At 30.0% G+C, this 72,089-nt stretch overlaps 2 protein-coding genes and 1 non-coding gene across 5 annotated transcripts; 2 read left to right on the forward strand and 1 right to left on the reverse strand.

The window, feature by feature from the left end:
- Positions 1–10,319: 10,319 nt before the first annotated feature.
- On the forward strand, positions 10,320–11,168 carry LOC129975549 (uncharacterized). The gene has a single exon (XM_056088610.1). It carries the CDS (start codon positions 10,320–10,322, stop codon positions 11,166–11,168), a length of 849 nt encoding a protein of 282 aa, XP_055944585.1.
- A 3,714-nt stretch (positions 11,169–14,882) lies between these two features.
- Positions 14,883–25,434, forward strand: LOC129976727 (uncharacterized). Of its 3 annotated transcripts, none has more exons than XM_056090436.1 (3): positions 14,883–14,969; positions 15,999–16,205; positions 22,623–25,433. In XM_056090436.1, exons 2-3 carry the CDS (start codon positions 16,036–16,038, stop codon positions 23,566–23,568), a joined length of 1,116 nt encoding a protein of 371 aa, XP_055946411.1. In that variant the 5' UTR covers positions 14,883–14,969; positions 15,999–16,035; the 3' UTR covers positions 23,569–25,433. The 3 variants fall into 3 exon arrangements, with proteins under 3 accessions (XP_055946411.1, XP_055946412.1, XP_055946410.1); XM_056090437.1 differs by having other exon boundaries at positions 14,908–14,969; positions 16,012–16,205; positions 22,623–25,434; XM_056090435.1 differs by lacking the exon at positions 14,883–14,969 and adding an exon at positions 14,983–15,062 and having other exon boundaries at positions 22,623–25,434.
- Positions 25,435–30,289: 4,855 nt separating this feature from the next.
- LOC129976787 (U6atac minor spliceosomal RNA) lies at positions 30,290–30,417 on the reverse strand. The gene has a single exon (XR_008785209.1). It is a non-coding gene; the product is annotated as a U6atac minor spliceosomal RNA (small nuclear RNA).
- Positions 30,418–72,089: the final 41,672 nt, after the last annotated feature.

Here is a 72,089-nt window from a genome sequence, read left to right on the forward strand (position 1 = left end):
ATAAGTCTGGACGGTAAAAGCTTCTTAGTCTGTTGTATTCACAAATTGAGGATTCCTGCGCTTTAATACTTCCAAAGTCGACATTTATTAGATAGATGCCACGTAAGCTTGACCGGATGTGAATGCTGCACAACCGATATCCATCAGTGCATTATTTAGACTTAGGCCCTGACTTTTGTGTATAGTTATAGCATAGGCTATACATATGGGAAACTGTTCGCGATGAACATAAATTCTATTAATAATTTCAAATTTAGTTTTGACCGGACTAAGCTCGTAAACATGTTCTTTATTAAATGCAATGTACATTTTCTTAATTATTTTTTGCATTTTCCGGATCAACCTTTACTCTTTGCACTATACCGATAGAACCATTAACTAAACCAAGACTCACGTCAATATTTCGCCTTAACATGACTTTTGCTCCTATTTTCATAATTATGTTCTCTTCCAGGCCTGCAGTCATAGAATCATCGTCTTCATACTTTTTATGCATTCATGAGCTCTTTTTGTTAGGTATCTGAAGAAATTTATGCTATCTACAGCTGTAAGTTTTATTTTGGGATGTGGAAGAGATTTAAGCATTGCAATATTTAATTGTTGACACAAGTTTTTTGTAGATAATAAGCAAACGGTATTATCAGGAATTTTCGAGAGGTGTTCAATTATTTCAATTAATCTGTTTTCATTTGAATTGGATTTGAGAGTTATTAATCTAGTCGAGAGTAGGTAGCGGTCTTTTTGTGTATTCACACCTAATCTTATTCTATTTAGCATTTCAACAAAGTCAGAATCATTGAGCTGTCGCATGTTAATTGTAAGTTCATCGTATATGAACAGTTCAGTCCACAGAATCGGTACACTGAGGGAACCTAACAACTTGTTAGTTTCAGCAGTTGATAGTTTTTCAAAAGGTGATTTTTCTCTTACCGGCGGAAGCTGTAAGAGATCTCCGAAAACTACAAGATGTTTTTTTTCCAAACCACCCATTCTGATCGTCTCTTGTGTCGAATATTTCAGATAAGCTTAAATGAATATATGATATATGTTAAAGTAACATTGGATATCATCGACACTTCGTCTATGATAAACAACACTACTACTTTCAAATCTGATCTCAGAACTTGGAGCACTTCATCAGAAAGTGGTTTGTACTTCGGTGTTGCTTGTGTTCTAGAGGCAGCTGCAATAGTCTATGTATAGTCAATCTATTCTATGTATAGTCAGCTATTCCTGTTGGAGCACTAACTGCCACTTTTTTTGTTTAAATGCGTCTTAACCTAAATTTTCAGAGTTTTTATTAAAAAGCACTTTCCAGTGCCACCAGTTCCACTCACAAAACAGCGTAAAACTTCAGCATTATTATCAGTTGTGTCCATTTTATTTGTGATCATATATATGACTCTTTTTTGATCGACATTAAGTTTTGAGATCACACTTTGAAGATCAGTTTGCTCTTCTACCCGATTGATTCTCTGAAAGTCATCCATTGCGTTTGCAGCTTCCACAGCTTCAAATTGACTTATTTCAAATTAGATATTGTTACAAACCTGTAATTTTGAGATTTAATTAATTTTTCCCAGCGAGAATAGTGTCATCATACGAAAGACCGTTTTATAGTATTCTGTTGCCAGAGCTTGGTGACAGACTTGGCGACGAATTTGCCGACAAAATGGATAATGCTCGAAACTTCGAAAAATTTATCGATCCGTCCATTATTACATGGATATTTTAGTTTTTCCTTGATTTATACACTAAACACTAATTGTATTCTAAATTTGAAGCTTCTATGTCTGCTAGAAGTGCCTTAGAGTTTTGATGATCTGTCAGTCAGTCAGTCAGTGACAAAATTCACAAACTTTGACTAGTTATAATTCTTAAACTACTGGTTCAAATTTAATGAAATTTGAAATATACCGTGTTTATATAATGCCTGCTTGGTTACTGAAAATTCATGCTTCTAGTATTATCCACAACGAAGTTATAGAGGTTCAAAAATGGCCTGAACTGCTTCGAGAAAAGGATAGTACGGCAGTGCCGCTTGTTTTTGGTCGACTTGGCGGGGGCACTGCCGTGCCCCCAGATATACACACCTTACAGTATAGGAGCGCGCATCTCGGAGCGATTCATCGCACAAAAATTTTGGAATGTTTCAATTTTTCTTTTTTAATACCAATTTAATAATTGTGTGATTTTTTGCTAAATTTCGGCAATTTTTTAAATACTCACCTGATTTCTAATATTGGATTACATTGTTTCATCTATTATCTAACCATTTGCTCTTTTTACCCATTGTTGAAAGCTAAAGAAGAATTTTTTTAATAGCTATGTAGTTTATTAAATGGAACTTTAAAAAAAAAATCGGAGTTATAATATCACTAAATTTATAAGATTGATGAATCACACATTTCCTTTTTAATAGTACCATGGGACTGATATGCATTAGCAAGTTTCAAGGGGAGTATATCAAGCCAATAAAATCAACACATTTTTACTGTCTGGTAATTACACAATATCAACGATGTGGAGTTATATCTCAACAATTTAACTGGAATTAAAGATAACCAATATGCCTGGTGAGTCAGCTGATCACTAAAGGTGGCTAGTATATATTTTCTATTTATAGTAAAGATAAATGTGTTGACACTCTACAGGCTAGACCATCCGATATAGAACTGCCAAATTTATCTCAAATATTTTTGGGAGAACGTGAACGTTCGACTTCTGAGTACTTTATAAAAATTTTAATTAACTTAATTTTTAATTTGATAACTTCCGAATATATTCCGGCTTAAAACATTCGCTGTAACTTCCAAAAATATTCCTGCCTAAAAGAAATGATTTTTACAGCACTTCAAAGTCCAAAGATTTTCTTAAGTGATGCCAATTTAGTTGCATTGAAATTCGCTATTCTAGTTAATTTTTAAACATTAAGTAAATTTCACAAACTCTTTCATTGTTTCTTCAAATATTTGTTTGCACAATGTTCTTCCATTACTGAAAGTTAAATTATTTACTTATTAAATTGCATATATTTTATTTTTAACCTGTATAGTTTAAAATAAAAACCTAGCCATGAAATTTAGGGTGTTATAATTTCAGAGATAAATTTGCACTTTTACTAGAGCTGTGATGCCATGGAACTGTTTCCCATTAAAAAAAATTGGATTCATGAACATGAATTTATGTCTAAGAAATTAAATATCTGGTTTATCAATTCATTGTCAAAGGCAACGAGTATATTATCTGTAATATATATATATATAGGGTGTCCTTAAATAGATTGACGATTTTCAAAAATGTGTAAGTTTAAATAAACATTTCTTAGAGCAAATTCACATGACATGGCACAAATTTTTCCTTCCACAGTTTTTGGTTTTAGCTCAAAGTTGTCGATAGATGGCCCTGCAAGTCTTTTACATTTCTCGTATGCAAATCAAAATACGGAGCCTCGGAATATGTTGCTGTTTCGATTGTGACTGGATGTTGGAGTAAATAAATTTTCTTATGTCGAAATTCTGTCGAGAGAGTTACTGCAAAAAGCTTTCAGTTCACATTCCAAATCGCTAAGGGACCGCAATCGAATACAATAAAGCATTTCTGCGAAAAATTCAAACGAACAAATTGTGTTGCGGAACTGCTGGATGACACCGGCTATTATAGAAGTAAATGTTCAGTTATTAAGTTTCCGAAAAATTGTGTTGCAATTTTCAACTATTTCTTTACAGATGGCGCTGCAAACAATATAGATAAACGTCTTTTTGAACTAAAACTAAAGATTGTGGAAGGAAAAATATATCCCCTGTCACATGAATTTACTGTGTGAATTGTTTTTTTAAACTTAACCACTTTCCAATTATGCATTTTTTAAAACCATCAGTATTATTTCAGGACACTCTGTATATAGGCATGTTTAATGGGAAGCATGAGGCTGTAGCAATAAATTAATACCTGGATTGGAAAGATGACATCTATTTCAAGTCCAAACTCGTAATGAAAACTATTCGAAAATTATGATGAATTTCCTACCTGCTTTGCATTAGGATTGATGAACTATGTCTTGTAAAATGCGAACCAGTGATCCTATCCTTTTGAACCAGTGATGACAAGTACAAATCTTGCAATATACACACACACACATACACCTTAACTAAATATAAAGCATTCACATCTTTTTAAAATTATTTCGGATTAAATTTAATTGATGTTTCAATAAATAAATTACCGAGAAGGTTTCGGTGTAAAAAACAAATTGAATGTCGTCTTTCATAAAGTGAGTAGTTTATATACTGATGTAATTTTTAAAGGAATCATATTAAGATTTTTCAGTCATAAATATTCTTTCATAGTTTGATAATACAAGATATAAAAAGTGAGGTTGATTTTTCGAGAAGAAATACTAACTGCCTTCCATCCAGAAATTAACCAGCAATTTCACTCTAAATGACAGTAAAGTCATGCCTATCTGAATACATTATATTTGGCGAATGCAAAAGGTCGTCATATGAGGAAGTTATATTTTAAGCTATTCAAATTTCGAAACAAAATTTTATGGACCTTGGAAGTCTAACATAAAAAATGCACACAAAACCAAGCAATATTTGGCACAAAGTTATTAAAAAAGAAAAAAAAAAAAGCTGCATTTGAAGCATACTTGCCTCATGCGCTAAACGTAAACCCACAAATAACACGCACGTCTCAGTAATGGAATGTTACCATTTTCAAATTTAATGCACATCATAGAACGCCGATACTTGCATATCTGAATGCATTGTTATCCCGGTGAGATTTCAGTTAGTTATCAAAGATTTTAGAAAATGAAATTATAGCCTGATCTCATAACGCGTCTTAAACAGCAATGGATATGATAGAAAATAAAAATGACAGATCTTGAAGTATAATGTAAAAAATTTCAAATATAATAATAATTTCGATATTAAAGTTAAAAATCTTAAAATGGGCAATAATATGGAATTTGTATCGGCGTATACAGCCTGTTTTCTCTTGCGCTAGTCATATTCTCGAATTTTTAACTCGATATAAAATGTAAGGTTTTTCATTTTTAAATTTAATAGATTTGAAGGTCCATAATTTTTCTATTTTGTTTTAAATTCTATTTAGAAAATCTAAAAAGGTTATAATATAATTTCGTCTTCTAATGACCTCTTTTTTGAGAAACAAGTAAAAATTCAAAAAGCTTTCAGATATAAAATCGTTGTAGACCGGGAACTGCTTCGCATTTCCAAATTGTTAAATTGCCTGTCATAACTAGCTTATGGTTGTTGCAAGAGGCAAGCATATTTCCAATTCGCGTTTGACTTCGGGTTTTTTTTTTTTTTTTTTTTGACAAATGTTGAATTTTTGAATGTTTTTTTTTATTTATTTGTTTATTTAAGGTTGAATTTCACATTTCCTAATTTTTCAATTTCCTTTCGAATTCTTTTTAGAAAACCAAAAAGAAGAAATTGCTTTTAATTTCAATTTACAAAGACAAGTGAAGTCATTTCAGTTAGAATTTCGATATTTTCAGATAGGCAAGTCTTTGTTAATGCTGACGTGGACAGAATTTGAAAATAGTACCCATATATAGCTACCTCTGATATATATTTATTAGTTTTACGGTTAGTGCATGAACTGTGCCTATACTGGCGCAGTTTCGACTCGCGTCTTTTCGAAGTGCGTATTGTAATGCCTTAATCCTGACCGATCATGTTAGAGAGTACCGTAACAAAGAATTACTTTATTTGCAGCCTTATATATGTACAAGAACAACTTGCTCTCATCAAATTTAAAATGATTTACAAAATTTACGCAACAGTTGAAAGTTAATCATGAAATAGTTCTTCGATCGATTCGGAGAATAAACACCACAAAAAACGCTAACAGGCTGTTAGCTCAGGTTTTAGGCTACTCCAGGGGCAGCTCTAAAAATCCACCGATCTTTATCGGGTGGATCTTAATACAGAAGCCCAAATCACACGAAACTTCTCACAAAATCAGGAACACCATCGAAATTATCCGACTTCTCCTTTTAAGCCTCTCACTACTCTCCCCTTCTCTTAAAAAAATACCGCATGTTATTTCTGTCAAATCTCCGCTTTTCATTTTCTTATTGGTGCACTTGAACTCCTTATCACCCAATAGCTGTTCAGCAATGCTTCCTCAATGGTCTCCAGTCGATCATGGGAATGTCCGTGAATGATTCATCTTTCTAGCTGACCCTTCCCGACCACATGTTAATTATAGTCCCTTCAGAATGAAAAAAAAAAAAAAAATGTTTAACATCTGGATGGTTTGACGTTCTACTTCCTAGAAGATATGATGGATCTCTTTCAAACGACGAAACGCACATCTGCGGTTTTTTATCTGGATACAACTAATTAACCAAATACAATGATTCGACTGGTGAAGAGGATCCTCATCTGGCAGTCTGGAGGTACTTAACAATGTGTGTGTGTGTGTGTGTGTGTGTGTGTGTGTGTGTGTGTGTGTGTGTGTGTGTGTGTGTGTGTGTGTGTGTGTGTGTGGATGGGGGTGGATAACAGGTGGCGTTACATCTGGGCGGAATACCAATTAACAGGTGTGGGAAACGGGGAACGGTTACAGTATCTTTATCTCTCTTTCTGTTTAAATCATTGTGGTGGATTGGTATGAGTGATGATAGAATCTGGGACCTTGTGGTTCACAGCCGAGTTACATGACCACAATACAAAAACTATTGCTCGTGCAGCGTAGCTGTTAACTAGCTTAAAAGCTTTCACTACAAACTCTTCCTCCAGTGAGTCGAACGATATGGAACGAATGTATTAGCAGTCGATTCAAATGCGCCTGTACCCATTTGAGTTCGGCGAGCGTGTGTGGGTAAGTGGTTGCTGTTGTGCGTCAAGCGAGTCTGACGACTTTGCGTTGCTGCGTCAAGTGAATCTGACGACTTTGGATTGCTGTGGGTAGATGGTGCCACAACAGCTGTACGAAGGTTGAAGGTTCATTGTCCGAGGTCACCAATGTGGCGAATTGGATGAGCGAGGATAGAACCTGGGACCTTGTGGTTTGCAGCCGAGTAACATGACCAAGATACAAAAGCAATTGTTTGCGCAGCATAGCTGTTAACTGGCTTATAAGCTTTCACTACATCATCAATAATAGAACAAGATACGTATTTTTTCTATTGTTTTGTTACGATTTCTGTTAAAAGGATTTGAAATTATCAGAATGCAGTGCCAATTTTGTATTCCTGTTTGATATATACCCAATCGAACTCGTATTGGATTTTGATAAATGCTTTCACATAGGCAAATTTTAGTAGATCAGAAAGTGTAACAAATTCGAATCAATTACACAATATTGCAGCTACTTTTATGTTATGATTAGTCTTATTTTAAGTGATCAAGTAGAGCTTGAGAGAGCAAAGACTATGAAAGATATATTTTTTGTCAAATCCCTCTGAATACCTTCTTCATGATAAAGGGAATTTACTGGAAAGTTTCACATATTATAACTAATTCCCCAATGATAAATATAACAAGGCAAAATATTTTTATTTGTCCAAACATTTTTATTCACATTTATCAGAACTGAAATAGTTAACAATTGTTTACTTATTAAAATAAAGTTTATAATTTATTAAAATCATTCTTTACAAGAAACTAAATATGAGACACCAATGAGTACTTTATTCAACTACATGTCAATTGGTTTTGTTTAAATAGAGCTGATTTTTATAAAAATATCTTTCATTTTCAGAAGAAATTTGCAGACTCGTATTTGAATTGTTTAAAATGTATATGCTCTCTATTCTGAACTACTAATGAAGATGAATATGCGTGTCTAGGCGCAACATCGGCAAGACCATTTGGCCAATGAAATTTGACACAAATATATTTTGGAGGATAGAAACTACACTTCGAAGTGACTTAAATTTTTTTTTTTTACTGGCATTCTAATTAATTAAAAAATAAGCTGAATTTTGATGACTTTCCGCAATAACATTTTAAATTATTGTTATACCTATACTTATATAAAGCTCAATGTGTGTGTGTTTGTGTTGGCGCTCTACAGGCCAGACCGTTTGACCTACAGCTACTAAATTTGGTACATGTAAACCTTGGAGGTCGGGAATGTGCACCTGGAGTCCCTTTTTTTTGAATTTTTAATTAGAATTTTAATTATTAATTAAAAACTTACTTTCCCGCCAAAAAAATCTTTTCATTTTCCCCACTGCGAAATGAGTAAGGTTTCAGTTTTTTTTCCCACACGAAAGAGGCTAGGGTTAACATTTTTCGGCCGATTATTTCAAACGCTTCTGTTTATTTTCTTAATTTTTGATGCATTTAAAATTAAACATTATTAATTAATCGATCTTTGAGATTCATTCTGAAGTACTTTTGAATTAAAACAAAACAGAATAAAGGAAATTAAAAATTTCTAATCTGCATAGCGTTACCCCAACTAGCGTAGAAAAATTCACGCATTTGCGTTACCGTAACTGGCGTTGAAAATTCACGCATGCGCATTGTATTCTGAGTGTTGACAGCGGATTCAACGGATTCGGACTTGATTTAAATTATTTTTAGGTTAGTTGTGTGCTTTTGTAATTAAATTGTATGTATGTCAATTATATATTTTTTTGAATCTGCTTATAGTTTTAAGTATATCGTTTTTTAAGTAGTTTATTTTAACCTGTTTCCGACCGATTATTTTAAACGATTCTGTTTATTTTCTTCGTGTTTGATACATTTAAAATGAAACATTGTTAATTAATCAATCTGCTCAGGATGAATCTGAGAAAATCTTGTTCACAAATTCTTGAGATATTACAAAAATTAAGAAAGATATTCTTTAGTGCCCATGAAGTTTAAACGGTCAGTGACTCTGTTTTCAGTAATCATATTATAAAAAAATGCTTTGTTTCAGTAAAAAATATTATTATAATAATTGCAGATTAATGCTTTCCACTTTAATTTAAAGCATAAATTCTACGGGAGATAGCAGAAAATTAGAGGGATACATATTATGTTATGACTGAAAGCCTTTATAATATTATGAGTGAATTATATGACTATCAAAATTTGAAGTTTTAAAATATTTTGATAAAGAAGTTATTAAAATAGGAATTGCATAAAATATTTAATCATTAAAATTTTAATGAACATTAAGATTGGCGAACCGCTGGTCGCCAAAGGTAGCTGGTAAAAAATAAATTTCATATCATTTTAAAAAGTCTTTTTAATGATATGATACCAATTTAATAGTTGTGCAAATTTTTCCAAAATTTTGGTATTTTATTTTTAAAAAATCCTTCTTTCCAACAAAAATGATTTTTTGAAAATTAAAGAAAAAGGATTCCGTTTGATATTTACGTAATTTACAAGACAAATAAAAAAGTGAAGTTACATTACCTCTAAATTTGGTGAAAAAGACATTTACGTTTTTAATAGTGCTCTGATGACATAAAATTGGTCTCCAATAGAAAGGTTCGTGTACTGTCTGTCCACGACAAGAATACTGCTAGACATTCGTCTATGTTTACGGCGGGCGCTATAGAAACAGGTTGCGGTAGGGATGATCCATTTTCAATGGGTGGAATCGGAAAGAAGTCTGGGGGGGGGGTATTCTTTTTCTTGGCGTCAATGTGAAGCGATAACAGAAAATCTATTGCTCATTCGTCTTCTCGCTTTAATCGCAGTTGCACGTATCTTTATATTCGCTTAACTTATTTCTTTTATATTTTATTAATCTTTTCTTTGGTTAATATTAACTGCATTTTATTATTTAATATTTTTTTTTGTCTCGTAAATTTTGACATCCTTTAAAATGCCTTTTCGATTTAAGAAAGGAGAGACTTTAAAATCACGAGCACGTAAAATTGTGCATAATGTTGCAGAGTTCTGCTCCGAAGAAGCTGCAGCAAAATCTTTGAAGGTTCCTCTTCCACAAGCCATGAAAAGAGCTGCTCAGGCGACTGGAGTGTCGGAAGGCACTATTAGGAAAATTAAAAATAAAGTTTCGACACTGGACAAAACGGAAGTTTTGAGTACTCCTGGAAAGCACCGTAAAAGGCCTATTGACCGAAATTGTGAAATTGACGACTTCGACAAATGTGTTATTCGTCAAACAGTTCAAGATTTTTACGTCCAGCAAAAGAAAGTGCCTTCTTTAAGAAAATTACTTCCCGTATTGAGAGAGAAGTTGAATTTTCATTGGAATAAGGAATCAATGAGGAAAGTTTTGCATTCAATGAACTTTCGCTGGAAGAAATGCGCGAATAAAAGAAAATTTCTCCTGATATTGTGTTTTGGAGAAACAACTACTTGCGAAAAATGAGGCAGTACAGAAAAAGTAAATGCCAGATAGTTTTCATTGATGAAACGTGGGTCGACAGTAATCTAACATTTAGAAAATGCTGGCAAAGTGATACAATTTCAGGAGCCGAAATAAATGTAAATTCCAAAAATCGATTGATCATTGTGCATGCTGGCTCGTCCACGGGATTTATTCCTGGCGCTCAATTAATTTACAAAGCGTCAACTAAAACTGGTGATTATCATGGCCAAATGAATTATGAAAATTTTGAGAAAGGGGTGTTGGAAAAACTCATTCCAAATTTGCGCCCAAAAAGTGTCGTGTGCATGGACAATGCTCCATATCACACAAAAGTTGCAAATCCGACACCTACCAAATACAGTACGAAGAAAGAAATGACCGATTGGCTGATTAATAACGGAATAGAATGCGATATGAAAATGAGGAAAGCGGAACTGTATTCGCTAATTGATAGGAATCGCCGTAAAGAAATCATATATAAAATTGACAGCATAATAAAAGAAAATGGGCATTATGTCTTGCGACTTCCCCCCTACCATTGCGATTTAAATGCGATTGAATACGTTTGGTCTTCAGTCAAAAGACTCATCAAAGAGAGAAATATAACAGGAGACTTAAGTTTAGAAAACTTACAGAATCTGTTGTGCGATGCTTTGGGCGGAGTGTCTTCCAAGGAATGGGAGGCTCATTGCCGTCATGTGGAAAAACTTGAAAATTCTTATTGGGAAAAAGATGGAATTTTAGAGGAAGTAGTAGATGAACTGGTAGTTCAAATTGGAAGTACTGAATCGGATTCCGATTCAGAAGAAACGGAATCATATGACAGTGATTCAGAATTTTTTTAAGAAACTACACAACTGTCACTCGATCTCTGCTAGTTTTGTCATTTTAAAATAATATAGTTTTGCATTCTTTTAATCATAATTAATATATTTTATAAATAAAAAGTGAGTTTTAAAATTGCTTTTTTATTTCTTTTCGATTATTCAATTATAGATTATAGCAGAATGGAATTGTATTTAGTCTAATACATTTTGTTTCTGATACATTGTTATTATTTTCTATTTTTTTCATTAATGTGTTCTTGATTTCTACCATTCATGTTTGTGTTAATAATCAAAAGTTTCAGTTTAACATAGTTTTGATTGTCCTTATTTTTTAAGGTCTGTTTTATTTATTTATTTTGCAGATTTTACTAAATTTAAAGCATGAAATTTAGTTAGTTAATTGCTGATTAATTAATTTTTATAATTGTTATGGTAATACTTTAAATTGTAGAAAGTGAAACGAAGAAAGAAACAATAGATTCTAATATTTATCAGGAAATAATAGAATATTTTAGCATGAAGTTACTATGGGCTAAATTAAGATAAAACCTTGGAAATTAATTAAATTGAAATTAGAGTTTAAAATATCATTATATATATACTTTTATAGCTTTTTCTGGATCAAAAACTTTTATTTAATGTTATAAACTGAAATTTAATAAAATAATTATCGTAAATTAGAATTTAACTTTTTAGCATAAATAAGATCGCCTTTTGAATTGATCGATATATGGAACTGGAAAATATAGAAATCCATTTCAGATTATATTTATAAAAAAAATGCACAGTTCAAACTTTTAAAGCAAATTATACTCAGCTGTTTGTATAAGTAAAATTAATTGATCATTCATTTTGAATTTTTTATTTGAAAAGTGTATTGAAAATTTATTAAAAAAAAGTTCTTGCAGGGAACTTTGAATTCCATTATTTTTTAAACAAGTATATTTCACAATTCAGTATTTTATTTTCATCGAAATTATTGAGTAATTTCCTTAAATCTACAGGTATAATTAATTTAGTTATCTACTATCACAATCATTGTCAAGATAAAAAAAAATGAGGAGGGGGAAAAACCCCGTTGTTTTAACCTTTTGCTCTTAGTGTTAAATAATAATTATGAGAAATTGATTTATAGTTTAAAAAAAAAAGAATTACTTTGAAATTCAAAATAGTGATTCTATTATGCTATATGAAAATATTTAGAGATTAAAACGATTTAATTTCTTTTCTGGAATTGAATGAGTATATGCAATTATTAAGAAGTAATTCTATTAAATTTTTATCGCTAAATATTATTCAACTATATAATGGTATGAAAAAATATTATATTATAGGTAGCGCATTACTTTTTTTTCAATAAAATAAAGAAAAATAGTCATTTATTGAGACTTGTTGTCTCGTCTCTCTGTAGTTTCAATAGCTTTCCTTCTTAACTAGGATTCCAAGAATCTAAAAATTGTATGCACGTTAATGTGAGTTAGAAGGATTAAAGTATTTAACGAGATTCCTTTCTACTCAGGTGCACTGATTGTGATAGTAAAACGGTAGCAGATATGTATTCTCAAACGGTATTGATAGGCTTTGAATAGAAATGTGAAGAACATTAGGAGTGAAGAATTTTCAACCCCGAAATGATAAAATGCATGCAGGAATTTGGATCCTTTATTGCTTCGAGGATACATTGAAAGGAAAAGCTCATTTATCACTCTTATTTGAATTGACAGCTCGTGAGAAAATTTTTTCTTTGAAATAATTGCATTTCTTTTTCAAGCCGGGGGAAATGAATAAATGGTAATCTGGAATACAAAAACAAACTTTTACCGCGTTTTTCGTAGAATAATGTAAAGCGATATTGGGCTTATTTAGTTGGGTTCTTTAAATCTGGGACATCTGGCACGTGCATGAATGAACACTTGAATTATCTTCAAATTCAGAATACTTTTACATATAAACTTTGCGAAATTAATTATGCTGTAAAAAGCTTGTGCATATTGAAAATAAGTTACAAATCACAGTTTGATTTTTAAAAATCTGAAAATTGATAGTGTGGTAATCGTTAATTTTGTGTTTCGGGAAATAGTATATACATCAGAAAAATAAATATAAATTTGGAAAGGTTTCAAACCTATTTAACAATGAGCATTTTACTTTAAAACAAAATAAAAGCACTTTTATAAAATTTATGAAATAAGTACGATTAATTATGTTAAATTACGATTAATTATGTTAAATTAGATTACCTCGCGTTTGCTGCGGAGAATTTGATATTAATAACATATATAAATTTAGAGCAAATGAAATGAAGACGATTAATGTTTTGTCATGCATGATTTTACTTCTTAATTTTTTTTTCTTCTTGTGTAGTCGTTAGACATACAAATATTTATTCAGTTTTTCTATTTGATTTGTTTTGTTCTTTGTATACATATGACAGGAATGCCGGATATTTTCAATATTCTGAGTATGCAAATGATTTTCAGCTGAGTGAATTATTTTTTAAAATTTGTTTTCAAGAATTAAATGCAATAATACCAAATATCGCCACTTTGGCGCTAAACGTGCCAATGTAAGAAACTTGAATGAATTTCTACCTCTGCGAAATGAACTCTTCCTACAGTAACCTGTTTCTATAACGCCCGCCGTAAACATAAACGAATGTCTAGCAGTATTCTTGTCGTGGACAGACAGTACTCAATAAACATATCGTAAGTAAGCTAATTAAAATAACGCGGACAATTTCAACATGAAGTTATACTCAACCGATTTATACATAAAAATGTCGAAATATTTGTCTAATTTTGTTTAATTTGAATTTTTTTCAGAAATTAAATTGTCAAATTGATAGCATTCTTTGGAGAACTATTCAAAGCAAAGTTAATATTTTAAAAAATACAATATCATTACTGAAATGCTTTATTACAGCATATAGCGAAAATTTAAAACATATTTGCTTAATAATGAAGTTAGCCATAAAAGCACTTCCAAGATAAAGCTTGACAATATCGCACAAGCAAGTAGATTGAATTTTCACTAGACAACACCGTTAATGATTTTATTTTTATCGCGAATATAAACAGCAAGGATAACATGCTATTGTTTCAATTGATTTCTTGTCGTATTATTCTTTCATTCCACATGCATAGTAATTCAGGAAAGAAACAAATCAACAACAGAAGCACGATAAGGCACCAACTTTACGCTAATAATCATATGATATACTTGAATCTATGAAGAATTTTCCGGAATTTAAAAGCAGGATAATCAGATGATCTGACTTAAGCTTGGTCGCGTAATTAATGTTTATGCACGCTATTGATTGGCTGTTGGTGATCATTGGTTGGCTGATCGGTTGTTTAGCACGTTTTCGGTAAATAAGGTCCGTAATCTTTTGAGTTTTAGTCAACATGATAATAGTTAATTTCGATCATTTGAGTAATGTAGTCTTTGGTTTATTTTTTGTGAAATATATTGTCAGCAAATGTGATTAAAATATTATTTTTGTAAATTAATTAAAAGCAGAAACAAAATTCAAAATTAAATGGCAAAAAATTGGAATAATTGAAAAGATTAAAGCATTAAATCATTTTTAAAAATTATAATTTCTAACGTTATCTCAAGAAAAACCTCAACATTTTGCATATTTTTTAGTTAATTAAAAAAAAAAAAGAGCGAACATTTTTATTCCTTAAATATATGTATATATATATATATTTCTGCGCATGCCTGGTATTGCAGCCGTTACTTTGTTTACCATAGCCTTGAAGAGAAGTTTAGATTATATCATATACTGGGTATTACATCACAACAAATGAAATTACGGTGAGGATTTATGTATCATTTCGCTTATTTGTTCTTTTTATCTATTCAATTTTTTTCTAATATTAACGCAGTACTTCTAATTCATTTAAAGAGGTTAATAAACTATTGACAAAGTCAATTTTTTGATTTGGGAAAGAATATAATATTTGCTTAATTGTATGCATTTTATTTATATCATTGAAACAAACATGAGCATTGATATTGAATGGCAAATTCATAATATTGCAGTGCAATTTATTTTCTTGTTATCTTAGTTTATTTATTGCATTTTATTACTTATTTTATAATAGCTACAATTTTTTTCATTGCAGCTTAATTTTTGTAGTTTATGTATAATTTCTAGCATTATGATTTATTTTGTATGATTTGTTTTTGGCTGATACATTTTTTTAATTAAGCAAATAAAAATTTTAGGCGTTTTTAAATATATAATCATATATAATGCCTATGATAATAAATAAGGATTACGGGATAATCAATTATTTTTCAAACTTCTGACCTAGCATATTCAGTTTATATCAAAACACTTTATTTAAAATTTTAATTGGGGGAAAAGTGAAAGCATCGTAGATGCAGTTTTGTGTGCAATTTTTTCTATTTTATAAAACTAATCTGTTTAAATCATATAATTTGCCCTTACTTTGGCCATTTTAACCTAACTAAGATGAAACTTTCTGGAAACTCAGATGAAGTATGTTGTAACCAATTATTTGTTCAATGTATTTCAATAATAGACAGAATTGCTGTAATCTAAGTATACAAAGAAAACATTTATATCTAAGTGGTGTCATGACAAAAGACTTCTCACATTGAAGTTCACATATAAAGAAAGGGTTTTGTGCATACACAGAGATAGATTTAAGTGCTTTTACATTTTGACTTATAAAGTGAAAGCTAAATTTTGAAAAACTATGTAATGTTCAGTTTTTTAATGTTTTTTTTTTTTAGTATTCAGTAATAATTATGATGATTTTGCTGTATTATGAAATAAAGTTTTCTCAATATTTTTATTTTACATTCTGACTATAGGATTCTGTTGTAGAATTGCATTTTGTTATTGTTAAAAATGCCACCAAAACGACAAAACATTGGTCGCCTCACAAATGAAGCCAAGAGAAGTAAAGTGAAAAGAAAAAAACAGAGGATGGAAAATTACAATGAGAAGAAAGAAACAGAACATGTTAATAACAGTCAATTGGTATTGAATAATCATAACAACATGAAGCACAAAATGAAGTAAGTTGAAATAGAATTAGATAATTAAGACAATCCTTTTCATATTTAATTAAACTGAACTGTGTGACAATAGTTGATCATGCATAAAAGTGAGTTGATTAAATCAGTTGGTAAAACATGACTTTATTGTCATCTTTTTTTTATTCTAATTTATATAACAAGCTAGTTTTTCAATTTATATATATAAAGAGCAATGTTAATGTGTATGTTCCTTGTATATTAAAAAAGCTATTGGACCAATTTCGGGGGTTCACCCCCTTATAATGTTATGATTTTCCCCCAAAATTTTTTTAAACTGTTGAAATTCCTGATTAGACTTGTAGAAAGAAAAAAGTTTAATATAATATAAATTTTAGCTGTACTATTATTTAGATGTAGGTGGTGCCACAAGACAGTATTCTTGCATTGAAGTCCACAATATAAAAAATGCTTTTGGACTTGAGATATACTCGACACGTTTACATTCATAGCAAAAATTAAAATTTTGTAATATTCAATTTTTTTAATATTTTGTATTAAATATTATTAATTGTTAATAATATTAATTGTGTTGATTTTGCTGCATTATGAAATAAAGTTTTGTAAGGAAATTTTATTTCACATTCTGACTGTTCAACTCTGCTTTTGTATAATTGTTGTTGATATTGCATTTAGCTGTTGTTAAAAATGCCATCAAAATAATAAATTATTGTTTATTATGCGAATTCAGTCAAAAGAAGAAAGATGAAATGAAATAGAAGAAAAAAATGCTATATTAAAATGAAAGAAATAGAGTATGTATGTCACAGATATATGCTATTGTAGTCAAATATGCTTGCTAATGAATCATTAAAATCAATTGGTAAAATTGCACATCTGTATAATTCTGAAAGTGTATATAGCTTGCATCCTGCTGTGGTTGTTGAAAGTATGGATAAAGTCTTTCCAAGTTGCGACACATTAAAATTCAAGATTTAAGCTCCTAGAATGTGTTGCTTGAATGGCAAAATATTTCCACCTTTTGAAGGCATCACTTGAGCTATTATTTTCATTAATTGCTGATATTATAACACATTCAAAGCATTTTTTGAATAATATACTAAGGTATAACATGTTTTCAGATGATTTTGTTTGGTGTAACAAGTTTAATAACTGAGAATTTTGTCCTAACATTTAAGCTTCAAGGACAGATAAACCATATAGTAAGCTCTTTTTGTCATTTTTGAATGCTGACTATGAATTTTTGAAAATATATTTCATTAGAAATTTAAATTATCAAAATTGCGGATTAACAAAGATAATAAAAGACAATTTATGGGCTTTAATTTTTAATACAGCATTGTTGCATCTTGGAATAAAGTCATGTAATCAATTAGCTTATAGCATTTTTCAATCTGGATTACAATATGGAAAAAAAATTGCATAAATAAATTAAATATATTTATATAATCAAATATTCAAGAACTACTTAAAGAACAAAAATGTTTTATGATGTGATTATGCGAGTAATAAATGTAGAGAACAATGTAATGTATTTCTTGGATGCACCAGATGCCACAGGAAAAAACATTTATTTTTTCAATGACATTAATAACCATATATGCTGAAAAAAATATCTCATTCACAGTCACATTATCTGTAATTGCAGCAACAATTTTGGATGGTTGTTGAACGGCACATTCAACATTTAAATTGCCATTGAATATACAGAACTGTAAAACATCAAGAATGTGTAAAGTGCTCCAGTAATGCTAGATAATTATATGGGATAAATGCATAATGGCACATAAGAAATTATTGGAAGCATTAGATTCAACATTTCAAGATATACATGGAAACAAACAACCATTTGGTATGGTGTGTCAATATTATTAGCAAGTGATTTTTGACAGGCATTATCTGTTTTTTATGTTCAATACAAGTTGAAGAGCTAAATGTGTATTTAAATGTATCACATTTATATAAACATATTAATAAATTTTCATTGAAGATAAACCTGCATGTTAGATTGTAAAACGATGCTTTTACAAAGCATTTTTCTATACAATGATTGAATATTAGAAATCAGAAAATTACTATTAAAGAAGCAATAGACTGCATTAGATCAGGGATTTCACGGGCTTCAAAAAGGCCTTAATTATCAAAATCTATTTGAAAGCCTCCAAAAGGCCACAGTTACTGTATCAAGACCTTAAAAAGGCCCTGTTCTGTTCTGAGGCTTCAGTTTCTCTCTTACTTGAGCTCCTAGTATAAAAATTTATGAAAGTGAAAACTGATTTATTTACGATTCAAAATTGAAATTTCCAAGGTGAATTTAATCTTTGTAAATTTCTTGATAATTGTTGAATATGTAGAAGATAATGAATCAGTCTTATAATAAAGTTAGGAAGCTATAATGTGTATTTACTGGAAGACAGTTTAATACTAATTAGCCAGAAAATATTTTTATTCATGAATACTAAAACAAAACAATACCCCCCCCCCCCCCCCTGTTGTAAACATGAAAGCATTAAGTGCATCTTCAACATCAATGTCAGGAACTTGGAATAATACTCTAAAACAACTTCTGACAAGACAGTGTCTCCAATCTCAAGTTATATCCAGCTTTCAAGAAAGATTGCCTTAGATGCTGTAACAAAATGGCTATTGAGTATTATTTTACATTATTTGTACAGCTCCTACATTGGTATCCGTAATTTGCGTTTTTTTTTTTTTTTTTGCAAAATATTTTAATATTTCACTTGCAGATTAACAGAGTGTACATACTCCATTTGCTTTAAAATTGCTTAATATTTTGCTTCACTATTGTATGATTTGCCACACAGTGCTAAAAATTATATTTTGTTAATTGATGAATCATTAAACAAGTCTATATAAAGTAAACAGTTAGAAATATTAAGTAGATTTGGAACTCAGATACCCAAAAAGTTGCAACAAGATATTTAATTTCAATTTTTATGAGATATTCTATAGTAGAAGATATTTTAAAAGTATGTAATGAAACCATAAAAAAGTTAAACCTATAGAATATGATACAAATTTCAATGGATTGACCAGCCATGAACTGAAAATTCTTCCACTTGATTCAAGAACAAATCAGAGATGAGTTGCTAAACAAAGGCAGCTATGGTTTATATATTTTAAATTATGTATTTCAAGTAGAAAATAGAGTAGCTGGGTGGAATTTGGGGATTATATTTTTAGCTTTTTATTGGTCATTTAAATATTCCCTGACATCTAAAGAAGATTATACTAAAATTTGACCCACAAAAACAAAAAAAATGCCATGTAAATTTTATAGATGACTGGAAAATATGCCAATATTTGAAAGAACATTAGAAATTTCGAATGACACAAAAAATTATGTCTAGAATATTGAAAAGGAGAATTTTTCAAAGCTGTAAATCACATTCCATAATATTACAGATTATTAAAGATAATTTGACATGTAGAAATATAATTTTGTTGCCTTCATTAGCCAAAATGATAGATCATTTTTGACTCTTGATCAGTCTAGTAAAGTAATGCTTCTTAAGGCATTCTTTGCTGAAGTTTTAAAACAACTAATCTTATATTTAAAAAATGTCTTTGAAATAATTGTTTATAAATGATCAAACTTTAATCGTGAAGATTAGTTGGTCCTTACATCTTTTTCTAAGATAAATTTTGGATTCACTGGAGACGTGATTTCGAAACCCTTAATATTTCTGAAAAAGATTTTTTTTAATTTAAAATTATATTGTCAAACATTTATTTTAATGATGTTAAAAATATTTTTTAAAAATCACCAAATAGTTTCAGAGTAGTTAGGTGCTTGTGTTGTATTTATTTAAAAAAAAAAGGGGGGGGGGCTTCAAATAGTTATGACTATTACAACAAATTCCAAAATGTGTTGTCTCATTTAGTGAAAATATAGCATATAAAAATGAATGCAGTTATATATTAATTGAGTTTAATTTTTAAAAAATAAAGTTGTAATACCAAATTTTTGAAAATTTCTGAGATATGATCCACTGGAAACCATTAGAATTGACAGATTTTTTGTATAGATACTTAGGAAAAGATTGAAAAAAATTAGCAGATTTTGGAAAGTAATACAGGCACTTCTAATACTTTCTCAGGGGCAAGCTGATATAGAAAAGGGCATTTTTTTGTAATGAAACAAAAATGAAAACCGAAAATAACAATCTTTCATAACCTGACAAAATATAATTCATTGTTTAAAATATACTGAAAATTCAAATCACTACGAAACTAAGATAAAGAAATTCAAATTGCCTTGAAATCACTAAGGAACTGTAACAGAGGTAAGACAAACATATTTGGCTTACTTTGAAGTTCAAAAGATATCGAAAGAAAAAGAAATTAAAACTCAAAAAAAAGAAAATGCTTTTTTTTTTGGTTATTTAAAGAAATTAAAAAGAAAAGACACAAACTACAATTGAAAAAATGGGAAAAAGTTCTGAAAAATTTGCAGAGAAAGCCAAGTCATATGACAAAAAAACATATCTATCAATCGAACAGTTTTCCCTGTTCAGCTAAAGGGAAAAATCATCAGAAATTATTGCAGAAAAGCTAAATTCAGATTCGGATTTAGAAATCTGAAGAAGGAGAGAGGTATCAATTTAGATGCCATTCTCATTATCTGATCACCTTTCTAAATTGAAAGATAATTCCAAAATTAGTTTTTTTATATCTTTGAAATGAGATATTTATTTAAACTCATCTACACACAACAAGCATTAATGAAAAACTTTACAGCAGATAGTGAACTTATTTAAAACTTTTTGGTATTATTTATTTTCTATTTAATTTGAAGATGTAGCAGCAGATTTTGATCTAAAAATAAGTAATAATATACATAATTTGATTTTAGGAAATTTACTGACATAAAAACTATTTCTGATTCTGCTGTACTGAATATTTATAAAATAACACATGCATTTGTCATAAAATCATACATTGACTCTTATTGAAAAAGCTCTGATGATAGTAAAATGTATAGATGTTGGTGTCTTTGATTTTTATAATGTTTAAATGTAATGAAACTTCAATGTGATTTCTGTAGTCTGCCCTACACTGATAAATCCATATTTCTAGTTATGGATCAGACTAGCAGAAATCTAAAATTAATATCTTTTTAGATTTCTGAGATTTACTAGTAAATTTAACAATACTTAATTTTTCTTCAGTGTTCTTTTAATATGATTTATGCTCTTTTGAATGTAAAATAGTTTTAAAACAATGTCAAATTATATATATATTGAAGTTATTTACTTCTTTATTGACCCAAAATTATTTAATAGAAAAGGCCTTCTCATCTGTAGCTAATTGTTTAAAAGAATCTTAAAAATTAAAATAGACAAAAATGTTTTCAAATTATATAGGCACTCTGCATTATATAGGCAGTTTTTCAATTTAGAAAGCTAAATTGATAATATATATAAATAATTAATTTATGATTGAATTATATTTGGTGGTTAAATTATACATAACTACTTTGATATCTATATATTTTTACTTTTAAATTTGCAATTAGTAAATATATATATATTTTTCAAACCATAGAGAAGGTTTATATAGTTATCTAGTGATATATATTGACCTGGCGGTAAATCTTTACTTCAAAGTCAAATGATTTCAGATTCAATCCCCAATTTGTCTGCTGCTTGTTAAATCTGATGTTGTGGCATATCCCCCCCCCATGCCTGTCTGCTGCATATGTTGATGCTTATCCCCCACCCCCCACACACTGAAATGCAGATGTTTAGAGATGTCATGCCATCTCAAGTGTTGTCTACTTGCCTTCCAAAATTCTGAAGTTTTATCCCTAAATAGGTGCACATGTTGCTTCAAAACTGAATGTTGATATAACTGAACAAAATTAAAATCAGTGGAGAATATATATATGTATACTACTCAAATCATAAAAAATAGGTTAACCATTTTGCATCAAATGTAATACTCTTTTGCTGAATTAATTTGAATCTATTAAGTAATAACTATTATGATTTAAAATTATGTCTTGTGCAATCAAGCTCTACTTTTTAATGTAATCATTTGTGTTTTTCTCTTAGCTTTCGGATTTCAAACCTTTGATTGAAATTGAAACTTTAGATTCATTTGAACAATTTCCTAAAATTTATACATTTTTTGTTATTAATATTTAAAATTTTCATTCATTGTTTAAGCATGTTCAAAATTATACTTTTATCAATAACTTTGAATCATCTAGCACCATTTTTTAAAAAACTGTAGTTTTAAGCCTTTGGTTGTGAAATTTTTTTATTTAATCTTGTATTTATATTTTGATATATTTTCTTCTAATTTTTAAAAATCTCCATGTAGAATGAATTTTTAATAGTTTTGCTCTAGTAAATTGATATAATAATAATTTTTATTAATATTCAATTATTAACATTTAACTCTATTTTACAGTGATGGACAAGATTCACAAGTGACTAGCTTAACCTCAGTGTCAACTAGAAAAAGAAAAATTCAGTATCCATCTGAAGGAAAGCAAGAGTTTCTTGGTTTTTCCAAAAGTGCAACCGATAAAAATATTGCCCCTATCATAAAAACTGAAATTCTGGATCCATCTGAACAAAACCAAGAATTAATTTTACCTGATTATCCTGAGCATGTAACTACTATAGATCCCATGTCTGTAGTTAAGATTGAAATTTTGGACTCATCTAAAATTAATACCAAACCTCTGTTGTCAAATATTAAGATGGAACATATACAAATTGACACACCTGTAGATGAATTATCGAGAGTTGAAAAATATTCTGAAAGTAACATAAACAATGAAAAATCCAGAACTTTTCAATATAAACTAACCAAATGTTTTGTGTTGTTGCATGACTGCCTAATTCCTGAAAATTTAGCTTCAATATCAGCAAATTTCAAGTCTTTAAAAATCAATACAGATGTGTCAAAATTTTATACTAAGGTTGAATTATTGCCTTTAAGTGATTCCCCATTTTTTTGTCATATTTCTGAAACTTATAAAAATTTGGAACTTTCTGGTACTAATAAAAAAATATCATTTCGTGGACCTTATAAGAAAATGATATCGTCTAAGAAGATGAAAGAACCAATACTCTATTCTAGAGTTTGTCCTGATATTCCAAAGAAGAAAAAGGCTCGATCTAATAAATCAAAATATATCTGTAATTGTTTTAAAGCTCCAGAAGATATGATAACTATAAAAAGCAAATTGGATGAAAATAACCTGGAATCAACACAGCAGCTTTGCTCATGTCTGACAAGTGACTTTACCATGAAACCTGCTGAAATACGTATAAAGGACATCTCTTTATTGGATCCAGACTTTGGAAAAATTTCCTGTGGTTTGAACAAAATGGACTGGAATTTTTGAAGTACATAATACTTTTGATGAATCTCACAAACTGTTTTTTAAACGAAGGAAGGAACAAATAACTATTTTAAGAATGTGAAGAATTGCCACTGTTCATAAAACTAAACGTATATCGGCATTCTTGCTCATATTACATGGATTGAATCTTTGATATTTATAAAGCGACTATGATAAATATTTTCAAAGATTATTCCTCTTTCTTAAAATATTTTTAATCTTATATGAAAATTTTAACTTTTCAATTAAGTGTAAAATCGATATTGTATGTTTCTTGATTTTTATAAGCTTCTATATTCATCAAATATATAACCAGATTGATCTATGTGTATAAAAAATGAATCAGATTTTATAGTCCATGATATATTTTGTACAGATTAATCATTTCTTCTGAATGTATTAAAATGTAAAAATAATTTGAAAGTCTTTAATTTTCATTTATAATGCTCAGTTTTTAAATTTGTTATGTCACTTTGTCATAGAATGTGGTTAGTGAGATTAAAAAAATGAAATTTGCCTATTCGCGGGATTGGTTATGGCAACATGAACTTGAAGTTCTTAACCTCCAGATTTAATAATGTTAAGAGAAATAACAGAACAATTGCAGATACATAAAAGAAGTGAAGTATGCAGAAATAGTATATATATATGATTTAAAATTACATAATAAAAATTTGAGAATTTGGATGTGCAGGGAAAATTCACCCAATAGAATTTCGGCAAAATCAGTCTGAGGAACACATATAATGCGTAAAATTCTATTTATTAAAAATTGCAGTATTATATTCTATTTATTTTGATAGATACATAGACTTACATAGAGTTGTTTACAATTTGTTATAAAGTTTTTGATATTAAAAGGATTTTGAGGCTAATATATATATGTATATTTTATCTTATTATAATCATTTTGTATTTGTAAATGAATTGAAAGAGAAAAATGGTTCTAAAAAATGTCAGACTTTTTATAGCTAAAATTGGATGTTTTGTAAAATGTATTTTATTTTATATTCTTTTCTTTGTTACATTCTAGACTAGTCACGTTTGTTAAGAATATGGATTGTGTTTATTTTCATCTAACTCATTTATGCCTAACTTAATATTCATGATTCCCACACAAAAACATTTTTAAGTATCAAATTGTGATAGAAATTAAAGCATTTACTTGTTCTGTTCATTGTATATATGAACCATCTTGATAGAGTAAAGTCCCATGACATTATAGTGCTTAAAAACATACATACTGGTTTATGTATCTTCAAGTTTTCATAGTATTTAATTTCGTTATTTTATTCATTACTAGACGCCTTTAGTGACCACTTGCAAAAATTGTTAAGTTTAGTTTATAGACATAAGACTCATATTATATTAGAAGCCATACTTTTTTTTTTTTTTTTTGTCAAAAAAGTGGAAATGCCTTTTTTGGAATACTACCCATTCGAAAAATATTGAATAAATTTAAATAATAAATTATTATTTGTTTAAAAACCAATTTTTTTTCTGAAGTACACACAGCCAGAACCAGATTAAGCTTGCCAAGATCTTTTAAGCATTGCAAATCTTGGTTTCTCTGGTTTCTTCTCCCTAATTTCTGAAATTAGATATTTTATAATTTAAATTTAATTTTATATGAGTAGTTTTATGCATCAAATATTGGCATGTTGAAATAATAAACCTTTTAATTATGAGCTACTGGAGACATGGATTCAATATCTTGCATATTAAAACCATTCAAAATGTAAATTTTAAAGAAATTTAATGCAAAATTTAAAAAATAATAATATTTTTAATTTAATCTAAGTTATATTTAAGTATATTCTGTCTTTTCAAGTATAATAAAATAATATAAAATGTGTAAAAAAGTGGTTATTTTAGAATAATATTCAAGCAACTTTCAAAAATTTAAATGATACATGAAGCCCTTGTAATTTAAATAAAATCACCAAATTAAAATTTTATTAAAAATACTGAAAGGTCTAGAAAGTTGTCTATTTTACTTAGTTAATAATATGAAATTAAAATACATTGAAACAAAAAAATGTTTTTTTCAGAAACAAAAATTTATATTCTGCATTGTTTCATAATAACCAATTCTTTGTAAATCAAACATTAGGTGTAAATAAAACATTTTTTTTTTCTTCTGTGGATAAGATTTTTGTCTTTTTTTTCATTTACTTCATAAAATTGTGGAAGTATTTCTTGATTAGCAGTTCAGCTGAGCTTTAGAATTTTGTTTTGTATATATTTATCAACTTAGTGATAACATCTACAATAAATCCTTTCTTCCAAATCTTTTTGATTGTATTTTATAATGTTTTTCACCTAAGCTCGAACATTTAATTATTAATTTTATTGTACTATTGTTTTTTGGTATAAAATGAAAGTACATTAGATGGCTGAGTATCCAGCCTAATGTGGTGGAAGGGCAGGCTGGATAACAAAAAAGTCTGATATACCAGAGTTCTATGAACTCATTTCTTTGCCTACCAATTCCAGAAGACCAAGTTTTTATACCAAAGCGCACTGTTATAATAGGTATTTTTTTCTCACTTCTTATTGAATATTAAACCCTCTATTTATCTTAAACCACGTAGAATATGAAAGCGGTCATGACCCTGTGAATCAAAAGCAGTTTCAAGTAGCGTGTCGAATTAAAATAGAAGGCTCTGTACTGGTAATTTATATATATTTATATACCGCTCTGCACTCTTCAAGAATTTATTAGAGAAAAGTAAGTTTATACCTATTAACTTCTCACATGTTAACAATTGTTATGTTAATAAATTCTGTAATGCCTACTTTAAATGCAGGAAACATAAATATTGTTGCCAATGCAAAGCCTTGTCTTCCTCATTTAATTACGATGAAAGGAAACTAGGCTCGATAGTACGGACGCCGGATACTCGGGTGTGTACTGTATCTTTCCATTTAAAACTCCAAGATTGTACAAATACGTGTCAAGATTGCACAAATACTCTAAAAGTTACTCATGAATGGATGACTTAATTTCAAATGCTACAGTAAAATGTACAAAACGTTTCCGGAAGTGGAAATGAAAGACCTGCAAAAAATGCAAATGCTAATGCAAAAAATAAAAAAATTAAAACAAAAAAAAATTAAGCCTATTGAGCCTTTCACTCTGGAGTTATCAGATTGAATTTTGTATCTCTTACTCTTGTACTCAAGGTCATATCATACGAAGAATTTCTCACTTTTGATTGTTTGAGGAATTTCTGGTGGTGTGCTAACAGTTTAAAGCACCCTTGCATTTCTACCCATTTGGAGCTTCTGCTGTAATAAAGATTAGACACTCTGATATAGGAAATCTCAGAGTGCTTCATTTGCCACATTCTAACCAACCAACCAACCAATTATACTGCAAAAAAAAAAAAAAAAAAAAAAAAAATATCGTCTATTGGAGGTTTCTGAATCATTCATGTTTATCTATGACAATCTCAGGCTTATAGACTTGTTTTAAACTACATTACGTCACAGTAGTGATTCTTCTTAATTAAACTGTTTTCATGGTTTTTTTCTGATGATAATTAATTTATTTTAGTTTGAAACACAAGTCCATTATTTTAGAAGATATGTTTAATTTTATTTCATTAGTCATATTTTTATAGTGCATGAGATTTTGAAGTATATCTTTAATTTAGAGGGTACTTGAATATTAAATGCATTCCACTTATGTAAAAAGCCAAATATTTAGTTACTAAAGAACTATAAACCTGGCGATTAATCGCTGGCTTTCGATTAAAGTATAAATATCACTTATGGTTATGAAGGCATGAATATATATTATTTATTGTCTTGAATTTCAGATAAATCAAATCTCGCTTAACGAACAAAACAAAGTGTTAAAAAAATGACGCAGAACGAATGGTGAGGGGACACTGTGACGTCATATGCTGAATTGATCTGCATCAGTCTATGTTAAGCGCTTGTTTGAAGATGATATGATTCCTTATATCCATATGGAAGAAGTTTTGCTCGCATAACATTTTCGAATCGAAGCGTTTAAGAAAGTGTTGGTTAAGCCTTAATTCGACCTAGATTATGAGGTTAGAAATGGATATCAACTACATTGATGAGTTGGTGGTGGAACATACCCAGAACTACTGAAGAGCTTATAAACTGCATTCTGTGTCACAGCTAAACGTTGCGGAGGAGAATTGATCTGAAAAGGAAGACATAACAGACGATAGAGCAACAATCTTCCTTAAGGAATATGCTGAATCATGGGAAATTATTTGTTGTGAAGCATCACCCTAATAAGACAGAAGCTTTGCGCACCACAAATTCATTTAACAGTAATGCTGTGTCTCATTTTCACCAAGGTTACCCAAGACAAATGTCTTTAGACAATTTTCTTGTAAAAAAAAAGCTTTCATTATAAATAATAAATTATATTATAAATTTGTTTAAATATAATTTTTTTCGGAATGGAAGGCATTATCTATTTGATCTTATGGCAAAAATTGTTTCGAATTATGGGTAAGACCTGGACACTGATTATGCTCGTTAAATAAGATTCCACTGCATTTATTAATGATAACGATTACAAAAGTATAGGAAAGTTAGATGGATCAAGTTATCTGCGAAAATTTTCATTGCGCTATCAACTCAAATATGGTTTTTAATGTTAACCACTCCTTGCTGTAAATTTTGTTTCTCATGTAGCAGTAACTATACTGGAGTTCATATAAAAATGCCGATTGGCTAACCTTCGACTTCAGAGAAACGAAGGTATTTGACAGAGAGAGTTGAGATTTACCGTTAAATATAAACTGAAAGGATTGCTTAAGTCAAGTGATCAATTTGGAGAGGAAAGTGCCAGCTCAGGTGTCGTTCTCGTCATCTGACCGCGGTTCAAAATTACGAGATCTGTCCCAAAATAGCCCTAGTGTTGCTTTAAAAAACGGGACGTTAATATATAACTAACTAACTAAAATCAGTCAAATGCTGATAGTCATTGGATGGCGAATTACTTGACACACAGGAGAAAATTATCATTTTAAATATATTTAACCGTTTTTTTTTTCTATGTAAAAAATATTTTGCTACTATGAAATCTTATTAAAATTCTTAATATATACTTTTTTTTCCCTGAAAAAAATGAAAGAAACTTAATAGATTTTGATATTATTATCGTCCAGATCGTAACAAATATCCACATATATCATTACCTATGTAGTCAGAAACACGACTGATTAATTTATGTAAAGGATGAATATTGGGGTTTTTAGGATTTTTACTTTCTTGTATAGAAATCAAAGAAGAGGCGAATTTGATTATGAATTTAAAAAAAAAAATCCATTCACAGGAAGTCTGACCAGCTGTTCGAATATAAGTTAGCACAATAACTGAAAAACGGGCCGGGATAGCCTGGTTGGTAGAGCGTTGGATTCGCGTCCCTTAGGTTGCGAGTTCGAACCCCGCCGGCCGAAGATTTCCCGCGTGCTTGGTGGCTGACGCACGTATAAATCTGTCATGGTCCCCAAGTCCTCCATGTCGAGAGTAATACCACTGGGGTACTGGATCAAGGGTGATCGTTCTCTGATTCAGGTCTAAACTACGATCTGTGGATGAGTGAATGAAGTCCCCCCGTAAAAAGGGGCGGACCCTCCCCCACCGGCTTAAAATCGCTGTCTTCGTAAAAGCGGGTTTGTCCATGGCAAGTGCTATAAGAAACAACAACACTAAAAAACGAAAAGAGATAGATAAAATTCAGTACACATAGACGCTTACCAATTTATGGGCGATATCAAACAAGGGGTTGACGGTCTGTACTTTCAGAAACATGTACACGTGGTAACGTAATGACGTGATTTCAGATGTAGTTTTATGTCAAATTTTTGTTTCAATCGGTTGGAAAAAACACATCTAAAACACAAATTTGATTTTCAGATGCTATTAACGGAATGCCAGGGATTAATGGTAAAAAAACCCTCGTGAAATGCTAAATTCTCGCTAAAGGTTAATATTTCGTAACTATTGTATGCCAGTGCCTTGCAAGGCATTCACTGGAATAACACCTTTATTGGAAAATATACGAGAAAGTTTAGGGAGGATAACTCCCGTGGCTGAATCATCCAACTTTTGAAACGGTGTTTTGATATAAATCTAAAAGGTGGATGATGTGTTGTAATGCGTAGTCCAAGAATGTCCCAAATATACTGAACTGGTTTCAAAGCTGAAAGAAAAGTTAATCTCTTGGTTAAATCCTTTCTTTTAAAGCATTCATCTATGATGATAAGTTAGATGCTGTCATCTATTCAGACGAAATTAACATCTCTAAACTAATGAATATGTTAGTAAAGAATCCTATTCTGATAAATTTGGAAATATCCATTTCAGAGTTCACCGATGGACATTGAGAGTTGTTTGTGAACCCGGATAAAGCCACTCCTAATCAGCAGTCCAGTTCTATCAAAACTGAAATGCTCAATTTTAATGATGTTGAGTGGGGGTCTTGAGAAGTGCTTAGACTCGAGAGTCTTTGATCTTCCACTTGGATTTGTAAAGCAATGATTAGTGATATGAAATTTGACTTGCGGATAAAGTTAGATATGATACAACGGTTTAATTATGCTAAAAGATTTGATACCATTACGATTAATTTTGTAACTAAAATAGAAAGTATGAAAGAAAGTAGAGATGTAGAAAGACGGGGGAAGAAAGGGTAAAGTTATACCCATTTATTTCAATGCAAATCCTAATATCAAAAATGTGGTAAGATGGTTGTGAAGTAGCCAGCCTGTGCCTTAACCCAGTGTAGGTGTCATAGGCCCAGAGACCATTCCATCCTTGTCAAGGTCAGAGCTATCCTTATCTTCTTTCATATAACATGATGCTCAATGCCATTTTATGGTTTTGATAAATCCTAATTTTCTGTCAGATTTCAGGAAAAGCCTGGGTTTGTATGAAAACAGCAAGCAAAAGCACTGTTTTGGTGTCCTAAATATGATCTTTGTACAGACCAACTGCTCCCATGCAGTTTCTTTCATAAAGTTTTCCAAAGCTGACATCCAGGCATTTATATTCTCCTTTTTCCATTCCTAGCATTAGGTCACGGGGTGGTAAAGTAATGTTAATTGTGAAAAACAGTTTTAGATATAGCCAATAAAAATAATGAAATATAATGTATGATTGATCTGTGTAAATAAAGAAAAAAAATGGATACAGACATAATAAATAAACCAGTAGGAGTGATCTCTCCCACACTCGTATACTCTCTAAATGAGGGTGTTATCCCCCACCACCCACAAACATTGTGAACCTTGGGTAACGCAGGGAACACGTTGTATGGCATTGACGTTCAATAATTATGAAATAATAACCTTTGCTCTAAATTTAACCTTATTACTGAAGCTATTGTGCTATCCTTGGCGTATTTTTTGGCGATTAATTCTTTATATGCGGTTAATAATATTTGAAAATCAAATTTTTGTTTAAAATACGTTTTTACCTACCGATTGAAACAAAATTTTGACACAGAACTGTCGTAGTCACAAAATCTCGTACCAAATTTGATATATTTAAATTACTGCGCTTTCGGATTATCGCGTTTACAATGCTTCTAAAGTACAGACCGACAAACGGTCAATTCCATGTTGGATTTGGCTCAAAATAGGATTGATGCTTACAATATAAATATTAAATCTGTATAGAGAATTATAACCATCTAGCTCTCTTCATTTTGTAATTATTGTGTGAACTTAAATTCGAACAGCCTGCCAGACAGACTTCCAGTGAATGGATTTTGATCGAAATTTAATAGAAATCAACAAATTTGGTGTAAAAAGCATATACCAAATTTCATCAGTCTAGCTTAAAGCGTTATTGAGTTATGCTAGCCACTGACAGTCATAATGCCAAAATGTGTTTTTTGAACTCAGGAAGATCTAAAGCGAGGAGATTCACGAAAATCTCAAGTTCGAATTTTTTTTTACTTACTATTTTTTTCGAATTTTTTTTTATAGTACTTCCTTTTTGCATACTTCGTATTCGAGAATATAAAAAAATAAGTATTACTAAAGGAATTGAAAGAAAAAGATCGGAATCATAATTGTATTTACCTCTGATTGGGAAATATCGTCAATGATTTCTTTCTGCTTATTTTAGAATCGAGATACTCCTTTTAAAATTTTTTTATGCTTAATAAGTAAGGTAAATTTTTCTGTAAAATAAAAATCTCTCCTTTTTCACCTGTAAAGATATGAAAAAATATCTCGGATGAATCATTGTAATGTGTTTTGAAGCTATCTACAGAAAACTTATAATTATGATTTGTGATGAATCGAACTCGTTCACTTTTGTAGTTCAAAAATTGAAACGGATCTTGCATCCGTTCTCTAATCCGGGTCTAATTCAAACAGAATTATTGCTCAGAATTGCATTAATAATAACGTTTATATAATTTAATTACATTTATAAATTATTATTATTATTCATACTAATACTATTCCTTATTGATCAATATAAATAAAATTAATTAATTGTTAATTCAAAATTGTTAAAATTCTGTTCTTTTGTACATAATTTTATGAATTTTTAATATTCATGATACTTTTGATTTATTTTATTTGATTTTATGCACTAGCTTTGAATGAATCTCGGAACAAGATATTTACTGAAGCACTTCACACAAATTTCTAAATAAAAATTTTATTTTTAAATCCCATATTTATTAACTGTCTTATTCTTCCCCAATGAATTTGAAACATTTCTTGGTGGTTTTTAGAACCTGAAATCAATAATTTAAATCTGTTAATAAATTCATTAACACAATTTTAATTATATATATATTGGATTAACTCTCTTTACTACTTAAGCTAAAAGAATCTCGTATATTACTTAAACCCCAAGAATTGTAAACAAAAGTTGGGGAAAATCTCATTCCCCCCTCCCCCCATCTCTGGGCAAAAATGGTTGCAAGCTGAATTTTGAGCAGTAAAATAAACATAAAAGCAAAACAACGAAATGTTTTATGTGACTTTATGAGTTTTATGTTACGGAAATTTAACGAACATTTTAACAGCAATTGCACTGCATTTTAAAAAGTTTCATTAATTTTTACACATTTGTAATTCATTTATCGGTTTTACAATTCCGAGCTTGGTTTCCACAACTTTGTTTCTTTTATTTTATGGTTCACTTAACAAAAAGTTTTTAATATATGTTTTAAATATGTATAGTAATATATTTTCTTTGCACATGTTCATTTGCAAAATGTACTAACGATTTTAGAATGCAGCAAGTCTATCATTCAGTTTAACATACAGCTTTATGTAGCTCTTTAAATTGCTTAGCTAGGATAAGTTTTCACTATATATAAGCCATTTTAAATAATCCATAACCGATTTCAATTCCATATGAAAAAAATCTGTATAATCCAACAAATATCCAATAAGATTTTTTTTTTTTTTTTTTTTTTTTTGTAAAAGATATATGGTAGATGTTAAAAAAAAACAATTGTTATTATCAAGATAAAGATCGCTTTTCAATATTTTTTTATGTTAGCTTTAAGTTTTATTTTTCTACTTGGCAGTTGAAATATGAATAATCCCCAAAAATGGAACACATTTTTGTTTCTTTAAATATTACTCTTAGATTTATACTTCCATTTTACAGTTTCATTGAAGATAATAGGATGAAGATAATAGAAAGAAGGTAGATAATAGAATTAAACTTTGATTTTTGTGAAGTTTAATAGTAAAAAGCTGAAAAAAAGTAAGTAAAATATCTTTCTTACAGTCGTCTATACGCACATAAAATTTCTTATTTCTATTTTTTTGACTAATTTAATGCGTTCAATTCTTCGATTATTCTTAAATATAATTTTGCAATATTATTTCGTAAAATCCACCCCCCTTTTTTGTTCATCTACATTTGTAAATTACAGCTCTTACTCTAAACCACTGTATCATTTTCTTTTATTTTACTATTTCACAGTTACTGCAATCTTTTCAACTGATTTGTCATGAGTTCAGTGTTTAAACATCATTCTTCAATCTGTAAGATTTAGTTTCTCTGACTTCAATTACTAGAGAAAATAATATATATGTGTCTCTTTTCTCTCTTAGATTTCCATTTATTTATCATTTGGCCCTGCTTGCTGAAAACTGCGCAACGGCCATTGACCTGAACCTCATTGTTGTATAATTCTAACTTCCTGTTAATGTCGTCAAAACATCAAGATCTTCCTCAAAATTCGAAACGTTTACATTCTTATGCGTTTTTCTTCACAGCTTAGCGGCATTCCCACCCCCATCCCTCTCCTCATTACCACAGCTGACCCTAAAAGGTTAACTTCCTGTACGCAAGGGCCCGGTCGAGTAAAGGGTGGGCCCCGAATTCGCGCGTCACGAAATTGGATCAACAGGTCATCCTGATTGGTTGGAGGGTAGGAAAAATAATTACGTTGCATCACGGGATAACAATGGCGTTCGTTGTTGAACGATGACATGCGGAAGATTTGTTTATGGAACAATTTTTTTAAAAAAAATTGATTCCTCTAATTTATTTTCGAGTTTTGGTTACAGTTTCTTCTCGCTCCTTTTGGATTACCTTATTTTGCTTGTTAAAGGAAGGCGATTTGTAAATGTTTATTTTTTGTATTAAAATGGTGATTAAAACATACATAATTTACTTTACTACGTAATTTTCTTTTTTTCCTTCGGCTTGAATGCGATATTAGATAAAAATTCGTCATGCACATTACATGATATTACAGTATTAAATCATTAAAAGCTATAGTATGTGATTTTTTTTACTAAAGCTTTTAATATGTAGATTCATTTTTTTTGACAAAATTGAAATGAGATGAAAAAAAGTTTACATCTATAAAATTCTTATAATTTAATCGGGTTATTTAAATCTGAAATTAATTTATGAGGACAGTTTCTGTAAAGAAAAAAATCAATAAGAATTAAGTAATTATAAATTGTATACTTTATAAGAATGCAATAAAACAAGTTGAAACTGGGATTATTTTCAACGAATCGAATCAGAATTCTTAATATTTTAATCAATTTAGTCGATAGAATATCTACCATATGTTCAATAAATTGTCTAAATGAAGGAAAAAAAAATACAGTTCCATCAACGAGGAACACTTGGAGATAGAAGAAACCAAAAAGATTTTTATTTTCTTCTCTCTTACTGTTTTCATCAATGACAGATTTTTAAAAAAAGCATTTCTTGTAAGAAAAATAAAAAGAATGAAAACTTGTTATTGATCGATGTTTCTTTTAGGAGCTTCAATTAAAAATTGCATAGTTTTGAAATCTTGATTTTTTTTACTTTCTTGTGCACTTATTATAGAGAAAGTATAGTAATCTTCAAAATTTCGAACTCCAGATTGATGAATCACGACGATTTAGACCTCCCAGAGTTAGATTATTAGAGTTAGACGATTGAAATTTGGTAAACGATCTTCATACCAAATTTGTAGATTTCTATCAAATTTTGAGCAAAATCTGTTCAGGGGAAGATTGTCTGTTCGTCTATTCGAATATATGTTAACACAATAACTACAAAAAGGAGAGAGCTAGATAGATAAGATTCGTTTCAAAGATGTAATATTTATAGTATAGACACTTATAGAATTTTTTAACCCAATTCAACAAGGGATTGATTGTCTATCTATCTGTATTTACAGAAGCATGTAAACACGATAATTCAAAAATGCAATGATTTGAATCTATCAAATTTGGTATGGGATTTTGTGATTACAATTGCAGTTCTGTGTCAAATTTTTGTTTCAATCGGTCGGGAGAAACGCGTCTAAAACGCAAATTAGATTTTCGGATACTATTAACCGCATGTCATGGATTAATCGTCAAAAAACTCGCCAAGAATTACATTACAGATTACGCCAATGCCATGCAAGGCGTTCTATGAATAACACCTTTATCCGAGAAAATTTTGGGGGGGGGGACCCTTCTCGCTGGTTTATATTTGCTTAAATTATTAATTATTTTTCTAACATTCCATGATCTATTGTCAAGCATATCTTTAATCTTACGATAACAAAATTTTTAAATAAACAGTTAATGAGTTGAATATAAGAACTATTATGCAGTAAGTGTTTTCTTTTTAGTTTTTAATAAAGGGTTCCTAATACTTTTATACGATATTTTTTTCTGTTTCTGAATGTACTATAGTGTCTTTAACTTTACGATTACAAAATCTTTAAACAGTTATATACTGAACTGAATAAAATCAATGATTATTCAATAAGATTTTTTTAAGAAAGTTCCAAAGAATAAATTATATATATTTTCTTTTCTTTCTTTTTTTATTTTGAATTAGTAAACTTTCGAAATGAAATCACATTTTTGCAAGACACTTTACATAATCTTTAATCTGCATCTTGTTGTTGGCTATTAGATTCTTTTCTTTCATATCGTTTGCATATTCATTAACAGTCACTCAAAAAAGTATTGGGACACTTGATTTGAATAACTACAAAGCTATTTATAAAACTATTTATCGCATTAAAATAAACAAGTAATAAAAAAAAATTAAGTCAATTCCTGTTTTCGCAAGAATTGAACTCACATTCTTCACCTTCAAGTGAAAAACATGAAATCCTTGCATTTTACCGATTGAGCTACTGCCTATTGATTTCAATTTTCATTACAAACTGCTAAAACTCAATTTAAAGTATTAAAGATTAATTAAATTTTGTAATTAATGAATTAATATTTGAAAAAACTTTATTAACATCAAGTGTCATCCACTACAAGTTTTAAAAAATGTATTTGAACTTAAGTAGATGAATGAATAGTATTTTATTAACGATTGAAAATTTGAACAAGATATATAAATATATATATAGGGAGAGTGTGAACTAATAGTAGGAATTGAAAAACAAAATGAATCAAGAAATATTTTAACATTTGGTGTATAGCTTGTAAGGAAAATTTTATCGGTATTTCAGAATTATAATTTGATATAGCTTTTTAAAGATAATTCAAAGGCAAATGGAAGTCAAAAAAGTATTGGGACACTTTTGAAATGAGAAATTGAGCAAACACATAGCAAATCAATAGAATAGAATTTACTATCACTTATTTAGACTATAATTTTAACATAAAATTTTCATTATATAAGATTAGTTATAAAAAGAATGGCGAGAAAAAAGATATATCGGTTGATGAGCGAAATCTTGTAAAAGTCTTTGAAAAATTTAAAATCAGTTCTCTGTATGGGACATATCTTGACATTGAGTAAGTCTACTGTTTCTAACATTAATCTCAGGTTCAAGAAAAAAAAAAAATATAGCGTTCAAAACAAGGAAAGACCAGGGCGTCTAAGGACATTTAATGAACGTGGAGGATGGAGGTGGATTGTAAAAAGAGGTGGATTGTGAAATAAGCTCACTTTAATTCGAAAACTAGAGCAGTAAAATTGACTCTGCAATGTAAAAGTAAGTTTGGAAAATCTTTAAATCCTGATACTGTCAGAAGTGTTTTGAGAAAAAATAAATATCACGGCAGAGTATCTCAAAGAATGTCCTACATCAACAAAGCAAATCGACAAACTAGACTGGCATTTCCTAAAATGTTTGTAAAGCAGCCAAAAGAATTTTGGGAAAATATAATTTTTGTTGATGAAAGCAAATATAGTATTTTCGGATCGGATGGCAAGTAAAGCGTTCGGCGGAAACCAAATACAGCTATGCATGTCAAAAATTTACGACCTACTGTCAAATATGGAGACGGCACTCAAATAGTCTGGGGTTGTATGGCAAGCACTGGTGACGGGAACTTGCATTTTATTGGTTGTACAATCAATAAACATGTCTATCTTTACATTTTCAAGTGAAAACTAAAGCAAAGTGATACCAAGCTATTAATCTCAAGCCATTTTAAACTGTACCAAGCTACCGACGCCCAAATTGTACCCGAAACATAGAGGAACCATTATTGATATTTGCAAATAATGTTCTTCTACCACTGTCCTATGTTATTAAGACTACTGCACAAAGTCCAGAACTTAATCCCATTGAGCATGTGTAGGATTATTTGCGGCAAAAACTATATGAACATCAAATTTCTAACAAGCAGGAGTTAGGAAAAAATTGATCGAAGTGAGGACCAAAATCGATGGGTCATTTTGCGAACAAATGGTCCAACCCATGCCAAATAGACTGCGCAAGGTCATAAAAAGCAAAAGAGGCCCATCAAGATATTAACTTTTAAGTTTGCATTGTTTTTCTTTATTTATTGAGAAATGTACCAATAATTTTTTGAGCACGATTTTTTATTTGATTTCCTCTATTTTCAATTATAACCATAATTGCATTAATATGAGAGTTTTGTTTAAATTATTATGATTTGCATATATCAAAATAATATTTATTTCTTTGTTTTGGTTCCATACGTATATTTAAGTGAAATATTATGATAAAAATCCGTGAACTTGTGGTGTGTCCCAATACTTTTTTTGACAGACTGTACATGTGCAAATAAACAAAGTGCAATAAAATAATAAAAAAATGTGCAAAAAATAATAAATGAAAAAACAAATAAATAAAGTTCTAAAAATACTTCCACCCTTCTGAAATCTGAAGTTGAACTCTTTAACTCTAAAAAAGCTAAACCCAGCGAACAAAAATAACTGACCGTTTCATGATGACCGAACTAACTGATGAGTTTGACTCTGGGTTGTTTACCTTAAACAATACCCAATCGTGACTGCAAATAAATGGTCCTTTTGATAGCATCAGGTTCATTAACTTCGTAAACAAGGCTTGGAGAAACGCTATCGCAGAAAACGATTTGTTACCAGTGTTATGATAATCACAATAGATTGAAAGGCAGCAAAATAAATAAAAAAGAACGAGATCTTCATCCTTTTTTTACGGTTCTGTTTCCAAAGAATAGAAGTAACTTTTGGAATTATGGAACAGAATTGTAAAACTAACGAATACAAGTAAAATAATCAAGAACTATGCTATTTTATTTAGAACAATAAAAAAAATCTAAACATTTTGTTAATTTCAACCCCAAAATTGTCATTTTGACCTACAAATGGTCAAATTTAGAAAATGTGACCTCTTTCGAAAATGTTTTATTTGGGTTTGAATTCTTTTATGGCTTTCTTTTCTTCACAAATTTTAAAATATTTTATTTAAAAAATTGTTCTTAATATTTTCTTCTAACTAAGCGATCAATACATACTTTATTACTTTCTCTTATACAAATTGTACAAAAAGAATTGTAATCGTCATTACGAATACGAAAATACGAACACGAGATTTTGACGAATCTCCACGTAATGTTCGAACAGCCGGATAAACAGACTTCCTCTGAGTGGATTTTGTTCAAAATTTTATAGAAATCTATAAATTTGGTATAAAGACTGTATTCTAAATTTCACCGTCTATCTCAAGACGTTTTTTAGTTATCCTTGTCCTAAACAGACAGACGGATATTTTCTAAAAACGTGTATTTCGAACTCAAGGAGGTATAAAATGCGAAGATTCGTTAAAATTTCGAGTTCGAATTTTTGACGATTACTATGCTTCCTCTATACTTTATATACGAGAAAGTAAAAAGCTTCGTTCATTGTAATAGATTGATTTCATTGTGTTGGTTTTCTATAAATTTGATACATCAGCAATCATAGATTACTATTCCAACATAAGAAAAATCATCAGGGGCATTTTTCTCCCAATTTTTAAATATATTTGCACAACATGGCTCGTTTTGCATTTAGTTTCGAGTTATTTAGCTTAGTTTGGTGTTTAAAAAGAATAGAATATGAATTTTAAACTTTATTTGCTTGACTTAAAAATTTTAGACATAGATGCAATTTTGATAAAAATTGTTGAGAGTTTCTATATTTAAATTATAAAATATAATGCATTCGTTTTTATTTTTTGTATACGAAGAATAGAGAAAGTATTGTAATCGCCAAGAGATTCAAACTCGAGATTTTGACGAATCTTCATGTTTCAGACCCACCCAAATTCATGTATACTTTTGGTAATTATGCTGTTTATCTGTATATATGCGACAAAAATAATCGATTTTATTGCAGAATTATTGTTTTGGATATTTAATAAAATTTTCAATTAATTTAAGCATAATTTATATTATTTCCTTTTTTTTATTGACTTACTCTAAAGCTACGTGCAAGTACCGCTAATATCCGTTTCATTTACAATTGCAATAAAAATATTATTTTTATATACATGAAACTAGGACTGAAATGTTCTCAAAAAATTAACAAATCTCAATATTCTAAATGCTTTTGTTGTGATTATTATTTTAATATTTTAAAAGAAATAAAAAACCCCCATTTATCTTAGAGAGTTGTGGAACTAGAAATGCATGGTATGAGTGACTACATTTTTAAAAATTAACTTTTATATTTAAAGAAGAGATTAATTTTAAAAAAAATCATAAACTACTTTAATCAACAACCAATCAACACTTTGATATAGTGCAATAGCATATAAAAGGAAAATTATACCTTGTAGATTTGTTTAAACTCAGAATCAATTTGTGATATAGTAACATCGGTATCCACTTAAATATTTTCTATAATATTTTAGAAGGCTTTGTTAATATATTCAACAATAAAAAAATCGATGAAATGAAATAAGAAATTAAAAATTCTTAACCATACAGTCAGAGAATACGAATAAATAAATAAATAAATATTCTTTATCTTCATTTTTCAGCTTTCAACAATAAAAGAAAAATACGAAATTAAATAATTGTAAAAACAACGAAAAACAACTATTTAAATTTTACTGCAACAAGATAAATAATGTTGCAGATTATGCGCAGAAATATATTTTTAAAATATTACTAAAGTTATTGAAAAAACTGAAAGAAAATTAAATTTGTATTGTTGAAAATATTTTAGAAATTTTAAAATTAGGAAATTTAATTGTAATATTTCCGGAAGTTATCGACGGCAACATTTTGCTTAGTTTTTAGTTACTTAAAACTCCAATTAAAATTTCATGGTCTTTAATTTCCTAAATTAAATTAATTAATTAATTTTAATTTAGTTTTTAATTTAATTATTTGGTAAAGGGAATTTTAACTATCCATCCACCTCGTGCAAATGAACATCAGACTAAAAAAAAAAAGCATTGAGCTAGATAACTGAAATTTGGCATACAGTTTGATCATTTTTTAGTGCATTACAAAACTTAATAAAACAACAAAGAAGGTACCATTTTGTAAATATATGCGAAAAAGTCAAGAAAAGAGCACTCCTATTTATTACAGACGTTACCGACTCTATCTCTAACTTATGATCAACAAATCATTCTCTGACTACATTTCAAATCATAAAAGGGAAGAATCATTTATTCTTTTTTATTCAATAATTCGCACATCATGTTTAATCTTCACATCCACGTTAGCAACGAAATCCTTGTAAATCTGTTGTAACTGCGTGAAAACATCTGCTGTTAGCAATTATTATCATTATTTTTTTTTTTTTAAAAAAGAAGATAAATGGACATCTGCTTATAGAATAAGGAAAGAAGACAACAACATTTGATTGAAAGAAGGAAATAAAATTACGAATTGGCACATAGCATTTTTAATTCGAACACCTCAGCTGCTTTATATTTTTTCCCATGACGATCATGTTCTGACTTATGATTTTAACCGCAAAGGACACCTGGTGTCTAGAAAGGAAAGTCATCATTTTGTTAGTATCATTTTTTTTGTCTTGTTCCTTTTGCGTTTTGCGGCAAAGTCGAATGCTATGTTTACTTTTAATTTTTACAGTTGTTTCCTTACTCAGAGCCCTCCCCACCCCACCCCCCATTTTCGCAACTTCTCAGGAAAAATAATGAAGCAAAACGCTGAAAACTTCCCGGAAGTCACTATTACTTAAATGTTTCCGGTTTCGTTTTCGCAGAAGTGCGGAGTTGAAGTGAGTTGTAGGTAGGCAGGGAAATATTTTATTATTTTTTATTTCTACTCCTACTCTCTTCTCTCTTTCTCTTTCTCTTTTTTACGCCACTAGTTTTAGATTTTCCTGCAGTTGATTTGTTTTGAGGTTAACAATTTCGACTGAGAACATTTTACGAGATTCTTGTTATTGAAATTGAATTGGTAACTAGAAAAAATGAAATAGAATCGGTCATCACGTACAAATACAATTTATATAGAACACGTAATTTCATTATAAAGTCGTTTACGATATATTCTGTTTATTCGAGTTTTATTTTTTGAAATATCTTTTTAGATAAAGTGATAATTAATGGCACCATCAAGATGAGAAATGTTTTGCAGGAGTTAATTATCTGTAGATCCATACTTACACAGAACAAAAACCATCCCCCTTTTCCTCATAATTCTATTCAGTTGTTTATAAAAACGATCTCTACTAATAATTAAAGCGAGTGCATGCGTTTGTTGACGCTTTTCAAAACAGATTATTTTACCTAGAGTTGTCAAATATGAAAGAAAATAAATTTTGGAAGGCATTTACGAGTATTTTTTAATGAAATTTTTATTACATCTTCATTTAATAAATAATTATGTAAAGTCTTTGTGTTTCTCAGCAAAAGTTTCAAAATATATAACCGAAAACATGATTTATAATTTTGTTTACAAATTTTCTTTTAGGTTTTTAAATGGAATTTGTAATATTTTTTTTATTGGTATAGTGAAACATAGACTTATTCCATTGTTTAATTTAATCTTTGACATCATTCGTATTTAATATAGGTTTTAAAAAGTCTCGAAAAAAATCACGATCTTAGAAATAAATGCTTTTATGCATATAATAATTGTACTATGCCTACAACTTAAGCTCAAGTGCAAGCAATAAGTTTGCAAAGTTTTATCGCAATCGGCTGAATGGTACGGCAGCTCATAAAATGCGAACAAACAAAAATTCATTTTTATATATTATTTATTATTATATATTATTAATATTCTATTTTATATATTATTACCAACCAAGGCTTAAAGATTCCTATTATTTTTTCACTATTGATTAAATTTCTTTTTAAATCATTTTTTAAAATCTTTGTGATGATTACAGTTTAAACTTTAACAAGCATTGATGAAATCGTTTAAAGTTCGTCCACTTTTTAATGCTTCTTTTGCTGTAATATAATTAATATAATTGAATGTATAAAGCATACCATCGGTGTTTTAATTTAAAGTTTACTTTCCTTATTGTAAAACATTGACTTTTTTCTGTTGAATCAATAACCATAAATCCTTTGCGATGTCACTTAAACTATGAAACATATTTGTCATCGACGTAAAACTCAATGCTAGATGATTTTACTTATTATTCTTATATTTTTTATGAGCATGTTTCGATTCGCCAAACAAGTTATTGCGGTTAGTTGCAGTTTAAAAATTTCCCTTTTTGAAACACAGTTCAAATGTTAAGTCAGGAACTGTGGATATAGAAAGTCATATAGAATAAGAACATTACTGTTATTAATGTTACTGTATACTGTTAACATTACATTAATTGAGTCTCCAAAATGATTTGGAAACGTCTGATTAAAGTTTAAAAGTATTTTAAACAGACATACAGAGAGACCCATTAAGATCAAGTTACGTATAAAATATTCGATTTTTATTTTTATTAAACCTTGCTAATCAGTTGATCGCTAAAAGCAGCTAGTCAGAAATAAAAATAAATTCAATTTAAAATAGATATTGAGTAAGTTCTAATAACTGTTTTATCGAGTTTCTTTTCTTAGCTAATTTTGTTTATAAATATTATAGAATTCAAAGGAAAACTATCTGTAAAAATCCTTCATTGACGCAGTGTTGTTCTATGGGTCTCGAAAACGAATATTCCTAGAATTCATTTTCTCATTCAGGTCACAAGGAAAAAAAAAAAAAAAAAGAAAGAAAGAAAGAAAGAACGAATTTATTCAATTCAAATTCCTGTTTAGCTACTGAAGGATAATTCAATGTCAAATTAAGAGGGTGCTGAATTTAAATCGATGTCGATTAATAATAAAGGCGTACGATTATGCAATTCTTTTAAAAATAGTAATAATTTTTAATTTTAGAAATGTTTTTGATTTCCAAAAGTCATTTCTCCAAGGTATCCACTAGAGCTGGGCGACAGAATTCATCATTGCGTTATATCGTCCAACACATATCGGTATTTTTCGATATATCGTGATATAATTATTTATTTATAGCTATTATAAATTATAAATAGCTTCACTTAACATATTCGCTGATCAGAACGACTGCAAATGAAAGGAGGTTTCAATTTATATAATAAAAATATTTGTCTTTTGAATAAAAATAGTTAGAAAACTAATTTTGTTAAAACCCCTTTAATAAAGTGGCAATGCTAAAGCAATGTCTGCATGTTACAATTTATAATACTACGTTTAAAAACAACTATTTTTTATATGATAGAATTTATAGAAATATTGACAAAAATTCTGTATGAAGGTCAATCAGCATGAAGAGCAACAAAAATAAACACCGATAACCAAAACGAAATCGAAAACGCAAATTAATTGTGAATATCGATTTATTGAATCGCGATTTATCGTGAGCTGAAAGCGGAAGTATTACGGATTTTTTTTATGCGAATACGCCTAAGTGTGAAAATGCGAGCTGCGAATAAAATTGTGAATTTATCCTTTTTGTTTTTATTTCTGAAGATGAATATTTAGCGATTAAACAAAGGACAGCCAACAACCTTCTGATAACCGCAATTATTTTTCCATAATTGTATCATTCAGTGAGGGAACAGAAAACAGTTTATTTTAAAATGACATGCTTAAAGCAAGTACTTTTATATATTAGAATATGACAGTATTTATAGAAATATTAACAAAAATTCTGTATGAAGGTGAAAAAGAATGAGGAGCAACAAAAATAAGCACTAACCTATAACCAAAACGAAAGCGAAAACGCAAATTATTTGTGAATATCAACTTATCGAGTGTCGCAATTTATCGTGAACTATTATTCATGATCAAGATTTCGATAGATAGATTATTTTCAAAAACTGGCATCAAAAATCAATTTTTCAAAAATGTCGATTTTTTTTTTTCGATAAATCGAAAATCGGCACAGCCCTAGTATCCACTCATTAAGACTATCAAAATGAACATGGCCTCATATGCAACTCTGATAAAAAGGCTCGAAAGGTGCATGCATGGGTGTTAATAATTCCATTTGTAACACAAGAGCTTCGATAGGAGGCAAATTCGTCAAAAATAAAATCCTCAAAAGAGTCATGATTGAATCTGACTAAAAAATTAGCTGCTCGAACGTTAAAATGACAAAAGCCGATGACTTAAAAAATTATACTAGAAAAAAATAATTTTCGCTGTTGTACTAGTTAGCTTGTTGTCTTTGGAATCGGATATAACATTTAGTTAATTTCTTAACCTGGTTTGTCTTTGCACAGTCGGAGTGGTTGGCCTTATTTGCGAAAGAAATTCAAACATTGCATTGTTCATCAGCTAGCATGTGGGCTGTAAAGGCAGACGGATGTTGCGCGTCCATCTGTACTTTTTGGCAGATGATAAAATCGCGTACGTTTGTTTTGTAATCGTGTCAACAGCTCCTACACCTGTTAGATCTTAAAGAAAAATTGGCCACCCAGTGCTTGTTAACTAATTTCAATTACAATCGTTTTTTTTTCTTTTAAATAAGTTCTGAGATACAATTTAAAACAAGAATTTTACCGGCACCTTGCGTTTATAAATTACTTTAACCTTTTCTACGGAAAAAGCGCGTTATTATTTGGATTTTAGCTGTTATAATGCAATGTAATTGAAAATGCGTTGCAATTTATTTTCTTACTAGCTGTCGTTGGCAACCAGCCGGTTCGCTAATCTTAATACTCGTTAAAATTTTAATAATTAAATATTTTATGTAACTCCTATTTTAATAGCTTCTTCACCAAAATATTTTAAAGCTTCAAATTTTGTTATATATAATTCATATAATTCATTTATAATATTATAAAGGCCTTAACATAACATGTATCTCTCTAATTTTCTGTTAGCTCATGTAGAATTTATGCTTTAAATTAAAGTGGAAATGGTTAAATTGCAATTAATATAAGAGCATTTTAAACTAAAACGAAGCATTTTTTTAATATGAGTACTGAAAACAGAGTCGCTGAATATTTAAACCTTATGGGCACTAAAGAATATCTTTCTTAATTTATGTAATATCTCAAGGAGTTTTCTACAAGATTTTCTCAGATTCATCATGAACATATCAATTAATTTACAATTTTTAGTTTTAAATGCATCAAACTCTAAGAAAATAAACAGAATCGTTTGAAATAATCGGTCGGAAAAATGTAAAGCCTTCAAAACCAAATCCGTATCCGTTGAAAATAGAGTTGTCAACAATCAGAATTTAATGCGCATGCTTGAATTTTCAACGCCAATTATGGTAACGCAAATGCGTGAATTTTTTACGCCAGTTGGGGTAACGCAGATTAGAAATTTTTAATTTCCTTTATTCTGTTTTATTTTAATTCAAAAGTACTTCAGAATGAATCTGAAAGATTGACTAATTAACAATGTTTAATTTTAAATGCATCAAACACTAAGAAAATAAACAGAATCGTTTGAAATAATACGCCGAAAATATGTTAAGCCTATTCTCGTTAGCGTGGACATTGACCCCAGGTGGACATTCCTGACATCCAAGGTATGCATGTGCCAAATTTGGTAGCTGTAGGTCTAACGATCTCAGAGAGTAACGATCTGTAGAGCGCCAACACACACACGCACACATACTGAGCTTTATATATGATACTGTGTCACTAAAACTATGAACAATGAATGAAAGAAGGGAGGCTTAAGTTTGCATCATATTGGGCACTGAGTTACTCTTTTGCACAATTTTTTTTATCTCTGAAATTTTTTTTTAATCCTCTAAAATTTTTAAAGAAAAACTATTTTTTCAAAAAAAAAAAAAAAAAAAAAAAAAAAAAAAAAAACTAATTTACCTGTTTTGGAATTTTTCCTCTTTACTCTGACGATTTATATATCTATTATCATAACGCTTTGTCTTATTAGTAACGTTACTTTTCATTGTTATAAAGGTGTTAATTAGGTGCTTTTATGCGAGTATTCTTAAGAACTGAAATGAATATATGATTTTCGGCAGTGTCATCATAAATTTTAATGCTATTTCATTATTTTTTCTTGTAAAATCCATTAAAAAAACCTTATAAAATATTGAATGATGCATTTCATATGTTGAAATATTATATTTGATATACTTTCGTTTTGTAATTAAAGTGTTTCAAACCAATAAACATGCTGATAACATTTTCATATGATGCAAGCAAAACATGTGTATTATTTTAGTGCCTATTTTATTGCCTGAATCTATTATGCATTTTGAAAGAAAGTGGTGTTACAGCACTAGGTAAGCAATTACGTGCAATTAGATGTTAAATGAATGACGATAATTATATAGGATATTTATAAATGAATGGCTATTAAAAATTATAAAAGTACGACCCTGTTCATCGAATATTACAAATAAGAATTGAAAGTTTAAATTAAGCGCAATTATAAGTGTTGTCCTCCTCCAAAAACACTGATGATATCAAAGTGATATTTTAGCTCATCCTATACTTTTTCAGCATCTCTGATGTGATGATTTGAAATTCTGCAGATATGCACGTCTTAAATTTGTCAAAGTCAGTTGATAGTAGTGGAACAAACACCTGCTGTTTGATTCAACCCCAGAAAAAAAAAAAGATTAAATATTGTATACCAACATCGTTTCAAAGCTTCACTCCAGGTATGCAGAACGAGACCCGATTCCACCGAAGAACCGTCGTGTAAGCGGGTCTGGTGCACGCTAAACATCCTGGCCAAACGTCCTCCCGCTGGTGTGGTGTGGAGAGGGGGGTGCCAGCTCAGGTGTCATCCTCGTCATCTGACCGCTGTTAAAAATTACGAGGTTCGTCCCAAAACAGTCCCAGTGTTGCTTTAAAACGGGACGTTAATATAACTAAACTAAACTAAACCAGGCATGCAGAAAAAATCGTGGAATGAGTTATCGTATTGCTTCGACATCCTTCGTATTTCTGAGGGGACTCGAATAGAACACTAATGACTGTGTTAAATTTAAACTTTCAACTGTTATTTTTGATTTACGATGAACAACAAGGATGCACTTTATTTTGTTTTCTTATAACAGACCTGCGAATTTGGAATATTCATTTATAATCACTCTGTATTTTTGATGCGAATGCGGCGTCATCGGACTAAGTCAAAATTCACAATAAACAGAACAAAGTATAAAGCAATTAAATGAACACGATTTAATGCTCGTAGCAACCTGAAGTATGAAATTATTTTATTGAAAGAATTATAAATATCAAATTTGCTTTAAAATATAATTGAAATTAAATCAATCTGTATTTAGAGCGAACAAGCTAGTCGCCAAATGTGGCTAGTTTGTAAAAATGATTGCAAATATAAACATATTTTTAAGCTATTGCAGCGTCGGGCAATAATGAATGAAATGAAAGAATTGTCCAACAGATATTTGCCTGTCTTTTATTATTATTTTTTTATTATTTGCATGGCTTCAAACGCTTGAGATAACAGCGATATATTTTTTTAAAAAAGAAACTGTAATAAATTGCACGTTTAAACCAATTTTGTAGATATTTGTGTGAATAAATGTCAATTTTGTTCCTCAAATGCAGGTTTTATTCATGTTTTTGGAATGAAGCTCATGTATAGTTTGAACCGTAAAAGTTTCATGTATCTATATTTATAGAATGATTTTAATAATATTAAAATTAATATGAAATTTACAATCGATAACTTCTTTTAAATAAAAAGCAATAAATAAATAAATATCAAATAAAAATGATCTTGTGAATTGCATATATCATCACTTCTTTAGTTAATCCCTACCTCACTAGATGGCGTTATGTGCTCACAATGGAAGTTGTGATAAAACTGAAAAAGAATAAACAAGGACCATTATTTTGCCTCCCAGATTACTGATAATGTTTTCGTCCATAATAATAATAATAACAACAACAACAAAAAGACTTATCTATTCATTTAACAATATTTAATGAGGCTTGTAAGTATTTTCATCGTGAAAGCTTTCATGAATTGATTTTAATTATAATTTTTGCCCAAAGTTGGTTTTAAATTAGAAAGCAATTTAAACATGTTTTCATCCATCGAGAATATGTTGAAAAAACATGATGAAGTTTTAGAAATTTTCTCATAAGAAAGGTTATGAGAAAATTCACATTGTTAAAAAATTTTTTTGCAATTATGAGTAACAAATTATTTTCAAATATTTTCCGAATACATTTTAAGTTTATAATGCCAGATTCCTACGGCAATTAATATAACAACTAAAAAAAGATTAAAAATAATATTTTTCTTTAAAAATTTTGATTATCTAAAAAGGCTGAATTGATTAAAAAATAATGCTGATAAAAGTTTCAACCTTATTCTTTCTCATAAAGGTAATCTTTCTTTTAATTTTTTTCTTTTAATCTTTCTTTTTTTCCTCTTATTTGTGTTTCCAAGTGCCTATAAAAAGCAGGTGTGTTCCTTCAAGTCAACAAAATATCTTTCTACTCGTATTTCTTTCCTAATACAGGGTGTTTATAAAGTCCCGGACCCATTTTGATGTTTAATAACTCATAAAATAATAAAGATAGATTAAAATTAATAATATAAATGGTTAAATAGACTCAAAAAGTTTCATGACCCTTGTCAATGGACTTCCACGTGTGCCCCCTTCGTCGCACGGAGAATATCAAGTCGATAGTCAATTTCACGCCAGGTAGCGACAAGCATGTCGGCATCCACAGAGCCATTTGCGCACATTATGGCGATTAACAACGCCAGAAACATGAAAGGATGCTTCATCGGAGAACATTATGCTCTTCAGAAAATCAGCAGCATCTTCTATCCTCCTTAGCATATCTGTTGCAAAGACCATCCTCCTAGGCCTATCGCTCGGTTCCAAAACTTGAACAATTTGAACTTTGTATGCATGCAGTCTTAATTTTTTCTTAATAACCTTGTACACCGTCGAAATTGGCATATCCAATTCTGTTGCCGCTGATCTCACAGATATTCTAGGACTGTGTAAAAATGTCTCTCTGACACGCTCAACATCAAAATCACTTGTGCAAGGACGTCTGGAACGTTTCTTATCTTCGATACTTCGAATTTCTAGAAAATTCTTTTTCCACCGCAAGATGCTGTTTTTGGATGGAGGATCTTTTTGGTAAATTCTTCTGAAATTTCTCTGTGCTTGCACTATCGATTTCATTTCTATGAACCACCATAAAATCTGTGCTTTCTCTTGTGGTGTACGCATTCTCCTTAATATCCACTCGAATAAAACATCACATACGAAAGTACTACATAGAACAAACACATCAAAAGTAAACATAACATTGCAATAGTTGCCAAAAACAAAAGAGAGAAAAATGCAATTAATAAGCAGACAATATTTAGAAAAGTACAGATATTTAGACTAGAAAATGAAATTATCTGAAAATAACCACACGCGCAGACGATATTTACAAAAGTAAAAATATTCAAACCTGAAAAGGAAAATATATGAGTTATTCCATCAATAAATGCCATAAGTTTGTTTATATCTTTATTATTTTACGAGTTATTAAACATCAAAATGGGTCCGGGACTTTATAAACACCCTGTATAATACAGACCGATTTTTTTAGGCTTAACATGGAACATTTTAGAATCAGTGGCATAACTACGACGGAGCAAACAGGGCAAGGGCTTTTTATATGCGATTATCAAGGCGTTTACAATTATATAATAAATTAATTGAATTAAAAAATTCACTTTTTAAAATTCTTATTCATCAGAACTAAAATAAAACTTTGGAAATAAAAGACTTTTTTTTTGCATTTTAATATTTTGATATATTTAATTATCCCGAAATTTCCCAAACCAACACACTTTTTAAGCTTTATGCACCAACTTAGAGAGTAATAGTCAGACTCTCAGAATTTGAATTTATTTTATTAATAAGCAAAAACAGATGTATTGCCATAATATAAACGAATCAAGCAACAAAATAACACTCAATATGTAACCAAACTTGATATAAACGAACAAAGAAGAGCAAAGCAAAATAACGATTAGTGTTTTGAAATTGTTGTTTCGAACTGCTTTTAAACTAAAGTAAAACGAGAGAAAAACGAAAATAAATTTAATCAATCAGAAATGTATCTAATGAAGAAATTACAAACAATAAAAACTTTGCCATGTGAAAGATAGTATGGATGGAATTACAAATTATTAATCTGAATTTTTATTACCTTTTGAGACTACTTTTTTGCAAGTTCGAATCAAAACAACGAAGGGAGGAATCTTGGCATTTGTTTTTGATTCATAACATTAGCATTGCTCTTGAAAACGAATTCCTCGCTGGATTTATTTTTGTTTTGCAAACTGGATCAGTTTGAGAAGTAATTACAACCAGTAATTAATTAATTGCCATACAGTATTTGATGTTGAATAATTCATCAAATGACTTCTCAATAGTCAATGAACTTTGCAACAAATATATGTTTCAAAAAAATTCCAAATATTTTATGTAAAGTTTGATATTTAATTCTCAGTTTTATTTCTTTTAAAAAATATGGTATTTTAATTTTATTGTCTTAATATAATTTCAAAATAATATTCTTGAATTTTTGACCATTTAATTTATTTATTATTCTTCGGAAAAAGTAAAGATTTTGATCAATATTCTATTTTTTTTTTCTTATTTTCAGTGATCGCGATATTGATTGCTGAGCTATTTTTTTTAAAATTTAATTCAATAACAAAATAATACTTCAAAATTCTTGAAATATATTTTTTTAATAACAACGCATTTCAAAAATCTATGTAAATAATTACCTTGCTTAAATCTTCAACTCCATATCAAAATAGAAAGAAATCAAAATGAAAATCAATAATCAGTTTAAATTTTATATTAACAACTACTGACAATTTTGATAGTAAAAATTTATTGCTAGTAATTTTTACAAATATGTTCTTGAAATAGATTTCCACTTTCTTCAGTTTTTAACTATTTCATCTTTTAATCATTTTAAAAATTAAATTCAGACTTATCTTTTGTGCTTTATTAAAAAGATTTTTCAAAATTTTGGGGAACAAAACCCGGTCAGCGGTTGTATATTGGGAATTCTTTAATGGTTTTTTTTTACCTTAATGTGCTCTAAATTAGCTTTTTTTTTTTTTGGTTTTACTGAAAATTAGAGAGCGATTGGTTTGGATTGGATTTGGTTATATATCTTTTATTTTTACTTGTAATAAATATGAATGGGTGTTAATGTTTGTGGGCGCGTATGCTGGCGATCTATATTATATATATATATAAATATATATATTATGGACGTTGAAAAGTAGAAATATTATGTATATATATTATGACGCTGGAAAGTAGAAATGTGCATTTTGGAGTGATTTTTAATATTTTATTAGAATTTTAATTAATTAAAAATCAAATTAAATTTTGGTGTTTCTATGCTATAACATCCGAAAATATTACAGTCAAAAAGGATTTTTACATCATTTTAAAAAATTATCTTTTCAATGATACCATTTTTAAAATATGCAAATTAAATCTTTAATTTTAATAAATCTTAAAAAAATCCAAGCATATTATGGAAAAATTTCACACAAACTAAAAATAAAATTTAATTGGCACGAACGTTACTCGTACAAGGATAAAAATTAGCTTTTCATCAACATGTTGTTATCATAGTGACAAAACCTTAAATTAAAAGATAAAGTTAATTCGTATTGCGAATTAAACTTACAAGAGTGCAATTTTCAGCACGAGTGTGCAAGAAATGAAATAAACGTAAAATTATGATATTTTCCAGAAAGATAAAAAAAGCTTTTTTTTGAATAAAAATATCTATATCATTGTCAATATCTATAATAATTTTGTAGTACTTGAGGCAAACATGGTTCTTATGTAAGCACACACACACACGCACAAATCGTGATTTTTCAGGAAAGACACATATGTGGATAAACTTAAAAATCAAAAATATTAGATATAAATATATTAATTAAATTTAAGCTATAAAATCACTCATTATATATTCATTGCTTAAAAAAAAGAATTCTTTAACACAAAAAAAAATGTATTTCCTTTTTTTCAGGGGAAAAAAAAAGAGAAATGATTATAAAATGCCAGAAAAAAATGAAATAAACTTGATTTAAATTTCAGGATGAAAAGTATTGTTGAAATCACATCCAGAAATATTTAAAAAAATTGTTAAAATTGATATTGCACAACATCATATATTCTTAAAAAAGATAAGTTTTTGAATCTTAAGATGATATAAAACATATTTCTTTTGTAATAATATTTGCAAAAATTGTCACAAAGACAAGCAAAATTTTTGAGAAATTAAAACTAATTAGAAGTTTCGAACAATCGCTTTGAGGTGCAAATTCACCTTATACAAGTATATTTGTGTCAAGTTACATAAAATCAAATCAAACAGTTTGACTTGAACTGCTCCAACACATTCCGAAATTTTTAATGAAAATTTGTTAAAATCAGGAAATGTTTTATGTATCTATAATTTACACCACTTAAAAAGGGGTTGAATAAGAAATTTGAGCAGTTATTTCTGCGAAAATTTTGATTTATTAGAAAATATAAAATTATTAGGTATTCCTCTTATCTCATCATGTACAATATAAATTTGTCGCATTTCGTTGGCGCTGATGCTTTTGAGAACCCTCTAAAAGAATATAAGGTACAATTCCTTTTATCAGTCATTATGCTTTTAAAATATAATTATAAATGCTTTTACACAATTTAAATACATTTTCGTTTGCAATTGTATCTATAATTTCTATATTATTTCATTGTTGTATATAACTTTAGAAGATTAATTTAGAAGTGTTGTCCATATTCTGGACCATATTATTCAAAAAAAAAAAAATGTCTTATATAATTTTTTAGGCTTAACTTAAACTTCTTCCATCATATCCATCATACGATTTTTTAGTGATGAAAGGAACTTGAGGATTACTTTTTTTTATTGTTAGTCCGATCTTTGAAAGACAGACGCAGTTTTTAACTACGTCTGTGCTTTTGAAGTTCTTGAAAAATCCTATCAAAATTTGGTAAATATGATATTACTTCCATTTTTTGTCTTTTGTATTATTATATTTTATTTCTTTCATATTAATTTTGTTGGCAACATCTATTCTTACAAAAGAATTTTTAAGAAAGAATTCTATTCTTATTTCAGTTCTTGGTACTGTTCCGTTGTGCAGCAAGTTTTGAAATAAATGTCATTTTAAATTCTGAATTTTCGTTTTTGGCATGTAAAACAAATTTTTAATTGCTTGTATAGCAACCATGAAAAAGTAGCCAACAAATACTGGTTATCAGGATGATAACAACTAATATACAAGAAAAAAAGTTAAACATTGACAGAAATAAAAATGGAATTAAATTACACAGATTGACTTTTAAAATACCTTGATAAACCAGAAATTTGATTTTATCAATTCAGAAGATTAGTGGTATAACGGAAGAAGAAACGAAATTCAAAATAATATCGGTTCTCAATTAGATTCAAAATTTGTTAAGAATATATAGGATATAATTAACAGCAAGAGTCGGAACGAAATCTTCTGAAAACTAAACTACTGAAAATATTCTGAAAATTAAATTTGTTTAAAGGAAATAAAATGACTAGAATTCAAAAGCTATTAACTGGAATTAAATTAAATGATTTCAAATCTATTCTGACTTAAAAAATAAATTCTGTAGCTATTTCAAATGTTTCTGAAACTTTGACTAAAGCATTATGGCCTAGAAATTTATCTAAATCTATCAAGAATATTTTAGTTATTAATTAAAAGGATATTTATAGTTTAGCAAACTATGGCTGATAAAATTAGTGATGAGAACCCTAAACCGAGTTTGTTTTGTTTTTTGTATTGTTTTGTATTGTTTTTGTATTGTGTTTTATTTCTTTCATATTAATTTTGCTGGCAATATCTATTCTTATAAAAGAATTTTTAAGAAAGAATTTTGTTCTTATTTGAGTTCATGATAATGTTAGAATTTTCATTTTTGGCATGTAAAATAAATTTTAACACGTAATGTACAGAATTCTTTCAACGTGTTATTGAATAGAAATAAACAACAGATTATGAAATTAATTTAGAACAGCATATTATTGAATTATGTGTTGTTATTGGGGTAAGAATAAGAATATGGAATGTCAATTCCTTTTCTTTATCGATTTCAATTTCGAAGTAACTAGTATGATAATTTTGATACCGAAGAAAAATTCTGTTATTCTCATTTTCGACTTGGCGCTATATATTTTTGTTGAAATGACAATCTTGCTGCTTGATTTTCTTAAATCAATAAATAAAACAGATAATCAGTAAGACTCCGACTTGCAATAAATTCAGAGACAAACTTATTTGCAAAAAGTGTAAGATTGCTGTAAATTTCATTTATTCGTCCAACGATCAAAGCACGACAGTGGAGCTGATATTAATATAATTCTAGCAACATCTCAAAATAAAAAGAAGGCAGAATATAAGTTATATGCTGCTGTCGGCACAGGAATTTTAATTTAAAGTAATAAAATACCAAGCTTCTATTTGGAGTTACATTATGACTTTCAGTTACCATTTATAATTGTATGTGTCATGAAAAGATATCTTACACCGTGATGACTTTCTTCACAATTTCATTTACTGATATTAATAAGAAAACATTAATTGATGGACAAAAACAAATTACTGTGCGCAAGGTGACATAAATGATGTTTCATGTTAACATTGTTAGCACATTCAATGAACCTATAAAAGTTTTCGATTTACTCACCAAATATAAAGAAATTTTTAAATCTAATTATTTTAAAGCCCAAATAAAACTTGTAGTTAATCGTGTTATTGAAAACGGATGGTCAACTTTTTCATGCAAAAGCACGATAACGTAATCCAAAACGACTAGCGTAAGTGAACTAGTGACGACTAGTAAGTGAAACGACTAGTTTTTTTAGGCCGGGATAGCCTGGTTGGTAGAGCGTTGGATTCACGTTCCTTAGGTTGCGAGTTCAAACCCCACCGGCCGAAGATTCCCCGCGTGCTTGGTGGCTGAGCGCGTTAAATCTGTCGTGGTCACAAAGTCCTACATGTCGAGAGTAATACCACTGGGGGTACTGGATCAGGGGTGATCGTTCTCTGATTCAGGTCTAAATTACGATCTGTGGTTGAGTGAATGAAATGCGTGAATGAAGTCCGCCCCGTAAAAAGGGTTGCGACGTGTGTGTAGCTAAGTCGTTCTCTTGGCCATAGATGGCGCTACTATTGAAACAAAAGGCGCTCCCCGTCAGGCTTAAATCGGCTGTCTTCGAACAGCGGGCTTGTTCATGGCAAGTGCCATAAGAAACAACTACTAGGTTTCTTTTTTTAAGATGATCAGAAGTTGTTAACATTTCTGCCTTGGTTATTTTGTGATTCAAACTGATAGAGAAATAAATTCAATCCAGTCTCAAGAAGTAGTAAAAATATCCGATTAGAAATTCCTTATTTTTTCCCATTTGAATAGTTTCCAATTGAATATTTCATCGCATCAACGTTTTTATTGCGAATTATTTCTGCGTTTAGCAGTTTTATTTTTAATCAAATTTGTTTTTGATTCTTCCGATTCACTTTCATTTGTAGGATTTCTAAGCAATCTATTAGCTTTTTCAAAACATCATTAATTTTATTTTGCAGTTAGTGGTAAGGTTCGATGAATATAAAGAAGCCCTAATGAACTTATTTATATCAAGTTCGATGTCATGTTGATTTTTTCAGTTAAAGGAAACCACACAGAAGAAGATTTTTTTTAAAATCAAATTTGTATTGATCATGGTATATTTAGGACTTACCAATATAGGTTCTTTGACAAGGAATTATTTTATCAGTGTGGAGCTTCAGAAGGAATTGCGGAATATAAAATTAAAAACTGCTCTATATAGACTCATTTGAGGAGTGACTGGTCTTTTGGTTGCCAACAACAAATTTCTAAAAATCTTATTTGGAATCCCATAGTATACCAGCTGGAGGTGTTATCCCAGAAAACGCCTTGAATGGCATTAACGTTCAATAATTACGAAATATTAGTCTTTGGTGTGAATTTAGCATTTTTACTGAATCTATCGTGTGAACCTTGTCGAGTGTTTTGGATACTAATCCCTAGCATGCCGTTAAAAATATCAGAAAATCGAATGTGTGTTTCAGACGCGTTTTCCCCAACCGATTGAAACTAACATTTGACAGAACAACACTTGGAGCCCAAAATAACATACGAAATTTGATATATTTAAGTCACTGTGTTTTAGAGTTATCTATATTTTTTTAGGGTAAGGACCAGTAGACATTCTTCGGTTTGATTCAGAATTCGATAGGTGTTAACAACGTGTAAGTTAAATGTGTACCTAATTTTATTCATCTAAGTCTCTTCGTTTTGTGGTTAAATAACTTTTTTGCATAACATTATTGCTGTATTATTAAGGTATTGCTACAATTGTTATTATATTTATTTAACTACTTCTAAGAAAAACGGGTGGCTTTTATGTTTATGTATTTCTGATTTTAAGCTTCTTTCTGTTAGGTGGCGTTGCTTTGAGCGAAATCTATTCAGAGTAAGTCGGTAGAGAAATCTATTCAGAGTTACGGCTGTTCGAAAGCAAGTTAACAGGATAGCTACAAAACGAAGAAAGCTAGATGGATAAAATTTTGTATACAGATTTAACATCTATAGGGCAGACAGCTATTAAATTTTGAGCCGAATCCAACAAGGGGTAGACGTCTGTCGGTCTGTACTTTCAGAAGCATATAAACGCGGAAACTCAAAAACCCAATGATTTAAATATGTCAAATTTGGTATGAGATTTTGTGATTACAATTGTAATTGTATCCAGTTTTATATTCAATTGGTTGGGAAAAAAGCATCTAAAATATAAATTCAATTGCAAATTCCATCTTCACAAATTGAAAGTCATCAAGTTAAAGTGTTAAAAAAATGAATGGAATGAAAGGCATAAATATGAATCACTAAGTGATGAAAGATTAAAAAAAGTGACTTTAAAATAAAATTTAAAATTTTCTCGCCTTTAAAAAAGTGACTTTAAAATACAAGAAAGTTTTGGTAAGACTACTCTCGCTGCTTTTTTTCCCCCCTCGATTTTTTTTTTACACGAATCTACGCTCATGCATTTCCTAACAGCTCATCAGGGCTTTTCGGTAGTTGTTTCTGGTGACAGCGAGTGATAAATGAATGCATCTTACCGAGAAAATGGTGACAGTTTTATTAATTATTGTCTCTGACATTAAAGCGGTTTGTGCAGACTAGAGGAAAATTATTGTTCTATTTTGCCGTCTAATTTGTCGAATTCTGAGAATTTACCTTGTGCAATAACCTCTATTTCCAAAATCAGCTATTTAATGACAAATTATCGTTGGTAATTTATTTAATAAATTATTTTTTAATGAAGTATCTCAATTTGTTTTATTTGAGATTATTTTTATTTCACTAAAATGAACATTTATTCGTTCTTGAAACATATTTAATTCGCAACAAATTTGAAATGAAAACGATTAATAATTATATTTACACCATTCAACACAACATGATTTAAAGTATGGTTTTTAAATCCTTCTCTTGCCTATGATGCCAATTTGCTTCTCGGAATAATCTATTTTTATGCGATATTCTGCTTTTAATTTGGCTTGGGGAGATTTGCAGGACCACAATGACAGCATGATCTGGAAACAAATGTCTAATAAATAATTAAATTTATTTATTAAAGAATAAATAAATGTAATTATTTATTTTAGCTGTAAATATTTAATTAATTGATCCGGACTAAATGAATATCTTTATACATAAAGTATTCCTAAGATTTATTTTTATTTTCAATTCTTTTCCAAAACCAGAGGGATTAATCTCCGCAAAACTTTCTCGCATAATCTCTGATAATTTTTTTTTATCCCAAAGGACGCCTTAATAATAGGAAATATTAATCTGGCGTATAATAGGAAATATTAATCTTTGGCAATAATTTAGCATTTTTACTGAATCTATTGTATCATCCTTGGCGAGTATTTTTTGCGATTAATCGCCAGCATGTGGTAAATAGTGTCGGAAAATCAAATTTGTGCTTTAGACGCCTTTTTACCAAGAGATTGAAACAAAAATTTGACACAAAACTATTCTTGTAGTCACAAAATTACATAACAAATTTGATATATTGAAGTCTTTGCGTTTTTTAACTATCGCCTTTATATATTTCTGAAAGTACAGATTGATGCATGGTCAACCTATCATTGGATTTGGCTCAAAATTTGATAAGTGTTTTACATTATAGATGTTAAATACAAGTACCAAATTTTATTCATCTAGCTCTCTTTTGTAATTAACGTGTTAACTTATATTTGAACAGACGGACAAACCGACTTGCTCTGAACTGATTATGCTCAAAATTTGATTTTTACATAAAGACCGTATACCAAATTTCATTCTTCCAGCTGAAAACGTTTTTGAGTTATCTTCGTCACAGACAGACAGGCATATGGGCCTTTTCCGAAAATGTGTTTTTCGAACTCAGGGAGCTCTAAAAGGCGATTATATGATTTGTCAAATTTTCGAGTTCGAATTTTTCAAGGATTACTAAACTTTCTCTATGTAGATGAGAAAGTAAAAATTATTAAATAACAATTTATTATTTCGTAATTTACATTAGAAAAATTTAAAGTAATTAATAGGTTGCCTTCATTTCTCAACAGTTTTCGTATCTGACTGACTTTAAAATTTTTCTTTTTTGAATATATATGACAGAAAGAAATAGTAATATATATTATGACTAGGCAAATTCTTCCAACAGTTGCCCTTGAAAACTTAGTACTGTTTTAGTTTAATTTAACCCTTTCTAGGGCCGTGGGAAGTATGCTTCTCACCAAATTTATCAATCTTTGTATGAAATTATGTAGGTTAGCATAAGTTCCGACAGATTTTTTTAGAAAGACAGAAACTTAGATGCTTCAGTTCTTTATCTCAGACAAAATGATGCGTCTTGATTGGTTACTTTATTATTAACTAGCCGCCTTTGGCGACCAGCCGGTTCGCCAATCTTAATGTTCGTTAAAATTTTAATAATTAAATATTTTATGCAATTTCTACTTTAATAGCTTCTTCATCAAAATATTTTAAAACTTCAAATTTTGATTATCATATAATTCATTCATAATATTATAAAGGCCTTCAGTCATAACGTAATATGTATCTCTCTCATTTTCTGTTAGCACCCGTAGAATTTATGCTTTAAATTAAAGTGGAAAGAATTTATCTTCAATTAATATAATAATATTTTTTACTGAAACAAAGCATTTTTTTATAATCTGATTACTGAAAATAGAGTCACTCAACGTTTAAACTTTATGGGCACTAAAGAATATTTTTTTTAATTTATGTAATATCTCAAGAGTTGGTCAACAAAATTTTCTTAGATTCATTATGAGCAGATCGATTCATTAACAATGTTTAAATTTAAATGCATCAAACACTAAGAAAATAAAACGAATCGTTTAAAATAAACGGTTGAAAACAGGTTTTAAAAAAACTACTTAAAAAACGTTGTACTTAAAACTATAAGCATATACATGTTGTCATGGCAACAATCAGAACAGAATGCGCATGCGTGAATTTTCTTCGCCGGTTACGTAACGCAAATACGTGATTTTTTCTACGCCAGTTGGGGTAACGCTATGCGGATTAGAAATTTTTAATTTCCTTTATTCTGTTTTATTTTAATTCAAAAGTACTTCAGAATGAATCTGAAAGATTGATTCATTAACAATGTTTAATTTTAAATGCATCAAACATTAAGAAAATAAGCAGAACCGATTGAAATAATCCGCCGAAAAATTTTAACCCTAGCCTCATTACTGTTGGGAGAAAAAAACAACGGAAGCCTTTCTCGTTTGGCGCTGGGGATAATGGAAGATTTTTTTGGCGGAAAAGTTGGCGGTGGGGAAAATGGAAGATTCTTTTGGCGGGAAAGTTAGTTTTTAATTAATAATTAAAATTCTAATTAAAATTTCAAAAAAAGGGACCCCAGGTGCACATTCCCGACCTCTAAGGTATATATGTACCAAATTTGATAGCTGTATGTCAAATGACCTGGCCTGTAGAGCGCCAACACACACACACACACACACACACACACATTGAGCTTTATTATAAGTATATAGATTAACCAAATTAATTAATGAAATTAAATTTATCTAATAAGCTAAATAAATCCCTTTTCTTATTTTAATTTCAAGCTTAAGAATATTTTAATATAATATGACTTGAAAAAAATGGCCCTTTAAAGGGTTAATTACATTAACATCTCGCTTTGAAGCGAAACGAAGTATATTATGAAATGAACCTCATGATTTTGATCAGCTGAATAGGAAGGCACCAAGTACGGCATACAGTATTCCGAAACTTCCGTACCCCACTAGCAAGAAGACATTTGATCTTCTGTATGAGATTTAGTCTGTGCCAGATATACATAAGCAGCGAATCTGCAGTTGATTCTTTTGAATTTGGAACGGGTCTTAATTCCGAAACTGAAACCTTGCCGCTCGGCTATAATGGCCTCTTTATTATTGGTTTAATCTTTTTGAAGATATGAAATGTTCAATACAATTGCAAATGCTTACATGGAAAATGTTCCTGAATAGGACATATAAAATATCACAAGTGGCAGCAAGTGGGTGTTTTTTTTGTGAATGTTTGTTTATTATAAAATAAAATAGCAAATATATTAAAGAAAATTGAGGAATAAATACAAAAATGTTTTTTTCCGGAACTAGTGAGATCAGAAACGTGGATATTGATGAAAAATTCACTGTTGGATTCTTCGATGCTCTCACGTTTCTCTCTGAAGTACACCATATGGACAAAAGTATCCGGATACTTTTGGATTTACAAATTTTTATGACCTTGAAATATTAAAACATAGAAATATTAAACTTTGAATATTAAACCTATTAGCCTTGAAATATTAAACTAGTAAATGAACCTTGAAATATTTAAATTGTTGATTGTATGTAAGCTTGCATATAATTGTATGAGATTAAGCAAAAACGAAACAAGTTAGAAACATAAAATTTAGTAGTATGTGATATTTGCGTTGTGGTCAAAGACGGGCGATTGGAATTGAAATCACCAAGTTTTGTTGTTGTAGGAACATGAAGCAAGGAATAAATACAAAAAATGAGAATAGAAGAAAATTTTGAACGATTTATTTCATTCCGAGAGGCATAATTTATATACATGAAGTGATGACGTCCTTTTACATCGCGATACAAGTGCGAAAAAGAACAAATTTTTCCCCTCAGTGATTCCACAACGAGGTTTTGATAAGGATTTTCATGACACATGTTGATTTCGGCAAGGGAATTTTAGGTATCTTTAAATGAATGTGGTAAGAATTAAGGATTTTTATTCCTTCGCTCAAAGCATGAAAACCTACTGAATTTACAGTTTCACAGAGCGCGTGTTGAAAGTAAATAAATAAAAAATGGAATTGGATCAGGAAATAAGAGAACATTTCAGAATGATGTTAATATGGGTTAAATTAAGATAAAAAATTAGGAGATTAATTAAGTTTTAAAATAGACTTTAAAATATCATTACATATATATATACTCTGTCGGGATTTAATGAATCTAAATATCAGTAACGGTTATCATATGAACTATCTAAGTTCATAAGAAAACCGCTGTTCCAATGAAATAACTTCGAATATAAATGAATTAGTATATTAGTGAAATGATTAACTCAAAGTTTTGAACGCAAAACCTTGAAGATACAATGCTTCTAATCTTATAGTAAAAAGTAGGAGAAACGATATGAATTTAACCATCAGAAATGATATTTCCAAACCTTTCTCGCATATTCTCTAATAAAGGTGTTATTGCGGAAAACGCATTGCATGGCATTGCCTTTCTGAAGTTGGCGAGAAGTTTAACGATTAATCCCTGACATGCGATTAATATTAGCTGAAAATCGAATTTGTGTTTTAGACGCATTTCTTCCATCAGATTGAAATAGAAATTTGACACAGAACTTCACTTTTAGTAACAAAATCATATATTAAATTTGATTTATTTAAGTCATTACGTTTTTGATTTTTCACCTTTGCATGATTCTGTAAATACAGACCAACAGACGGTCAAACCCTTGTTGATTTTGGTTTAAAAATTTGATAAGTAACTATACTACAGATGTTAAACCTGTATGCCGATTTTTATCTATCTAGTTCTTTTGGTTTTATAGTTTCTTGTATTTGAACAGCCGGATAGACAGACTTTCTCTAAACGAATTTTGCTCAAAATTTCATAGAAATCTATAAATTTGAAACAAAGATCTTACACCAAATTTCATTTGTCTAGCTGAAAACGTTTTAGAGTTATTTTTGTAATAGATAAAGGAATAGACTGTAAAATGGCCAAAAATGAGCATGTACTGAAATGAAGGTAGGTCTGAAAAATGGAGATTCGACAAATTCTCGAGTTTGAATTATTTGACAATTGCAAAACTTTCTTCGTGCTTCTTCTATAAGAAAGCAAAAATGAATTCATTATATTTCATAACTTAAATATAAAAATTTTTTAACAATTTTAAAAAATCAAAACTGCAGTTAAGTATGAAATTTTTAAGCGAATCTATGGAAGAAAATAAAGTTTAAAATGCATATTCTATTCTTTATAAACACCAAGCTAAATGAAGCTAAGTAACTCGAAGCTAAACGCAAAACGTGTCATGTCGTGTAAATATACCTCAAAATCGGGGGAAAAAACACCCCTGTTGATTTTTTTTTGTCTTGCAGTGGAATCTAGGAATATTGATGTATTATAGCGTGTATAGCTATGTATTATACTGATGTATTGATGAATCTATAAATATTGATGTATAGCAAACTAACACAATGAACGAAGCTTTTTACTTTCTCGTATATGTAGTATAGAGAAAGTCTAGTAATTGTCAAAAACTTTGAACTCGAGATTTTGATGAATCGCCACGTTTTAGATCTCCCTCAGCTCCAAAAACACATTAAAAAATGGATCTAAACAGATGTATAGGTAAAATAAAAATTAAATATTTCCATTATATTTTTATAATGTGAGAACATATTGTTGTTTTGGTTAGGGGTTTTTGAAGCTCGAAATCGCGTAGGCAATGAATAAAGCATAAATGGACAATTTTCGTCATTATTTTTTTACCTGCTTTTACCAGTATTGCATTATTTATTATGTATGCTTCTTTGACAGCAGATGCGTTTTTAAAAGGTTGACAGAGAACTATGGCATCATAACTGTTATTTCATCTCAAAATCGGTCGAGCTCCAAAACTTTGTCAGTTACAAAAATTGAAAATGAAAGAAATATATATATATAATATTATATAAATTATATTTGGTTTAACTTTGATTCTATTTTTTCTTTTTAACTTGGTTTTTATTACTAATTAATATATATATATATATATATATATATATATAGAGAGAGAGAGAGAGAGAGAGAGAGAGAAGTTTCATGATTGTTTCAAACCGGTTTAAACTGGTAAATGACTTAAACTAATTAAGATAAATAATGACTTAAAATAATTATGTTCTCACATGATAACTTGAAATTTGCGATCATAGGTTTCATTTTCATTTTTTTTATATTAATTTACTCTGTTTTCCCTAACATTGAAAATTTTGCTGAATTTTCGTCAAATAAGCTATTTTTTTTCCAGAAACTAAAGTCAAATTTAATTTTCTTAAACTAAAGTAAATTTTTTTTTTCTAATAGTGACTTTTCATATATGTTTTAGATACCTGGTACAATAAAAAAATGTTTATGCATCCTTTTATTAAAAATTCGTTTTCGAACCTAGTCGGATACCTTATTTTCTAACGCAGAAAATATACAATTCTTATAGCACTCTTATCTAATAAAGTTTATTTAGATAAAGTTCATAGTGAATATAATGGAAAATAAAACAACTCAACAGCGCAAAATCGTGACAGGAAATACCCGAGTTTATTTTTATTAATTCACTTTTTCCAAAGCAACTATTACGCACTAGAGCTCCTCGTTGATTGGCTGTGCGAGATCTCGTCATTATGGTAATTACATTGTTACTCCAAAAACTAGAAAACATCAAATCAATTACGCCGTGGGTATTGACTTAATATTCTCTTTTAATAATTATTGTTTTGTCTCTTTTTCTCCGGTCGTTGAAAAGCTTAATGGTTCTGTGGGAATAAGTCAAGCAGAGACAGGATGTTAAATATTATTAAAAAAGTATGATTTAAATTGAAAATTTTGTCAGAGTTTGTCATTCGTAATATTTATTGTATAATCTAATGCGATGCAATCCCAGTTAATCGGACTAATGGAATTGATAATGATAATGATTTTTTCTTTTAAGTTTTGAATATCCATTAATATTTTGTACTTTAGTACATAATTCTGAATTAGTATAGTTTTTAATATATATATAATGTTTTGAACGAGAAACGTATTCGAAACATCAAGAACGCTTATGTTTGTACGTTCATTGTACGTTACGTTCAGAATTTTTTAACTTAAAAACATCCTACGGTTTCGCTAGCAGCGGGAGAGGGAACCTAGTAGCTTCGCTAGCACATTGAACATAAGGACTGTGTGGATAACAGAAACAGTACATAACCAAAAGAAAAGAAAGAACGGAGAAAGAAGCAATCGGAACATTCTCCATACAAAATTTCAAACAAACATCCTTTTCTCAAGTTCATCAACTCGTAAAAAATATATATTCCACTCGCCCTTCATCCATTCTGCCGGTTCGATATCAAACCATTCTCAATACAAAATTTCAAACAAGCATCCTTTCCAAACTTCATAAACTCGTAATATATATATATTTAACTTACCCTTCATCCATTCTATAGGTTCGAAATATTCCCGACATAACAAATTATGAAGGGAACCAACCATTAGAACACCAAAAGAATTACGAGAACTGCGAAGAATTCCATTGCAGCTGTGTTTTAAAGTGAGAATGCAGACGATTTTTTTAAAGAGCATACTGACAATTAAAAATTGCAAAAGAATAAATATTTCCTGTTCGTATTCACATTAAAAAAAAGAAAGAAGAAAATAACTTTTAATTATAAGCTTAACTTTCTTTATTTAATTGAACTTTTAATTATAATAAAGAACAAAATTAAAATCTTCAATATTTTTTTAATTTGACATTTTTTATAATATAGTTGTAGTTCAAGAAGTAGTAAACAGAACAGCATTAGGGTTGCTGGAAAAGCGTTCCGATGGGTTGCAATATTGGCGACAAACTCGGGGGCACACTATTCTTCACTTTATCCAAAATATCTTTTTGTTTATCTTATTTAAAATTTGTTTTCTCTTAATCAAATCATATTTATACATGAATATCGCTTAATACGTATATATTCATCTTTCATTCCATATTTTTCAAATTATTTCATCGTTTTCATCAAATTAGAGTTTAGTTTATTTCATTAACGTCCCATTTTAAAGCAACACTAGGGCTATTTTGGGATGGACCTCGTCATTTTGAACAATGGTCAGATGACGAGGACGACACCTGTTGATCAAATTAAAGTCATACTTTCGAATCGTGAAATTTCCGAGTCATTAGGCAAGATGGTTCCAAAAATAAAGGTTGCGTTTTTTGTGAATTTTTTTATCGAAACAGGCTGAATATTTCTTAATATTCAAATATTCACCTCCAATTTCATACCCTCAAGTTGTTTCGTTCGATTCAATTGATTACAGTAAAATATGGGGAAAATGCAAATTCGTAGATATAAATAAGAATAAGCTTTCTGATTTCTGAAAATATGTTCGTTCAAATTGGCTTCAAATTATTTAAGATACATGCAAGTATCTCCTTTTTTATACTCTCGAATTATTTCGTCGTTTTCATTTAATTAGAATGATATCTGTAAATAGCGTAGACTCCAGGACATCACAACTAAATACACTCACCCCCCCCCGCCCTGAAATAAGGGTTCCTTTTTATCTCAATCTATATGCCCAAATAAGCTCGGAACTGTTGCTTCAGTTCAGGGTTTCAGGTTCGAGACCTAATTCCACCGAAGAAGCGTCGTGTAAGCGGGTCTGGTGCCCCTTAAATTTGTCAGGGTCAAACGTCCTCCCGCTGGAGTGGTATGAAAGTTTGGAGAGAAGGAGGGTACATTCTCAGGTGTCTTCCTTGTCATCTGACCGTGGCTCAAAACTACGTAGTCCGTTGCAAAATAAGCCTAGTGTTGTTTTAAAACGGGTCGTTAATACAACTAAATTTCTCCTGTCTTTCTGTTATATCTTTTTCTTATATCGGCAGAAAAATAATAAAACGAAAAAGTACGATATACGTACACTGATAAAACATCCGAAACCTATTACATACCTAAGACATACGAGAAGTTTCAAATCAACGACAATATATGTGTTAGGCGGATATGATAACCACTAAGCGCAGATAGGAACAGTAATCTTCTGAATTCATTACTAAATATATTAATAAAATTTCAGTGAGTTCGGGCATTAAAATGTACATCTCTGCTATATGTACGCTCATACATTTATCAAAAGAATAAATTGGAAACCTTTCAGACACAGATGAAATGCTTTAGTCATTGAAGATCCTTTCTTTTTTTCAACCTTGGTTCAAGCCAAAGACCATAAGCATACACTTATAAAATAAACATTGTACAAAAAGTACTCACGTGGATGAAAACCTACGATATCAGAATTCCTATCCTGTTGGAAATCAGAATCCCTATTGCCCCTGCCCCAGAATTAGTATGAAAATATATCCTTTCGAATTAGAATCCTATTTGAATTCAGAATCCCTATTGGCCCTGTCCCAGAATTAGTATGAAAATATATCCTTTCGAATTAGAATCCTATTTGAATTTAATGTTATTAACACTTTTCGTGTGGGTGACGAGATTTCTCGGTTTTAGTAAGCCGAACGTTGTGGCTGGGTCACAAGATGTCTCGTTTTCATGTTTTTTTTCTCCGGCTAAATCGAGGCATAACCAACCAGAGGCACATATTTAACACATTAAGGACCGCAAAGAAACATGTATAAAATGTTAAAATGTTTAGTACAATTTAAGAATAATTTATATAAATCTAATACCAAATGCAAATTAAAAATGTGCATATATGCATCCTATTGCTTGCAAAGCATGCTTCAAGCATAGTTCAAAAATGTACGGGCCCTGGAAGCGCGTTGATTGCGCAGAGCACCGTACGCAATTTGTTAATATGACTTCAGACAGGGGAGAAAATTTTTGTCTGATATATGTTCCATTCTAATTATTGCAAAAGCATAAAAAGAAGCTATTATTCTTACATCGAAACAACTCAATCAATGGGCGTGGCCTTCCCCAATTTTCTCGTATAAATTATAATAAAAATGTTATCCCGGTTGTAAAAATGTTATATTAAATGTTAAGTTATTTCTCTTGCATGGCAAATATTAAGTTTTGCGTGAATTTAGTATTTTTACAGAATTTATCGTTTGATCCATGGTGAATTTTTCGGTCATTGATCCCTGCCATGTGCTTAATAGTATGCGAAAATTTATTATGTCTTTTAGATTCGCTTTTCCCAACCGAAAGAAAAAAAATTGACACAAAACTGCAATTGTAGTCACAAAAATCACATACTAAATTTGATATGTTTAAATCACAGTGTTTTTGAGTTATTGCACATTTCTAAAAGTACAAATCACCAGACATCCAACCTCTTGCTAGATTTGATCGCAAAGATGAGAAGTTTCTATGCTACAGATATTAAATTTATGCATCGAATTTTATTCATCTAGATCTTCGTTTTCTAGTTTTGTATAGCCAGACAGACAGACATCCTCTGATAGGATTTTGCTCAAAATTTGTGAGAAGTCTACAAATTTGGTGTAAAGACCACTCACCAAATTTTATCTATCTAGCTCAAAGCCTTTTTGAGTTATCTTTAACACAGTCAGACATCATGCCAAAAATGCATTTTTCGAACTCGGAGAGATCTAAATCGTGGAGTTTGATCAAAATCTCAAGTTCAAATAATTTCAAGATTGCACTATTTTTTCTTTATTTTGTATTCGAAAAAGTAATAAAACTGGAGAACATTCTTGTACTCATTAAGTTTAGTAACAGAGATCTTACGCATGTTAAGCAGATGTGACAATCGCTACACCAAAGGCACAAAAGGCTACGAAATTCCTTCGATCAAACCACAGTCGAAACAATTTTTGATAATGATTTCCCTAAGTTTAGAGAGAAAAATTTCTCTTATATATACTCTCTTTCATCTCATATTTAGTTAGTTTTTTTTATTATCGTCCCATTTTAAAGTAATACTAGGGCAGTTTTGGGAAGGACCTCGTAATTTTGAACCACGGTCAGATGACGAGGACGGCACCTGAACTGGCACCCACTCCCTCTTCAAACCCACAAAATACCAGCGGAAGGATAAACTACACAGATTTTTAAAAGAACACATATAAATAGTAAGATAAAAAGAAAATAACCAATATAAAATGCAATATCAATTTAAAACAAGAAATGATGTTACCTAAGATGTATATTTTATTAGCTCCACTGGAGCACTTGTGATAGAGATATCGTAGAGAAACATTGCTATATATCGAGATTAAAAGAATTGAATGAAAAATATATTTTAGAAAAATATACAATAATGGTATATCATAATAAAGAAAAAGAATCTTACCGAGTCTAAGAAATAATGAAAACAATTCAGACGAACAGTTCATTTCCCCTCTGAATTCGATAAAAAACGCACAATTCCAAAAACAAATATAATGGGAATAGTTTAGCATTGTATCTCCGCTACATCATCACAAACGATTTTTCACTGCTAATTGCAAACGACGTATCTAAACGTTTCAGTTTGCTTACGCGGAGTTCACTGCAAAAATCCCCGCCATGGAGTATATGACCTCCATATTAATTGTAAACATAAGCTTCTTAAAGTCTAATTCATAATAAGGAAATAAATTGTTTTAGATAAGTGATTTACGAATCGTCTTAATAAAATATTTACTTTTATGTACTGCAGAATAACACTGAACATGAGAAAAAAATGGAGCAGATGAAAAATAAAAGTCATTCTGTATTACACTCACAGTTAAGCAGTGCTCATACGACGCCAACTGTTGCGCGCAATGAAAGGCCACGCCTTCTTCAAGAAAATCACGTGATTCCAATGGGACAATGGCAAATACTTGTCCCGATGAGACAATCATTTGTCATTATCCCTTTGCGATCATGTGATATTCCTGAGGTAGGCATGGCTTTCCATTGCGCGCAATAGTTAACTTCGTTTGAACGCTGCTTTAAAGTGATATTTAAATAGAACTAAGCTGATACTAATATTTAATAACAGTATAGCTAACACTAACGAAATAAAAATTATACTGTCAAACAAGCAGTTAATATTGAAAAGAGTTCTCCAATGTTGTTGCCAATCTTCTGTAAACGTAATGCATTTTGTTTTCTTCGAATAACTCAAAAGAAATGGACTAAATTGAACATGTTATGCCTTTGGCATCTAAAAAACACATTGAACGTAAGGATTCTGGGCATAACAGAAACTGTACGGGGGGGGGGGGAGAAAGAAGAAAAATCATACTAACTTATGATTTTTTTAAAACTCCTGCAAAAATATTAAATGTCAGAATTTTGTTATTGCGACATTCCATAGCTATTCGAGGAGACGAATTTCAGATTCGCTTCCATAGGGCCTAGAATTAGAGTACTTCCGCAAATATCATACCGAAATTACGTATTACCAAGGTTAGGCTAATTATATAGACGTCCCGTTTGAAAGCAACACTAAGGCTGTTTAAGGTCGGACCTCGTAATTTTAAACCGCGAGCAAGTGACGAAGACGATACTTGATCTGGCGCCCCCTCTCCAAACTTCCACACCACAACAACGAGAGAGGGACGGATTTAATGCTCACCATACCCGCTTAACGAAGGTTCTTTGGTGGAATCGGGTCTCGAACCAAAAACTCTCTGGTTTCGAAGCCGAAATCTCACCACCAACTCACCGCGGCCCCGTATGGAGGCCGAATTCTTCTGATAATACTGAGTATATAAATCATAAAACGTGGTTAAATTAGGAATGATTTGATCGCTCCTATTCGAGATCAATTTTTTTTGTGTCATAATTTTTTAACTTCGATGAGAAGAATTTCTAATTCTGCCTCGTATTCATTTAAACATCCTGCAAAAGAAGAAACTAAAAGCTTAAATTGCTACAATAAAAAAAATGACAAACAAATCTGCGAACCTGAGCCTGGGACCTTCCAAGTATCAGAAAATGTATATAACAACTACGCAGTGGGCACGCACTGGCAAAAAACTACTATGAAAATAATCAGTGTGAAACCCATTCCAATTCTAGCTCAGTTATTATTGGCTATTATTACGGCATCTTTCATTGCCATACATTCAGTTAACAAAAATTGGAGACATGCGTTATTTCAACAAAATTATTACATTAAAATATTCCTGAACACAGCTGTGATCACCAGGTCTCGAACTTGTGACCTCCCATGTGTTAGGAAAGTGGGATAGTCGCCACTACACCAAGGGGAAGAAGGTGTAACAAACTACTTTGCAAATACTCAGATTTATAATACGTTCCATTTCCGGCTAACTCGTATTGGTTCCATTTTCATCAATTTGGAGAAACAGGCCTCTCTTACTTCAATATATTCAGTTACACCTCCTGCAAAATTTAAAAGGGTCTTTAAAGAAATTCCAATAAAAAAAAGTACATTTCAACATCAACTGAAAAAGTTGGAAGGGGACACTCAATTAATTCTGTCGAAAAAGAGCACACAGCCGTTCTAACCAGATCTCGAACCTGGGCCAGTCGCGCATATGACGGAAGTAATACGAACTGCACCATGGGCACGGATGGGGAACTAATTAAGTACCTCCAAAATAATCAGTACACAAACTTCCCCTTTCCAGATTATTAACAACTGACGACATTTTAATTAATTTGGAAAAAAAAGGAAACTCATACTACCATCTATTCAGTTGCATCTCGTGAAAAGATAAACGGGGACACTCAACAAATTAAAACAAAAAAGTACCTTCCAATACCAGAGAACATCGTTCTGCCTACAAAATCCAGTACCTGAAACCTTCCGCTTTCTAAGAGGATGTGATAACCACTTCACCATCGGACATCGCAGTTCCGAAATCATTTCGAAAACGCATTATAAAATCCTTTTAATTTCAGTTTTATTATATTTAAATTAATTTGGGGAGTATGGCCTTTCTTACTGCCATCTATTTATTTACATCTCTTGCAAATCTTGAAAAGTATCATTCAAGTAATTCAGAAACACACACACACACACA

The sequence above is a fragment of the Argiope bruennichi genome, chromosome 7 (assembly GCF_947563725.1).
Source record: "Argiope bruennichi chromosome 7, qqArgBrue1.1, whole genome shotgun sequence".
In the NCBI taxonomy this organism is placed as follows: domain Eukaryota; kingdom Metazoa; phylum Arthropoda; class Arachnida; order Araneae; family Araneidae; genus Argiope; species Argiope bruennichi.

Coding starts and splice junctions, on each gene's coding strand:
- LOC129975549 (XM_056088610.1), top strand. CDS start 10,320: ATGAGGCAGTACAGAAAAAGTAAATGCCAGATAGTTTTCATTGATGAA.
- LOC129976727 (XM_056090436.1), top strand. CDS start 16,036: ATGCCACCAAAACGACAAAACATTGGTCGCCTCACAAATGAAGCCAAG. Junction 16,206..22,622: donor AACATGAAGCACAAAATGAA/GTAAGTTGAAAT, acceptor TCTATTTTACAG/TGATGGACAAGATTCACAAG.